Below are 63,611 nucleotides of genomic sequence, written 5' to 3' on the forward strand. Positions count from 1 at the left end.
TGGCGGCGCCCAGCGAGGGCCGTGCGGGCCGGGGGGCTGCGCCCTTCCCGGGCACCGACAACGGCGCCTTCCCCTTCCCTTTCCCCGTCCCGCACGGCACGGCGGGGGAGCCGCCCAAGAAGCCATGCCGAGCCTGCACGGATTTCAAGAGTTGGCTCCGCGAGCAGAGGAAGCAGGCGGCCCCGGGCAGCGCGGTGAGGCGCGGCGGGAGCGTCCCCCTGGAACTCCTGGCGATCCGCGGTCCCTGCAGAGCTCCGTCAGTCCTCCATCCTGCCCCCTCAAGTGGGATGAGGCTGCGTGTTCCCTTCAGCGTGTGAAGGAGCCGGGGACACGGTTCCCTTCAGTGGGAATGGGGTGCCCATCTTCTCCCTGGGGGTGAGGGGGGCTCTGCCATTGCCCCCGCTGAGGGTGTGAGGGCGGCTCTGCTGTGTCCCCTGAGGGTGTGAAAGGGTCTTTGCCTCTTCTCCACAGAGGGTGTGAGGAGGGCTCTGTCATGTTCCGATTGAAGGCGTGAGGGAGACTCTGCAGTGTCCCCTCAGAAGGTGTGAGGGGGACTCTGCAGTGTCCCCTCAGAAGCTGTGAGGGGGACTCTGCCATGCCTCAGAAAGGATGTGAAGGACGTGCTCCATCCATCTCCCCTTCTCACCCAGCGCAGAAGGGCTGTTTGCCCCCCAACCCCGGTGTCCCCTCACACTCCTCTGTCCCTCTGCAGGACGTGGCGGTCGCAGAGGACAAGGAGCCCCCTCCGGACTGTCCCCTGGACAGCGAGCAGCTGGGCCGCAGCACCTGGGCCTTCCTGCACACCATGGCCGCCTACTACCCCGACCGGCCCTCCGGGGCACAGCAGAAGGAGATGAGGGACTTCATCAACCTCTTCTCCAAGTTCTACCCCTGCGAGCACTGCGCAGAGGACCTGAGGGAGAGGTGAGTGGCCTCAGAGGGTTTTTTTTTTTTGAGGGTCTGGGGAAAGGTGAGTTTCCTCAGCAGGTTTTTTGAGGTTTTGAAGGACAGGTAACTGACCTCAGCAGGCTTTTTCTTTTTTAGGATCTGGGGAAAGGTGAGTGTCCTCAGCAGGTTTCTTTATCTGGATGGGCTTGCCAGAAGTGCTGGGCTGCAGCAGCTAGTTTGCATATCAGCAGCTCTTCCTGCACACGGGGTTTGTAGCTACCTGAACTGGTTTCTTCCATTATTGCATCAATCACAGATGCACTTACTCAAAAAACAAACATTTGTCCTCATCTTGTTGAGTTCTGGGCTGCCCCCAAGGCCTCCCTGAGGCGATTTTGGAGTTTTCTCGTTTGAAACGGGCTTGTGAACAGTTGTGGAGTTAGACTGGGACTTAAAATAATTTGGTTTTCAGGAGACAAGTATTCTTCTCCCCTCTAAAATGTCCTGTATTGGCAGTCTCAGTAGTGAAGGCAATGACTGAAATGGGCTGAGGTGTTTGATTTGGTAGAAGGTGTCCCTGCCCGTGGCAGAGGCTTGAGATGAGATGATCTTTAAAGTCCATTTCAACCCAAACCGTTCTGGGATTCCGTGCTAAAGTTTTCTGTTGCTTTCAGTTTCTTTCTCAGAAGTTTCAAAGAATCTGTTTCCCCTTCCCTGTTTGCAGATTAAGGACAAACCAACCCGATACAAGCACCAGGAGTAACTTCTCCCAGTGGCTGTGTCTCCTGCACAATGAAGTGAACAGGAAGCTGGGGAAGTCAGAATTCGACTGCTCCCGTGTGGATGAGCGCTGGAGGGATGGCTGGAAGGATGGGAGCTGTGATTAACCCACAGGGATTGCTCTGGGAATCCAGCAGGGCAGTTCAATCCATGTGGACTTGCTGCAGGGACAGTGGGAGTCAATAACTCTGTTTGTGTGGGACTGATTCAGAGCTGATCCAATGCCAAAAGGAGAATTGCAAATCCTATCCCAATGATATTTTGATAAGTGGTAGCAGTAGTGGTACCTGAGGGGTTGAGGCTGCCAGAAACCTCTGAGACTGGGTCACTGACACACTCATTTCATTATGACATTTCCTGATTTTGGGGGCATTTGCTTGTTTTTTTCTGGCTAGAATTAATTTCCAATGCATCTGATTAATTGTCATTTTAATTTCTGTTGTTCTGATAGAGAAAATTCATGCTGGGTTTTGTGCCAAGTCTGTAGCCCTGGATTTCTCTTCCCCAGATCTCCAACATTTGTTGTTACTCTTGCATCCAATTCCTTTGATAAAAGTCCCAAGGGCGGGTACATTTAATTTAAACACTAAAATCATGAAGCCCAGATTTCTCAGTTTGGTTTTGTGTTTCAACTTATCATGTCAGAGGACAAAACAGAGTCAAAATCATTTCAAGTTCTTCATGTAGGTCATGATCTCTCCCCTTCCTGCACTCCTGGCTGGGAGAAGTTTGCACAAACCCTGACAACAGCAGGGTTTTTTTTTTTTTTTCCTTCCCTGCTTCCTGCTGAGGTTTCCTTGCATGTTTTATTGATCTTCCTTATGTCGTGCCCCAGAGCACACCTGTGAATTTGCCCTTGGGGGGGTTTTTTTGCAAGTTTTGACTGGAAATGTTAATGGTGCTGCTGTAATCAGAGCAGTGGCACTGCTTATCTGAGACTTTGGTCCTCACAACACTGTGCGGGGCTCCTTAGTGGTTAGAGAACCAGTGACACCTTTGGAAACACATTTCAATATTTTATGGCACAGTCAAGTCCTTTAAAAGTCGGGGCTGTTAAATGAATGTGAGGCTTTTATGGACTAATGATTTCTGAACTTTTTATGTCGTAACATTTCTTAACACAAACCCAAATGAACTGATAAAGAGGTATTGCATGAAGGTGTCATTCAGGCTATTAAAAGTGCTCATAAAATTTCCCTATCACCATAGGGGGTTTTCCCACCCCAAAACAAAGCCCTGTTTGCATTAGAGGGGAGAGGACCAACAAAAGGGTTGCAGCCCTCCGTTTTTGCAGGTAAGACCCAACTGACTCAGTTCTGTCAGGACACTTTTAGCAGCTGGGGGCGTGGGCAGGCGTTCCCCTCTGGGTTTGGTTGTGCTAAAGCAGGAATTTTGTGTTCTTCCATTCCAATCTGCCCTCCACCGTTCTCTGTGACAATTTCCTCGCCCACGGGGCAGATGATGAGATTTCTCGTTTGTTTTAGTGTAAAGGAGCAGGCTGCTGAAGCATCTGTCCCATCCTTTGTCACCTTCATCTGCCAGGGGACAAGGCAGGGGAGCTGCACTGCCCTGTGCCAGTCCTGGGATGTGCTGGCCAGGGTCAGGGACCAGCAGGGACACAGGAACCTCCCACCACTCCCTGAGTGCAGACAGGGAAGTGAGGAGGTATCCACCACATTCTGGTCACTTTGTGTGCCTCAAGGAGGTGATGGTGGAGTGCAGGAGGAAAAGCCTGTCCCGTCCTGGCAGAGGTTGGGAAGAGCCTTCAAGCTAAGTCTGTGTCTTTAGCAAATCCTGCCTAAAAATGAGGCCACCAGCTGTGGCCAGGATGCTTTTAGAGCAGTTTCTATCTTTGCCAAGTGGCCATTTGATAAAATCTCTGCTTGCACTCTGTTCTCATGTTTTTTGACTAGACAGAAGAGCTCTGACATAGTTTTTTCTCAGGCATACCCTCACCTCTGTGGACTTGACCATGTGAGGAGTGGGGGGATTTGTTCTGCTGCTTGTTTGTACCACAAGTTTTAGTCTTGGGTAAGGAATTTCCATTGAAGGTCCTCATACTCGTGTACAGAAAACTGTGGATTCTCTATTAACTGCACTTGATTAATTCTAGTTTTAAAAATCTCTCTATTCAAATTATATTTCCTGTTGATGTAAAAAAAATAAAGTAACTGAGTTCACTCCTGGTTCACTCCTACTGCATGGGATCTTAGGAAAAGGGATCATGCTGTGCTGGTGGATCTGACCTCTGCATGCCAAGATCCTACTGTGAGATATAAAACAAGATATATATAGTTATATAAGTATATATTATATTTTGGTGGCTCAGGTAAATTCTGTGTGGATTGATCAGACGAGGTGGGGCTGCTTCTGCTCTTTTCCTCTTGTGCTGTTGAATTGATGCAGTTCTGTGTTGGCCCTACAAAAATGCAGGACTTTGTACAGCAGGCCCTGTCACGTCAGAGTTTGCTTTTGAATGGGGAACAGTGGGAATTTTTATGGGATTCCATTAAGTTTTTGACTTGCTGACAGCATGAGGGGCAGCATTAGAGCTGGGAATAGCTCAGCTCTTGCTGCTTTGGAGCAGAGTGGCATCACTGAAGGGCAGTGTTTGCAATCCCTTTTCCTGGAATGGAGATGCTGCTTCCTTTCCATACGAGGAGCCCTTGTGAGGAAGAGCAGAGTCGGGAGCAGCTGCTGCCCCAGGAGCTGGTGGGACCTTGTTCAAGACCTGCTGCTGTGTGACAGGTGCCTGACCAACCTTGCAGCTTCCCAAATTCCTCCCTGTTTTCATGGACTGGTTGCATTCATACTGTCCTTCACTTTTTCCTCTCTCTTTTTTTTTTTTTTTTTTTTTTTTTTTCCAATCTTTTTTTTTTTTTCATTCCCTCCCCAAAAGCAAAGAGCAGGGAGCCCTGGGGGAATTGTCTGTTCCAGGGATGGCAGGCAGACTTGCAGATGCTGGCAGCAGCAGCACTGTGGCTTTGACATTTTTCCAAGGATTAGCTGTTCCTTTGCAGTGCGTTGGGTGTACGCAGGCTCCTGTTTACAGTAGGATTCCCAAGAGTTGCTTTGTTTTCTCGTGTCTTTTGCTTCAGTCTGTTCCAGGCAGTGTGGGAGATTCTTCCTGTTGGAGTTTTACAGGCTTGGAGAGGGAAGGGTTTGGATTTTTTAGGGTTTTTCTTTCCCTTCCCTGTAAGCACTGATTTTGTTGGGGTTTTATTCCATTCCTGGAATGGCTGCTCAGGGTTTTTGTCTGAAGGATGAGAGGAACTGCCCAATACTTTTTGAAGTCAGGATTAAGCACAACCAACAAGGTGATGTAAAGTCAACTCTTGATTTTGTAGGGTAATAAGGAAAGTAATAAAACATGGAAAGCAAACCACAGGTAATGGCACAGAGACAGGTCAGTTAAAATGTAATCCAAGGGGATGAGGGTCAGCCTTGGGACCACAGGGAAGTGTTGATGAACACCAAATCCTGAATCCTGGCTGGCCAACCCTCAGTTCACGTGCTAATCACAGCCCAGGGAGCTGAGGGATGATGGTAGCTGGCATCTTCAAAACTGAACAAGGGTTGTTTGCTGAAGATATCTGGGGTTTTGTGCCCTTCTCTGTGCTGATGTATCTAAAAAATAAACCAATCCAAATGGATCTGATTTTTCTGTCATTTCCGAATATTTGTAATTACTCTTAAGACTTCCACAAGTAGAATCACAGAACATCCCGACAGAAGGGACCCACAGGGATCATCCAGCTCCTGAGTCTGACGAGCCATACCTGCATTTGCTGGAGCTTTGAAACTGCTGTGTTCCCCTTGGCCTGTGACAGTCCTGGTGAGGGGTGGTGGATGATCCAGCCTGGAAATTGTGCTGGCATTTCTCTGGGCTCAGCACCTGGCATGGGCTGACCCCTAACGGTGTCCCCGGCACTGGGACCTGCCCAGTTCTGCCTTTGCTTCCTATGGAAAGGTGCCCTCCACTTCCACGTGCTGTGCTAGTGCAGGCTGATGCTTTTCCTCCCGAGCACTCCAAATCCAGAAGCCCTCTCCTGGTCCCTGTTTTCCCTCCCATCCAGCACATCTGATTCTCCTTGGCTTCTGCTCGTGGCTGCAGTGTGCTTCACACGGGGAGCTACCGGGGAAATTCCCTTCACGTCTGACCAAGCCAACAGTAGAGGGCAACAGAGGATATATTTCCACCTATTTCCTTGACTTTTCCACCTTTTACCCATCTCTGGAACAGACTGCTCCAGATACCAAATGTTTTACCTCATCCTAGTCCCTTTCTTGTGACTTTGGGAGAAGAATTTGGTGCCTTCGGTTACTTTTCAAACTAGTGTGCAGCCTCTTGTATAATTACCTAAATGAGAGATGTGTTATTCCTCTGCCTGCAGTTGAAATCTGAACTTGGAAGCAGAATAAAACTATTTTCAGCATCACCTACCTGATCTTCAGTTGGTGATATATGAAGATGTTCTGGATTTTTTGGTCTTTAATAGATTAGAAAGCATAAATTCACTGGATAATTTTGTAACAGTGACAGGGCTCCTGCACAGAGCAGAGGTGGGTACAGGGAACAACATGCAGCAGTCATGGAACAGCCAGAGAAGGGATCCAACATCCTTGGCATTGTCACCTGCTCTGCTCTGCGAAGGAAGAAATCCCACAGAGTTTCATGGGGATTTTGCTTTGGGTTATCAGATCTGTGAGAAAGGAAACAGCTGAATTAATTTCATGTCAAATTCCCACCAGACTTTTTATGCAGCCCATAAATCTTCCTGTTTCCCAGAACATCAAGCTTTAGTTTTAAGCTCAAATCCCAGTGCTGGATGGAGACTTGCCCTGTGAATTCTGAGTATGGTCAGGCAAAGCAGGCTTTCCCTGCTTTTTCCATCCTGGTGTGCATAAAAAAAGTGGATTCTGTGACTGTGCCTCATATTCTGCTGCTTAGATAGGGTAAAAGATATAACAGGTATAAAGGACAATGCCCTCATGGCTAGTGGCTCTAGAGATCAAAATTCAGTTCTTTTTTCGTCATAAGCTTCTTGCTAGATGTGAGGTAAGTCACTTCATCTCCTGCAGACACACTTCCACTTCTGCATAAGGGGCTAAAAAAAGCTGTTAGGGCAGCCTTTGTCTGTATTTCTTGTTTAGATGAAAATGTCTTTCAGGGAGGCTGTTTTAATGTGCTTGTGCTGCACAAGCCTGGGCCTGAGAGTGTTCACAGTTATAAATTCCCTCATCTCCATCCATCCCACCAATCTCTTTTCCATCAGGTTGCATCCCGCTCGTGAATCTGAGGACCTATTAGGGTTGTATTCAGTTAAGAAACAAAGCTTCTCTTATTTTCAGTGTTATTTTGGCAGCAAAGCTTCCTGTAGCTTAAATGAGAAGCTCTACATGTCGAGTATGGCTTGAGCTGCCCCATGTCCTTGTACCTGCTCACAGAGGTGACAAGTAGCAATGTCAGCTGTTGGCTGGCACGTCCCCGGCACGCTGGGACTTGCCAGTGTGTTCCTAAGGAGGCCAGTTTGGGGAACAGCAAGAGACCTTGTTCCCATTTTTCAAGCTCCTCCCAAGGGGGGAGCAGTGGCTGAATCAGATTAGATTCTGGTTTGCCAAAACCCCCAAAATTTTCATGCTGTGAAGTATTTAGGGGAGCAGATGCCAAGTTTCCTCCTGAGCCGTTGAGGCCACGGCTGCACCACTGAGAGGCATTTTGAAACCCTTTGGGGTTTGGTTCAGTTTGGGTTTTATGCAAGCACTGAGATACCAACTCCCCTGTTCAACACCAAAGCTATCTCAACTCTCTGAGTTCTGTTATCCCAATCTTTCCCTTGGAAAGGGATTTCAGTCAGCAAAGTATCCACAGTTTTTTCTGGCACACTTGTCCTGGGCTTATCCATGTACAGTAATTGCTGAATCCCACTTGAGAAACGTTTCACAAGCAGATGAGTAACCAGCTAATAAATGATCTTCCAGATATTTTTGATGTCTTTGCATGGAAAGCATCAAGAGAAGAGCTTTCTAGTGATAGTGGGCTAAGGTATTGCTCATCAGGAAACCCATTCTCTCTGCCACTGGCCCCTGTGGACTTCTAATCTCTTCTCAATATTCCCATCAACTCTCGTTTTCCTGATGGCTGAAAGGAGCATCAGCCAAGCTCTAACGAATGGCAAGCAAAGCATTTCAGAGCAACAGCTAAACGAGCATCTATCAAAGTGCTGCTTCAAGCCTGCTGCCCAGGGAATGTGAAGGACAAGCTGTTTTCCACCCACGCCCATGCCAGGGCAGGCTCAGTGAGCTGCCGGGGAGCTGCTGAAGTCAGTGGCTGGAATTCGTGTCCAGAGCCTGTCCAGCTCCCTCGGGCCAGGCTCTGCAGCCAGGCTGTGTCCTGCAGGCTGGAATTGCTTCACTGCACACATTGGTGCAGCTGCTCTCAGAACAAGGCGGTTTCACATTGCTTTTCCCATCTGGAGCACTCTGTCCAGCTCTAGAGCCCCACAGACAAGGAAGATGTGGATCTGTTGAGGTCACTGATCACAGGGCTGGAGGCCTCTGCTCTGGAGCCAGCCTGGGAGAGCTGGGGGTGTCCAGCCTGGAGAGGAGAAGGCTCCAAGGTCTCCTTGGAGCCTTCCAGTACCTAAAGGGTCCTGATCCCAGCCCTTGGCTGACTGGAACAGGTTTTGAAGAAGGAGAAATCCCCACATCTTCTCCCCTCCAGGTTGTCATGTCCACATACTTAGCCCTGAGAAAACTTAATGAGGTTTTTTTTTGTGATAGAGACAAAGATAAGAAGCTGGCATGATGAGAAGAAGCAAAAAGCAAATACAGGTTTTCCACTACCTTCCATTAAACACATGTAAAATAAAAACATGGGCAGCTCTTGGGCAGTAGTCTGCATGCTGCTCTGTTTGTTCCCTCTCCCTGAAATCCAGGGGAATAGCAAATACAGACAAAACTTGTTCAAACTGAAGAAATGCTCTGGCAAGTGCCATTTCCAAACTGCTGTTCTCCATTTGATGGGGAAAATGTGGAAGGTGCAATATCCTTCCCCATTATTGGCTGTCTCTGCATATCTGTTGATTTGCAGCAATAGGAAGCGAGACAGAAAGACAGTTTGTATGTGGCTGGAGATACCTCCTGTGCTTGATCTGAGCTGGAGCAGGGGAAGAAAACTGGCACCCCGTGATGTGGGCAATATAAACACTGTATAAACACTGCACACAGCAGAAGTTGGGGGGATGAACCCCAAAGAAAGGACAAATTTTGGAGCAGAGATTTCAGTGCCTGGTGCACCAAGGTCATGCCGTATACAAATATATAAACCATATACCTGTCTGGAAATGGTCACGATTTGTTCTAGGGTTACATCTCAAAGATTCAGGCAGTGTCCTGCTCTCTTATGCTTTGCTTTGTTCAAAACATGCCTGCTCCAGCTGGGACAGATGAGCTGGGCAAGACATGTTAGGAAAAGGGAGAAAGAAGTGGTTTTCTAACATCATTGGAAAAGCAGGAGCAGAGCCCAGAGGTCCAGCTGGTTCTCTGTGGGTATCCCTGGAAACATGCTGCCTCTCTGGCACTGGCCACCCTCGAGGAGCAGGGCAGCCCTTGCCATTCGCATGGATGATGATGATCTAACAGGTTTGGGATGGTTGTTCCCAAGGCGTGATTTTGAGGATGCTGAAACAGCTGCTTCTAAACTGCTGAAGCTGATTGAAAATCCACCTCGGGTAATCCCTTCAAGTTAATTTGGTCTTGTTCCTGACCTGCAATTCAGGGATGAGCTGGCAATGATGCTCTTGGCACTGGGGTACCATGCCTGGCCAGCTCCATGAGCCATCCTGCCAGCAGAAAGCAGGAGGGACCAACCTGCTGTTCTTCGTGGCCTTTTCAGTTTTGCTTAGGAAAATGTGCTGGTTATGAGCTGGTGACATTGTGGAAAGAAGGGCTGAATTCTGCTTTTCCTGCTGGGAGTCAGAAATAGACCTGGAGAGATGATGACTCACCTGTAATTGAGAAAAACTGCGTGGCATCATTATGAGCTTCAACAGTTAAATCCTGATTCCAACCTGCCAGAAAGAACAGACTGGCAAAGCTGCAAAAGGCCGAAAGGAGCTGGAAACAGCATCCAGCACACGGGAAAGCTTTGCTCTGTGACTGCATCATGTGTGTGAGAGGTGAAACACACCTGCCCCACAGGTACCCCACGTGCTGTGGGAGTGACAGGGTCCCCGCAAGGGGAAGGGGGCTGCATGGGGGCAGGGAGAGCTGTGCTGGGGCCGGGAGAAGCCCCCAGCCCCACAGCCCCGTGGCAGCAGGGCGGGCGTGCTCCTCCTCCCTGCGCCTTTCCCGGCAGCTCCTCCGGAGCAGGGATGATGTCAGGGTTGTCATGGCATCGGTATCTATGGAACGGATCAGCATCGCGGTGCTGTGAAAACCAACTCAGGGACATGGTCCCTGGAGCCGCAGGGGAACTCCCTCTGCAGTAATCGAGGGTTTCCCTCTAAGGTTCTTCTTTTTCCTCCTTCCTGCTGTCCATTGAGGAGGGAGCAGGGATGGGGCTTGCCTCCTACATGGCAGCTCTGGGTGCCTCCTTCCGTGCGTTAGGAAAGTGAGAGGTCAGCCTCATCCATTTTCACTTCCCTTTTCTTGCACCAGCTATGAACGTGCAACAGCAAAGAGCAGGCTTGCCAAACCTTGCCCTCTGCTCTTGGCCACTGGCCCTGGTGAGTGGCCAGCAGAGGCCTTGCTCATGCCAGGTCTGAGAGCCCTGGCTCCAGGGCTTCTGAGGGTCCCCAAAGAGTGACAGCCACTCTTTCTAGGGGGTCTGGGCACAGAAGGGGTATTTATTTTAGGGTCAGTGTCCACACAGAGGCCAGCTGAGCAGTGTGGTGAGTTCCCTGTGCTCCAGGCCGTGGCATTGCCCTCCTGCCAACAGCCCAGCTGCCCCACAGGGCCATAGCCCAGACAGCCTTTCCATTGCCTGGTGACACTGGCATGGGGTGGTGACCCTTGCAAGGACACCCCAGCCCTGCCCATGGCACACTGTCCCCAGTGACCATAGGACAGTAATTCTTGGAACAGCACAGTGACCCTGGCAATGGCAAGGTATCCTGGGTCTTCTGTGGTGTCCCTTGCCACGGCACAGTGACCATGGCCACAGCACAGCGGCACTATGGCCACATCCACAGTGCCCACGGCTGTGCTGTGGTGGCCATGCCTACTGCTTGGTGACAGCGGCTGTGACAGTGTCACAGTGCCCATGCCACAGCTCACTGACAGTGGCACGACAGTGCCGCTGCCCGGAGCTCGGTGACAGTGCCCATCGCGGTGCCGGTGCCCACATCCGGGTGACAGCGGCCGTCACGCTGTCGCAGCGCCCGGCGCCCCATCCCGGTGTCGGGGCCGCAGCTCGGCCCTCGCTGAGGGGGGAGCGCGCCCCGCGCGGGCCTCGCGCACCTGCCCGCGCCCACCTCCTCCTCAGCAGCGGCCCCCCGCACCCGCCGTTGGTTCCTCCCGCCTCCCGCACGCGGCGCTGCGGACGAGCCCACGAGGGAGGGGCGCGGGGGGGGGCGCGGGGGGGGGGCGGGCGCGCGGCCGGCGCGGGGCGCGCGCGGCTGGGCTCGGCTGGGCGCGGAGCGGGCGCGGGGGGAAGATGGAAGGAGCGTCCTTCGGAGCGGGCCGGGCGGGGGGGGCCATCGACCCCGTGGATTTCCTCAAGCAGCCGCAGGACCCTGCTCCGGGTCACCACCTGGGTAAGGCGGAACGGCCGCGGGGGGCGCGGGGCTGGGCAGCGGCGGTGCGGGGACAGCGCCCGGCGACGCGGGCAGTGCCCGGGTAATGGGCAGTGCCCGGGCGATGGGCAGTGCCGGGGCGATGGGCAGTGCCCGGGCGATGGGCAGCTCAGGTACATCGGCCCGCAGCCGGTGCATCGTTCCCGGTGCTCCGTTCCCGGTGCTCCCTGCGGTGCCGGTGCGGTGCCGGTGCCGGTGCGGCGGCGCTGCCCAGCCCCGCGGGCACTGCCGGCTCCCGGGGGAGCTGGCAGGGAGTTTCCTTGGGAATGGGGCCGGGAGCAGCAGCGGGATGCGCCGCTGCCCCTCTGCTGAGAGGATGGGGTTCGGAGCAAGAGGCAGAGGACATTTTCCTGCCTTCCACGCTCCGTGCATGCGTGTGTGTGACAGAAATCCGGGAGCCAGCCCTGCCCAGCTCCCCCGTGCTGCTGAGAGGATGTCATGTTTGTTGGACGTTTCCCATCTGTGAATTCCCACGAGGAGCAGGGAACAGGAGGTGGAATGGGCTGTGCAGCCGCTCAGGGAAGGCTCTGTGGTCCGCGCCCAGGGAGCTGTGCCAGGGTGCCCCTGGGGCCGCGGTTGCCCCGATGCTCAGGGCTAAGGACAGCCCCTAATTTACCTCCCCCAGCCTGGCTTTTTGCTGAGATCTGCAGGTGTGCAAGGCCTTGGGAGGTCAGGTCCTTCCCAAAACCCCCCAGTGGGAAAGCGTCTGCCCGGCTCTCACCTGCCTCCAGCATTGGCTGGAGGCTGTGGATGAGCCTGGGGCTTGTCCTCGCCCATGTCACACCCGTGCTGGCTCTATGTCACCTTTGGCAGCGCTCAGTGAGGCAGGGAGCAGAGGAAGGCTGTGCTGAGGAGGGGCAGCCCCCCAGCTGCCCTCCTTCCAGCAGGAAACAGCCGCTGTGTCCGTGGGGCTCTCCGGGCTGGGATGCCCTGGCCGAGGCCCCGAGCAGCACAACGTGCAGCACATGAGCAGTTCCAGCTGCAATCACATGCTCAGAGTTAAACCACATGCTGCAGTGTGTGGCTGGATGGGAGCTGGTGTCCTTCCAGGACCTGGAGAAGGCCCACAGTTCCATTGCAGGGGAAAAACAGGGGCCAGAGGTGGATCTGGGGCATCCAGCTCGGTGTGGTTGGGGCATTTGGGCAGGGTTGAGGCGCAGGGCAGCAGTTGTTTCCTAAAAGAAAACTTGGTCTGGATCCTCCTGGATTCTCCTTGAGTTTGCAATGGCAAACTGCTGGCAGTGATGTAGGGTTTGGGTACAGTTAAATAAATCTGACACACTGTTGGTGAGTTTGGCCCCTCCTAAAATAAATGTGTCACCTGGCACCCAGAGGCTCCTCTTCCTTGTGGAATGGAGGGGATTGGACACTGCTGGGAAGCAGCACCAGAGTGTGGAATATAGGTACAAAATAAAAATCCCAGTTCAGAAAATGATCCTGGATATATTCACTGGTTATTCAGTGATGAAGTTTCTCCTTCGTGGCTCTGTGTTAACAGGGAATCAGTGACAAACGAGTGCTTACAACTCCAGAAATGCATCAGCTGAACTCCAAACAAGTGCAGGGGCCACCAATGTGGACAAATGGGGGATGAGTGGGGTGCTATCCCATAGATGTTAGCAACATTTAGAGTTGGCTCCAGAGCCCGTTGAGCAGAAAGGGAGTTTTTTTCTCTTTTCATTGGACTGTGGGAGCTCCCTTTGGAGCCCTTTTCTCAGGTCTCACATTCACTGGTAGATCTGTCAGGATTCATCACAGCTCCAGCCTGGGGGTTCAGAACCCCAGCTTGGTTGTATCAGTCCAGTTCCCCGTGTCTTAAACCAGTTCAGCATTTATGGCTCCTTCAGTGTGAGCAGGGACTGCAGTCACTGCGAGGTTGTCAGTGGATTCCCTTCCCCCTGCTGTGCCTTGTGCCTGGATTCCAGACCAAACCCATTTCAGAATGGAGAGACTGGATGGGGAAGGCACCAAAGGCTTTGCTGAGGTCTCTGCTGCCTTCCTTGCTGTCCTGGGTGAGTGTGGCTGTGCTGTGGCACGTGGTGACAATCCATGCTGGTGGCCTGAGCAGCTGATCCCACGCTGGAGACGGAACCATTGCCCTGTGTGTGATGTCAGCTTCTCTTGGGAAAAGGAGGGAGCTGCCTGGGATGGGCTGGTTTGGGTGGAGGAGAAATCCCACAGGGATTTGGGGCCAGCCCCAGGTGCCTGAGGTGAGCGACTCATGCTAATCTGGCAACTGCGCGGTCTTCCACCACCAAAGGAAGGTCCCTTTTGTGGTTCTCTTTCTGACTGCCTTGGGGACCTTGTGCTGGCAGACATGTGAGGGACTGGCAGGTGAATGCTGACCAACACAGAAATCCCCAAATGGCAGCGGTGGCCAAAGGGGATTCCTGGTTCTGCCTCCCCCGAGAGACTAATTCTGAATATCTGAGGGGAAAAAAAAAAGCCCGCTCCTGGCTTGAGCTGTAAAATCAAAAGCTGGAAAGAACCATTTAACAGTTCCTCATTCATCTCTTCCTCTCTGTCTGATGCAGTTTGTCAGATGAAGATGTGATCGCTCTTGTGGTTCCTTTTGTGACATTTTTTGCACGGCCAAACAGAGTCGATATTCATGACGGGTGCCTGCAGAATCATGAGTTCCTTTCTCTGTGACTGCCCGTGCCAGCCAGACTTTCAAGTGGCCACTCAGCTTCGCAGGGCAATTGTTCATTTAGCATAGTCTTAGGTCTGGCTTTTAGAAGCAATTTTGGAAAATATTCTGGTAAACTTTTTTCAGCATTTCCTGTGGTTTCATACAGAGCAGCAGCAGAAGCACAGTGCCGGGCCAGTGCACCCTCATCCCCTCTGACTCAGCCATCCCATCCCATCCCCTCTCTGCCTCCCTGGAGCTCAGCAGGAGAAATGCAGGGAATAAGCTCTGGATGGCTCTTCAGGGGTTTCACTGACTCTTGAGCACTCAGGGCTCTTAGAGAAGAGCTCCAAGGCTGCTCTGGCACTCCAGGAAGCCCCCAGCAATGCTCAGAGTCATTAGCATGATCTGAGCTGCTTCAGGCTTCAGTCCTGACCACTTTGCAGAAGGGTCATCAGATTTCTGCCTTAATTTTCTCTTTCTGCAGGCTGTGGATTAAAGGCAGAACTTAAACTTAACATTTTGGTAATGGAATTAGAGGGAAGCTTTGCTGCATCTGAGCTTAAAATGATTCTGAATTGTCATGCTCCTGTCATCTCTGGTTTCAAGCAGTGCTGTGTGTGCCATGTGCTCAGATTGCAGGACAAGATTAGGAACCTTGAATGGACACTGTGTCTCAGCCAGCATCTCTTACCACATCAGAAAAAGTAATTCAGGAAAAAAGTCAGTCATGTGGTCATCAATAGACATCCTCCCAAGCTGATTAGCCTGGTGGATGTGGCTCTAAACCTCTTAGAGCCAGCACCAGACCACCTCTTTCAGTGCCAGAAACCACTCCAGGCCTTCCCTTCATGCTCATCTCCGTAGTCCGTGGGAGGTCTGCAAGAGCTTTGGTCTTCACAGCCTCCAGTGAATGATGCAGATCAGTGCTGGAAACTTCCCTGAGACTGACAAGTGTAAGATAAACTGGAGAGGAACCCAGGGCCCGATTCCCTCCTGTGCCAAGGGTCTCACTCATCCCTGAGCCCGGGGGGATGGATCTGTGCCAGGCCCGTGCACAGCACAGGGGCTTAGTGAGGCTTAGGGAAGCACTCGGTGCTAAGCAGGATTTGGCCTGTGCTGGTTTGACCTGAATTGTTTTCCTTTCTCCTTTGGTGGTCCATCCTTGCCTCTCTGGGCTCCAGGAGGGCAGGGAGCTGAGCAGGAGAGGTTTGGCTCTGTGGAGGGAGCGAGGGGATCACCCAGAGCTGGGTTGTGCCCAGCACTGTTGATCAGGAGTCACGGCAGAGGAAATGAGCTCTGGGTTATTTTCCCTCGTGCATTCCATCTCCTCCATGCTGACATTAATGGCTGCTTGCGTGTGTAATCGAAGCTGGGTTCTGCAGTCTCCCACAACCCCACACCTTCTGGTGAAGGTTTTTTTTATAGGTCCCAAATCCAAGTACAGCGCCTCAGCAGTGGAAACATCTCACCTTAAAATGGCTGACAGCTCACACCAAAGCTCTCAGCTCCTGCTCTCCTGTGTTATTTGCTTTTTTTGTTTTCCTTGCCCGGCTCTGCTCAGGCTGTGAGGCCTCCTGAAGCACATTTTAGGGGATGGGCTGCAGAAGGCTGAAAGCAATGGGGAGCAAAAAATGTGTGTGTGCTGGGGTGCAGCCTGCTGGAGCTTCAGGAGGGAAAAGGGATCTGCAGAGCTGAATTCCAGAAGAAAGGCAGGCAGCCTGTCCAGCCAGCATCCTCCAGATGGCAAAAAACATGGTGGAGGAGGGCAGACACAGCTCCAGCTTTATCCATACCTGATAAACCAGGTGTCTCCATCCTGGGCACATCAGGGTCCCAGCACCCCGGGCTCCTGCGAGGACCTGATGGGTCCAGCAGAATCACAGAATCCTGGAATGGTTTGAATTGGAAGGAGACTTAAAACCCATCCAGTTCCAGCCCTGCCATGGGCAGGGATGCCTTCCACCATCCCAGGTTGCTCCAAACCCCATCCAACCTGGCCTGGGACACTTCCAGGGATGGAGCAGCCACAACTTCTCTGGACAACCTGTGCCAGGGCCTCCCCACCCTCTGAGCAGAGTCCTGTCCCACTGTCCCTGTCCCACTGTCTCTGTCCCATTGTCCTGTGCTATTGTCCTGTGGCATTGTCCTGTGGCACAAAAATGCTGCCTGGCCTGGAGAGATGTCTCTTCTTGCTTGGAAGCAAACTTTAAGCTAGGGGAGCTGGGCTGCAAGCTTCCATTAACAAGAGAGGTGCCAGCTTCTCTCTGGTGTGGTGAAACCCCAGTTCCTTTTGCACAAGCAGCCCATCCATGTCTCTGTGGGTCTGGGGGGCTCCTGGCCTGTGTTGTGCTCCCTCCACTGAGGCTCCTTTGTGTGGTGAAGTGCTGCTCTAAATGGAAAGGATGGGAGAGGAGAACTTTTCTCCTTCCCATTCTCCCCACAGCCACAGGTCTGTGCTGCTGGAGCTGCTGGAGCTGCTGCTCGTGGGGGCTCCAGTGCTCAGAAACCCCCACAACAGGAGCCTCTGAGCTGCCAGTACGTCCCTGTGGAAGCTTTGGCAGGATTCAAGGAGGGAAAATGCAATTTCCCACCAGGGTGGCTGGGGAGAATCCAGTTTTATTACTATGTTTTGCACCGGTTCGTTCAGGAGGAGCAGAATTTGTTGGTGGTGGCATTGGGTCGATCAGCTGGAAAATGGAGTGTCCTGTGAAGGCTCCTTTGCAAATCCTCTGAGGTACTGCTCAGGCCAACAAAACCTCACTGACAGTGGAAAATCTGACCTTGTGTTTTCTCTTTCAAGTCTCTGATGAGCTGGTCGGGGCTTTGAGCTGCTGTGGTTTGTGAGGGTGATAGGGAAAATGCACTTGTTCTGTGTGAACTTCAGAAAACACAGGGGGTTTATTCCCCTGCCCACACTTATTTCATATACCCACGTTTTCCTAAAATAAAAGCGCTTTTTCATCTATACTTAGAAAGGCAACACCAAATTTATTCTCATTAAAATGTTTCACCGGCACCAGTGGGTTTTTTAAGAAAACCATAACATTACAATCCTGGGGCGAGGAAGTGAAAACTCATGGAAAGGCACGTTTTGACAGGAATTTCCAGGCAGTGCTGATGTTCTGAGCTCATCTATCAAAGGTGTGCACTTGGAATTGGTTGCTATGTTGACCTGCCAAAGAAAAGCTGCATGTCCTGTGTTTTATACATGGAAATGTGGTTTTGGGGGTCTCATGGTTTGAGCCACTTGGGTTGCCTGGCAGCAGGAAGGATGCTCTGCTTTCCAAAAATACTTTGGAACTGGAAGTTAAGTGATAAAACATCCTTTTTGGAAAAGGAAACCCCAAACATTGACAGCCCCAGATGTGCAAAGCTGGTGCAGGCACCACACACCTATGCTGTGACATCCTTAATTGTGTTTACAGGAGCTCTCCCTCACCACCAAAGCTCTGGGCTCCCAAAAGCTTGGGGGAGGTTGTTAATCCGGAGAGAACTGAGTGGAACTTCTCGGAGGAGCTGAGTACAAGTTGGCTGGCCTGCCAGAGCAGTAATCGTGTGGAATCAGAGCTCCTCAATTATTCATGTTTTCCAGAATCACATTACTTCTTCCCAGGGCCTGTTTTTATAAATGCTGCTGCTATTTCTGATGGTAAATAACAATTTTGCATTATTTATGAGCAGATTTTTACAACTGCTGATGTTACAGCTGCTGCCAAAGCTCTGGGAAAGCTCTAAGTGCTGTTTGTTGTTGTTGTTTCTTCATTCCACGCAGCCCCTCCTGTTGTGAGAGTGATGGGGATGATGATGGTGACGATGATGGTGGTGATGATGATGATGGTGGTTAGGATGATGGTGATGATAGGGATGGTGATGATGGTGATGGGGATGATGTGATGATGGTGATGGTGCTGATGATGATGATGGTGATGGTGCTGCTGCTGCTGATGCTGATGCTGTGCCATCCCAAGTGCTTCCTAAGCTCAGCACCAGCAAGGAACAGGGTGCAGGTGCCACTTGGGTGGCCCCAGAGCTCGTGGCTGGTGCTCAGGGCTGACCTGAGGCAGCGATGGATGTGGGACAGGACCCCAGGCCTGGTTAAACTCCCAGAGGAGGAAGAGGAGAAGGTCTATCCCAGTGTTATGACCTTGGGAGTGGTTTGCCCACTGTGGGTTCTGCTCCACTTCCCCTGCTCTGTGACACGGCTTCCCTGGGAGCTGCAGGAGGTGACACAGGTGACTCTGAGAGCCACCAGCTGAGTTTCATCCTGTGGCTCCTGGGCTAGTACCTCTGTGTCACCTGTCCCTGTCTCGTACCTCTGTGTCCCCTGTCCCTGTCTCGTGCCTGCTGTGCTGTTCCTGCAGGTGCAGCAGGAGCCAATTGTGCCCTGTTCCTGTCCCCAGCTGCTCCCAGGAGAGCTGGAGGAGCCTCTTATCTCTGCTGCTGCATGCCTGGCCTCCAGCTGTGTGCCGGGAGCCAGCAGGGATGCCTGCAGGGCTGCTGGTGCTGGCAGGGATGAGATCAGAGGTTCCCAGTGTGAGGGAGATGTGCCTGCACTCCCCGCTGCCCACCCTGCTCACAGGCTCTGCCAGAGCAGGATCCAGAGTGGGATGTGCTGGTCCTGCAGCCTCTTCTCCTGCCTTTGGTGCCAGGAGATAAGGGAATGACTTGGGCAGCAGGGGAATGGTGTTCCCTGAGGCCACCTGCAGGGATGTGACACCTCCGGTGCCAGCACGGGCTCCAGGGCAGCCCCAGCAGCCCCTGCCCTTCTGTCCCTCCTGGCCAGCCCACCGGGTAATGGATTCACTGGTACTGAGCCAGCTGAAAAAATCCTCCTGTTGCTCCCTGTGCCACCTCCCCACACGTGTCCCCTGTCCCCTCCACCCTCAACCCAGCCCTTCCCTGGCACTGCTGCTCAGTTGTCCTCTGTCCCTTCCTTCCTGCCTGCCCCACAGGGACACCAGGGGCTTTGTGGGGCACAGCCTGGCAGCAGAGAGCAGCACCAGCACAAACACTCTGCCCCATCTGGTTATCTTTTCCCTCCCCAGCTTGTCTGGAGAAGAAGATCCTTAAACTACCCTGCACAGCAAGGCGCTGAAAAGGCAGGAGGAGGTTCCACCTCCCAGAGGAGGAACACCCAGGTGCTGCTTGGAGCCACCAACCAGAGCAGAGTCAGGATGTGCCTCACAAAAGCCACGTTGCCATGGAGTCGAGGCCGGGGGGGGATCGAATCCAGTGACACTGCTGCTGTTGGAAAACAGAGTTCCATGCAGACAGCAGCGAGCTGTGCTCTCTCCCCTTCCCCCTGCAGATCTTCTCCATCGTGGTGTTCGGCTCCATCGTGAACGAGTGCTACGTGAACAAGGACAGCCAGCACCCCGAGCTGCTGTGCATCTTCAACGAGAATGAGAGTGCCTGCAGCTACGGCATCGCCGTGGGCGTCATCGCCTTCTTCGGCTGCATCTTCTTCTTCGTGGTGGACCTGTACTTCCAGCAGATCAGCAGCGTCAAGGACCGCAAACGGGCCGTGCTGCTGGACCTGGGCTTCTCAGGTACCTCTGCCCTGCTCTGCCCTGCTGTGCTTGGGTCTGTCTCTGCCCTGCCCTGCCCAGTCCTGCCACGTCCTGCCCTGCCCTGTGTGGGTCTGGCTCCTTGGGGTCATTGCTGTGCTCTGCCCTGCACTCTGGAGTCTTCCCTGCTCCTCCCATGGCCTGACACTGTTGGATTATTCCTTTTTCTGACCCGGAGATGGGGAAACTGAGAGGTGTTTAATAATTTTTATTCCGTTTTCAGTCTCGTGTGAAGGGTGAGACAATACAGGTGTTATAATTCACGCCATCACAGTCAGAAGCCAAACCATTTCCTAATTTCATTATAAGCGTTTCTTGGCCTATCAGCTTTGGCTGACACAATGCTGTAAATGCCTTAAAGCCAATCATCTAAAAATACCCCTCGTGGGTCCTACTACAGTGCACCTTTCAGAATTCTGTTTTCATATCTGTATGTTCCATATATTCACCTTTCAGAGTTCTATTTTCATATCTATATGTTCCATATATTCAACTTTCATAGTTCTGTTTCTCTAAACTATCTGGTCTGTTTGCAAGGCCATCATTTAAAACTTGTTTCCAGTTCCATTTCTCTCTCTCAGCAATGTCTGTGCTATTCCATGGCATTTCTAAGTCAGCGTTTCTTATCTCAAAGTTTGTACACAGATGCACAAGACTGTGTGAGGCTTCTGTCAGGCTTTGAGAATTCTCTACAAACCCATTTCCCACATGACACGAGTCATGTGCCTTGGTTGGGGACAACACGGGTGACAGGGGAGTTGTCCCACCCAGCCTCAGTGGGCTCAGCGAGCACTGAGGAAGCCACATGTGGTGGCTGGGGACAGTGATGTGTCCTCACCCTGCGACTGGAGATGTTCTCTGAGCTGGGTTTGGTGAGGCCACCCACAGGGATGATGCTTAGTGGTCACATCTCGGAGCCCACACCGGGGCTTTTACCCACCCACATCTGCTGTGGCTCGCAAAAAGCAGAGGTGGTTTCAGCAGCTGCCTCGGGGCTGGTTTCACTTTGTGCACGAGTTTGGAGCAGAGCAGGAGCAGCTTTTGTGCAGCTAGGGCTGCCCTCGGGTCTGCTGTGCCCTGCTGAGCCCTCGAGCTGAGGCTCATTCCTGCAGACAGGAGCAGGCAGGATGCTCCAGGCTGGGAGGGAACATCCTCTGCTCTGCTCTGGGAGCTGCCTGGCTCCGTTTGCAGCTGCTGCTCTGCATTCCCAGGTTAGCAAAGTCTGAGGTGATTTATCCAGCACGATCGTGGCTGATGGCTCTCTGTCCCAAATGAAGACATCCATCATCACCTCCCAGCCTTGCCTGTTGTTCAGGCTGTCCTCTCCTCGCTGCAAAGCTCATTCCCATGGTGCTGGAGCATCCAGCCCTTGTTAGAGAAAATTTACAGCCCCTTCCGTGGGGCTCAGTGCCTGAAATCCTTGGATTGAAGCGGGAGGGGGACATCCCATCCATCTTGTGGCTGCTGCTGCTGCGTGTCACGGAGCCAGGTTGGGATCCTGCCTCACATCCTGACAGCCTCTGCTCCCTGCCAGGCACGTGGGAGCTGCTCTCAAACTCTGCCTCCTTTCTCCTTGGTCCCTGTGATGGATCCACCAAAAGGAGAAATGAGAGAATCATTTGGGCTGGAAGGGACATCAAAGCCCATTCAGTTCCAGCTTCCACTAGACCAGGGTGCTCCAAACCCACTTAAACTCCTCCAGGGATCCCAGGGGCAGCCACAGCTTCTCTGGGCACCCTGTGCCAGGGCCTGTTCACCCTCCCAGGGAAGAACTTCCTAAAATGCATCTGGGAAGTGACTGGGTGGTGACTCTGGGGCACAGGGGGGGGTTCAGGCCAGGCCACCACACTGAGAGCAGCACTTACAACCTTCCCCTCCAGCTGCTCTTCCAGCTGTTCCCACAGCCAGGCGTTTGCTGGCGATCAGGCTGTGATTAGGGTGGGAACACATCTTCCCTGGTGTCTGCAGCTCCTTAAATGACCGTGACCTGCCAGCTCCGCGGTGCTTCCCGGAGCTCTCCTTTCCCCGGAGTGCTGCAGGGAGTGCGGCCGGAGCCCTGGCTGATCCAGCAGGAGCTGGGGGCTGCCCCAAGCAGCCTCACCCCGTCACTGCCAGGGCTTTTAAAATTCCTGTCAGCCCTGCAAACATCCAGCCACACCTGGTTTGTGTTGGAGGTGCTGCCCGTGCCTGACCCCATCTCCTCCAGCGGCAGTGACACCTGCCGTGCCCGTGGCGCTGGGGGGAATCCTCCTGCTGCCCAGAGCTGGTCTGGAGGGGAAAGGCTGCTCTCTGCACCACAAAACCTGCTGGAAGTGCACACGGGTGGCAGCAGAAGCCATCCCAGCCGTTCGTGGCCGGCCGGTTTGAGGATGAGGAAGGTCAGTGCCTCGCAGAGCTCGGTGCTGCAGAGGGATTTGGCAGCTGCAGTACCCAGCGCAGCCGTGCTGGGCCCGGGCTGTGCATGATGTCATTTTAACTCCTGACATCCCGGGGGTGCCACCAGGGCTGGGGCGGCTCTGGGGACAGAGTGGCAGCGGGGGATCAGTGACAGTGTCCTGCCAGGGAGGACGAGCTGCTCTGGGTGCAGTGTCACACACAGAAACAACTTCCCCTTCTGTAAACCAGTGCCAGCTCCGTGTCCCTTGGGCCCTGTGTCCCCAACCTTGTCCTTGTTATATTTGTCCCTGAGCATAACCGGTGCCTGCCTCATGTCCCTTGTGCCAGCCCTGTGTCCCCAGCCTTGTCCCTGAGCCATCCTGCAGCTCCCACAGGGTGAATAAACCTTTGAGAGCTGTTTCTTGTTTCTTGTTTCATCTCTGGGCTGTTTAACTTCCCAACTACCCCCTGAGTGATTCTGAGCAATGGCTGAGGAGCCAGTGCAGGGGCTGGAGCTGCTTCCCCTAGCAGGGAACAGCTGCTGGTAAAGCCCCTGGTAACAGCAGGAGAACAGAAAATATCCCTGAATTAAAGGGTGGCCTTTAAGGAGTAAAGCCCAGAGGTCTCCTTTAATGCTGGCGACAAGTCACTGTCCTAAAGGGAAGTGAAAATGCTTATGCAGCAAATTGGGTGGGTTTGGTGTCAGGATTGGCTGTATTTGGTGTAATTTGGAACAGAAACCTGACATCCTTCCTGGGAAGGCAGCTCATGGCCAGGCCTGATGGTTGGGAACTCCCAGGCCCAGCTGTGCAGGAGGAGACAAGGAATGTATCTTAAACTGCAGTTAGGAGCAAACTCTGAATTAAAGGCCTTGAGCCCTGTACCTCCAGCACTCAGTGTGAATGCTCCCAGGCATTTTATATCATATTTAGGGATAACTGGCAAGACAAATGGGAATAAAGGGGAGTAAAGGAAGGTTCTTCTCTCCCTGCAGTCAGACAGGGACTGGCAGCCTGGCTGCTCATGCTGATGTGCTGATGATCCTCGGAAACTCAGCATTCCCAACATCCACATGTGCACTGACACGAAGAATCCGAGACATCAGGAATGATGGAGACTCTGAAAACAGCACCATGGGAGGGTCCAGATTGTGCAGCTCCTCTTCCCACTGCTGGAAAACACCCCTGCTGCTGGCCCTGTGTGCTCCTGGCTTTTCCTTGAGCTGTTCCCTGAGCTGTTCCCTGAGCTCCTTGGCACTGGGCAGTGCTGGTGGCTGGGGATGGAATTAGGGCAGCTGCAGCCCTATCTTGCTCAGCCAGCTTTGCTTCCAGGCAGGAATAATCAAATAATCACCAGAGTGTTTCTGCTCAGTTCCACAGGCCCAGGGGGATTCTCTGCAGGGATGAGCAAAGCTCTCACGTGTCGTGGAAGCACAGAATTACAGAATGGTTTGGGTTGGAAGGAGCATTAGATGCCACTGCCATGGGCAGGGACACCTCCCACTGTCCCAGGCTGCTCCAAGCCCTGTCCAGCCAGGCCTTGGACACTGCCAGGGGCAACCACAGCTTCTCTGAGCCTCCCCACACTCACAGGGAAGAACTTCTTCTCAATATCCAATGTAAATCCACCCTCTTTCACCTTAAGGCCATTCCCCCTTGTCCTGTTATTCAATGCCCCTGTGATGAGTCCCTGTCCAACATGTCCAGGGAGGATGTGCTGATGGACATCAGGTGTAGCAGAACTGAACTTGAGGCAAGGCAACACACTGAGACGACCCCACAAGTTTCCTCCCATCTCTGATTTTTGGAAAAAAGCTCCTTTTGGGCCACAGCTGCCAAAATTCCTGTTCCTGTTGGAAACCTCAGTGGTTTGTGCAGCAGCAAAGGAGAGGGCAGGGCTTGGAACCCTGGAGGCTGAGAATTTCAGGCTTTCTGTGCTGAAGGGCACTGACCCTCAGGCAGGCACCACATTTGACCTGAGGCCTTGGAAGAGGCTTCCAAAACTGAGTGATGGCACTGGGATTATGGGTGCGGAGTTTGAACAGAAGTGTGTGATATCACAGGGTGCAAAACTTAGAATTCAGGGCTTTAGTATATAGTAATATATATGGGGGATATAAGGAGGATTTAGGGCGTTGTCTGAGTCCTTCTCCTTCACTTTTTTTCTTCTTGGTTTCAGGTGTTTTTTCCTAATTGGGGGAAAAAGGCCCGCACTGGGGACCTTGGGTGGTCAATTATTGGGTCAAAAGTATTAATAATATAGGTGTCACTTCATTATTAGGTGATTAGCACTTAAAAAGACCTTGGAAAGAGTTAGAGGCACCTTTGTTTTCTACCTTGTTAGTTAGAGCTCACAACTCGTGCTATAGATAAGAATTAATAAACACTGAGTCCGCACACGAAAACTGTGACTCCCATGTCTGAATCCCAGCTCTAACACGAAGAAAAGAAGATAAAAACCCCTCAGAGGCAGGGGCAGCACTGACCAGCTCTGTTCCCCTGCAGGTTTCCTGGCCTTCCTGTGGTTTGTAGCTTTCTGCTTCCTGGCAAACCAGTGGCAGAGGACGACGCTGACCAGGGGCTTCTCGCAGGGCGCGGACGCGGCGCGGGCAGCGATCACCTTCTCCTTCTTCTCCATCATCATCTGGGTGAGGGCAGCCCCGGGGCTGAGGGGCCAGAGCAGAAATGAAACCTGCCCGAGGTCAGGGCTGAGCTGGAGGGGGACTCCGGGATTTGGAGAAGTGAATCCTGGCGGGCAGTGAGGAAACCTGCCGGGCTCTCCCCACGTGGAACTGGTGGTTTCTAATCAGAGCAGCTTCAGCTCAGTGTCCTTTCCCTGGGGAATTCCAGGCTTCCCTTTCTCCCGAGGCTGGGAAGTTTTGTTCCTATTGAAAACGTGTCACCAGCCATGAGCTGCCCTGATTTCAGCTCCTCCCTGGAGCCCCAGGGCAGCTCGTTGGAGGCAGAGAGTCCCTCGGAGCAGATCTCTGCACTGAGCAGGTTCATGGCATGGCTGCAGGATTTTGGGAGCTCTCAGACTCATCAGCCCCCTCCTGGAACAAGCCAGACTGGCCCTTCTGCTGTCCACCTGGAGAAGGGGCTTGTAGAAACTCCCTTTGCTCCCATTTTCAGCTCCACCTGGGCAGAGGGACTTGAGCCAGGGCTGTGTGAAGCTCACCTGGAGCCCACATGAGCTGAGGGGGCTCCTGCTCCACAGGCTGTGTGTGGAGAGGCAGGGATGGCTCCGTGTTACCTCCATTCCTCCTCCAGCTCTTCCTGGGCACAGAGCCCCGGGATGTGCTCTAATTTCATATTGCCTTAAAAGAATTAGGGCAAAAGCCAGTTTGAAGCTTTCCAGCAGCAAGCCTCGCTCCAGTTCTCCCCCAGTTTAACTGCTCCCTGCTTTATGATTATCCCAATAAATCTCTTTTAATCCCAGCTCTTCCCCATCGGCGACTGCCACAGGGAAGGGCAGTGAGTGGGATTCCCTGTCCCATCAGGATCTGCTCCCACCCCAAGAGGGCAGCAGGGACACCAGTCCGCTGTCACATCCCAAAGGATGGCCGGGATGGTTGGGAAGCCATTCCTGGCTTCTCGAGGCATTTTTTAGCCTCTTCAGCGCGTCATTTTACAAACTAATTGAATTGTTAATGAAGCCTCCTGGAATGAGAGCGAACAAGGGGCCCTCCCGGCTTTGCCGCCCACATTTCCCACCGTTTGCAACCTCAATTCCAGCAACCTGGAAAAGGGTGAAGGAGTCTCGGCAGAACTGACCTATTTTCCTGGGCTGGCACTCGGCAGCTTTCCCTCCCCACAGCAGATGCGTTTATTTGGGCCAGCAGTGCCAGATCTGCACAGCCAGGGTCCCCCCGGCCAGGCAGAGCTCTGGGGGTCACCCTGTCCCACAGAAATCATTTCTGGGGTGTTGGGGTGGGGTTTGGGGCTGGATTAGCTCTGGGGTAGATCAGGAGAGTGGCAGTTTGCTGGGCTGCTGCCATGGGCTGGGTGCTTTGCAGAGAGATGGGGGATGTGGGGTCTGGAGGGTTGTAGGGCCGTGGGGAGATGTGGGATCTGGGGGAGTGTGGGATGTGGAGGGGTGTAGGGCTCTCTGGGGACATGGGGTCCTGGTGGGATGCGAGGTCCTGGAGGTTTTGGGGATTCTGGGGGAATGTGACATCCTGAGGGTTTGGGATCCTGGGGGAATGTGAGGTCCTGGGGGTTTGGGGGATCCTGGGGAGACAGAGGCTCATGTGTGATACTGGTGAGACGCAGCATCCCAGAGGGACACGGGTTCCCGGGGGCATTGGGGAGTGCTGTGGGGGTTCTGGGTGTCCCCCTAAGGCACACGGGGTGCGGAGGGCTGGCAGCCCTGCCCCGTGTGACGCTGTCCCTCGCTGCCCGCAGGTGGTGCTGGCGCTGCGGGCGCTGCAGCGGTACCGCCTGGGCACGGACATGTCCCTGTTCGCCACCGAGCAGTTCGGCACCGACCCCAGCGCCTCGTACCCCGGCTACCCCGGCGGCAGCGGCGTGGAGAGCACGGAGACCTACCAGAGCCCCCCGTTCACCGAGACCTTAGAGCCCAACCCCAAAGGTTACCAAGTGCCAGCGTACTGAGGGGCCGGGGCGGTGCCAGCCCCGCCCGGTCCCAAATGTATCCCAGTTCCCGTTTCCTTGCCGTGGCGAGTCAGTGCCGGGTCCCTTTATTAGCTCGTTGTGCAGTGAATTCTGTACAGTGGTATTGGTTCTTGTCTTACCTGTCCCAGGGTTTCTAAAAGCAGTGTTCCCTCTAAGCCAGGAGGAAGGAAGGTTGGTACCACATCACCTACACGTGGGGAAGAGGAGGAAATGCCTCCTCTGAGCTCTGCTGGGAAAGCCCAGGATGCCTTTTCCTCTTAGAAAACAGCAGCTGAGGAATTATTATCTCGTTCTTCCAGAGCTAACACAGAATCCATCGAGGGTGGGTGGGCAGTGGGGAGAGCTGGCCCTGTCTGCTCCTGCCGTGGAGCTTCCAGTCCAGGTTCCATGGAAAGTGCCAAATTCACAGGGAAATCAGTGAGGTCTGTGTTCTTTTTCTTTGTATGTATTTACTGTACAAAACAAATATCCAAACGGGTGTTTCAAGACTTGGTTTAGAGCCATGGAGGGGTAGAGCAGGCCGGGGTTGGGGTCAGGATTCAGATTGCTTTTACACTTCAACAGGTTCTGGTTGAGGATTTAAAAAGTTAATCTTTGAACGTGGAAACCAGCAGGAGCTGGTTGCTAGCTGGGAATAGCCCGTGATGAGTGGGAATGTGGCACTTTGGGGTTGTGTTTCTTCATGGGGGATTGGGAAGTTTGTAAATTCCTAAGGAATTTTTGGTTGGCAGTGTTGACATGTCCTCACCCCTGGGGAAGTGAGGACCAAGGTGAGGGGCTCAGCCTCGACATCCAAGGCCATTAGGAGCAATATTGGACTTGTATTTTTATTCTGGGAGCAGCCACCATCTGTCAGCTGCAGCAGAACCCCGGGAGGGGACACGTGTGTCACCCTGCAGCCTCCAGAAATGAGGGATGCAGACAGGGAACTGGAAAGGCTTCACAGACCACTGGAATCTATCCTGTGTGGCCTCACAGCCCCGTGTTTGGAAATGGGGTGGGAAGAGAGCCAGTGAACAGCACCCGGGGAAGAGGCTCAGGTTGGGGGGTTCAGCTGCAAAGAACAAAGAAAAGAATGTGTAAAATCCAGTAGGTCCTTGTCAGCCACCTGCCAGCTTTTCCAGCTGATCCAGGCTGTGTCACTAAGGGCTGAGCAGAGGAGCTGAAACTTGAATTCCTGGTGGCAGCTCCATCCCTGGAGACTCCTGGGCAGTCCGGGGTCCTGCCTTGCCTGTCTGTGCTGGCAAAGCCACCACTGCCTTCCGACCTCGTGAGGAGCAATAGCCACCACCTGTCCCCTCCCTGTCACAGGTCCTGGTCGCCATCCCCACGGTTCATTCCTGCTGCTGAGTCGCAGATCAGTGCCCTAATTAATGATAATGCACTAATTAAGCAGCCAATCATCCCGAGAGGTCACTGCCGGTGGCAAAGCCACAGGTCCTGGCTGTGGCCAGCTCCTCACAGGTGCCTGACCACGGACACCCCAGCCCAGTGCAGCATCAGCCTCAGTGAATTCCGGGATCTTTTGTGGTTTTGTGGAGTCAGTTTTGCTGGGAAAGAAAAAAAAAAAACAAACCCCGAGGATTTTAATACAGGGTACGGTAGAACTGTAGCAATATTTTCCTTAGAGGGAACACTGAAACTTTAGCAGCACAAACAGTACTCGTGTTAATATTTTAGCAAAATTATAATCAATTTAAATGTTTAAATTGATTGTATGTGAGATAATGTTCGTTGGGTACAGTGTATTTTTTCTAACTATAATATAACTGTTCCAGAGTTTCCGTGTAACTGTAAAGAGCTAAAGCTGTGTCTGCCTGCGGGACGTGTCCTGCCCCGTGTGCCCCCCGTGCTGAATATTACACGCTCTGAATGTCCCCCCCAAGGCCTGCATTGCCTTTCTTTGCCCCCACACGCACATCCCACCACGCCCTGAGCTCTGGAGCAGCAGCAGGGACACGGGGACCACACCAGCACAACTCCTGGTGCTTCCCGAGGGTTGATTCAGCTTTCCCGAAGTCAGTGTTAGATTTTCCTTTTCCAGCCGCTCTGCTGGCCGGGGAGGAGGAGGAAGGGTTGGGTGCCTGAGGAGCATCCTGGCAGCACAGGAGATGCTCCTTGATTAAACCAGAGCTGGGAATAACATGTCCAGCCTCATCATCACTCAACAGGCAGCTGGAGGAAGAGGAGCCCTGATCCTCTGCACCCCAAGTGCCACCAGGCAGTGCAGGGGTGGCAGCCCTGCTGGGGTGGCACTGGGACAGGCAGGAGCCCACAGCTGGAGCATTTTTCCAAGGAATAAGCACTGGGGTTGTGTCTCATGTGGCTGCACCAAGGCCATGTCACCAGGCAGGAGGGGACAGCCCCAAAGTGCCTGGTCGTGGCAAGAGCCTTCACCCACCTCAGCCTGACTTCAAACCACCCCATTTTGGGGTTTGTTGGTGCAGCTCCCTGGCCTCACAGAGCCCTGGCCCTGCTGAGTTCAGCCCTGCTCAGAGGGAGGGTGACAGCTGTGCCTGGAATCCTGCCCCAATCCCTTGGGAGCCCCCCAGTGTCCCCAGAGGTGCTGGGTGTCACCTCGGTGTGTCCATCAGGCAGAGCAGGGTGTGCAGCTGGGGCTGTCACCAAACACACCCCAAGGGGGCCGTGCTTGCAGAACCAGAGCTGTGGGGTGCTGGGGGTTCAGGTATTTTTAACATCCATTTTCATCTTTTCTCCTCTTCTTCTCCCAGCTGTGTTACAGCAGCACTCGGCCCCTTGTAACCACCCAGGGCCACATCCCAAGAGGGTGCCAGGGCTGTGCCAAAATTGTCCCAAAACCACGCCAGGGTATCAGGGCTCTGCCATCCTCACAAGCTGTTTGTAACCCTCTGTTCTTCCCAGATGTCAGCAGCACCTCGAGCTCACAGAGGGCAGGACCTCGCTGTGCTCAGCCCAGCCCAAAAGCTTCTGCACAGTGTTAGCACTAACTTTGGGTGTCAAGAGTAGAATTCCAGCACTCTGCCTCTCCTGGAGCTGCATTCTGCCCCATCCTCTTGCTCCAGGAGATTCTGTCACCACACTGCTGTTTCTCAGCACTGAGGTAACCACATCATGCACTGTGCAAGTCAAGTATATTAAAAGATTTGGAATTTTTGCCAACGTTCCAAGCTGTTCTTAGCAAAGGTGGAAGCTTTGCTTAAGCAATGTTTAGTAGAAAATATTCTCCTCCCTGTATTGCCTGCTCTGTGTCAGGGGCTGGAGCAGACCCTGAGAGCAAACCCCTCCCTTTACAGGACATCATTTGGGATCTCACTGCTCTTGTGCCTGCACACTGGGATGAGATTCCCATCAGTTCACGCCACGAGTAACACCCACAGCATTTCTTTCTTCCTGCCCCGCAGTCCCTTCCAGGGCTGTTTTGTACCTTCCCTCCCAGAGCCAGCCCCCAAAGGCTCAGGGCTGGCTCCCGGCTCTGCCTGCTGCCCTCTCTCCCCATGGTCCATTCCTTAGGAAATCCCATCATGATTCCATGCAAGGGGTATTTCTCCCAGTAAAAACTGCTTTGTATTTCACGGACCCCAGTCAGGTGGCTCTGGTCCCCCTGGTCCCATTCTCAATTCCATTTTGCCCTCTGTGTGTCACAAGCCCCTCTCCCCCCTCAGTGAGGCTCAGACCCAGCCCTCACTGCCTCAACTTGAACCCCCCCAGTTCAGCTGCCTGGATTTTGTTGCAATACACATTCAAACCTCAGCTCCTTTAAGAGTTTGAATCTCCAACAGCTCCCACCTGAGGGTTGGGAAGTTCAGTTTCTTTGCAGATACCTCTGTCTGAGCAGACGCTTCCAGGAGTTGCAGTTGTCACCAACCTCTGTGCAGTGTAGTATAAAGTGGACTGTGTATGGAAATAAGTTTAAAATGTTTACAATTTTGTATATATTATATATATAAAAAATATCTTTTGAGAGAACAATCCGTGATTCTGTATTTTCGGTGTCTGTGTAAGCAACTGCAACTTATTTTCAATAAAGAGCTAAAAATGAATAGAAAAAAAAAAAGATTTGGTAATAACTTTATTGAATCAGGTGAGCACAAGGAACAAGGAAACTGCAACATCAGGCCCCAGAGATGCAGCAGCTCGAGGGAAATCCCAGCAGCACCTCCCAGAGAACTCAGAGCTGCTGGTGGAGAAGTAACTAAACCCAAGGGAAGACAGAAGATGCTCCTGCAGGGAAGACATTTCACTCCCTGAACTTTGCAAAGCAAAGGGATGGGGAGAGTTGCTGACTGGAAGGGGAGGCAGCACCCAGCCCCCCTCAGGGGTCCCTGCCTGGGGCCAGGATCAGCTCCAGGATGAGGCAGGAACAGGGACTGCCAGGGACTCATGCAGTGGATGAACAACCATGCAGCCAAATCACCCTCCCCAGCCCCTCCTGGGCCAAATCCAACACGGGCAGGTGGTCAGAACAGTCTTAAATATTCAAGAAAAGAAACCCAAAGCACTTTGCAGCCTGAGAGCAAGCAAAAATAACACATGTAAGGCAAGGAAGAGTGGCTGTAGGCAAGAGTAGCTCTTGGGTAATACTCTGAGCTCGATGTCACAGAAATAATGCTGCTATAGAAAAGCTGTGTTTCAACACTACAAATTACATAAATTAATTTCAGCTTTATCCCTACATGTTAAAGTAACTAAACCTGGAGATGGGAGAGAAACAGACACTGAACTACAGCCACGTGGGACTCCTGGCACTCCCATCACCTCAGAGCTGCTGCTGGAGGAGTCACTTCAGAGGAGGAAGAGATCCTCCTCTTCCTCTGAGGTGGGGTTTTGGGGGTGCCAAGGAACACGAGCAAAGCTACATCAGCCCGGTGTCACCGAGGGAGGTGCAGGTGTCAGACCACTGTAAACAGATAAATGCACTTAAAGGCACTGCAGAAAACATGGTCAGTAATCAGCAGCATTTAATGTCCCAGGATGCTGTTGGGAGCTCCCACCAGGAATACATCCAAGAAATTAGAAACATGGCAGTCATTAAATAAAATTCCCGCGTGCTTTACGGAGAGTAAAGCCTTAATGCTGTTACTGTACATGCAGGGCTACAAAATCAGTTTCTTGAAAGAACTTTACAGAAAAAGTCAGAGGCAACTTCAAATCTTGCACAGATCAACCCAATTCTTCAAGCAGCAGAATTGACTCTGTTTGCAGAAAGGAAAACTCTGCAGCCAAGTGTTTGCAGCCCTCCTGGTCACACACCCCAGTGAGCAGCACTCTCTTGCACCTTTTACCCCTGACTAGTTTGATCTTCACTGAAATAGCACAAAAAAAATCAGAATGTTATAAGGGAAGCTACTTCCATTCGTTTCAGTGATCCATAAACATCCCCCACCCCAAAACCAGAAAGAAACCCCCAAACCAGAAGCTTATTCCCCTATTGTGTCCCCTGTCATTCTGCAGATCAGAAAGGATTCCCAGCTATTGCATGTTCCAGGAGGAAGGAGCCCTGCCTGCTCCCCCTGCAGCTCAGCCTAACCCTAGCCCAGATTTGGGAGCTCAGACAGTGGGTGGGGACGAGCTCTGGCACATTCCCATGATCCCTTTGCCCAGGAGGGCTTCCCAAGCTGCCTCAAGGGCACCGACCAGCCCCCAGCTACTGCCAAACCTCATTCCAAAGTGCACGCATCCACAGCCAGAGCCTGGGTGGTGGCCCTGGGGAGAGCTAACTGATGATCCTGCTGATTGCCTGCAGCGAGGGGAACTCCTCATCCTCGATATGCAAAGCTTTGTGGGTGACCACGTCCTGCTGGGTCAGCACCTGCCTGCACGTGGGGCAGATGTAGCAGTCGAGGTCGGCGGGGGAGTCCGACTGCCAAACATTCTTTTTGTTCTTTTTGGGTTTGTTGGAACTTTGTTTCTCCTTGAGCCGGAAGTCGTTGTGAGCAGAGAGCAGTTCCTGCTGCTTGGCCGTGTCTGGCAGCAACACCAACAACTCCTTGAAAATCTTCTTGAAGTTTTCCCCCAGCAGTTCCCGGCAGCTTTTGTAATACTGAGCTGCAGAGATCAGCCCCTGCAGGGGGGATAGGGAAGGGCAATAATCAGAGGAAAATAAATATTTAGCTATTAAAAATCCCACTGGAATTCAGGCCTCCCAGAAAGGGAGGCTTTGGGAACCCACTCACCTGTCTGAACTGCCCAGAATGAGTTTTAAATTTATTGAACTTGGACTCGTCGCTCTGAAGAAATTCTTTAATGGATTGTATGAGCTGGATGTTCCTCTGCTGGAAGTTCTCAGGTATCAAGTATGATCCATGACAGGATTTTGGCCTGTGTTGGAAGAGACCAGAAATGACCTGACACTGGTCTGTATCACACAAAGATGCCCTGGGACATAAATCACAAGGCTGTTCTGGTTTACAGCTGCACATTCTTCCTCCACCCAGCTACATAAAAGCAGCACACAGCTGTCTTGTCAGAATAGTAAAATATGGGATTTCCTTATCACATTCCAGTTTTACACAAACAGAATGTTTAAAATCCAAGTTTAACGTGGTCCTGACGAGCTGCTCTGTGAGCTGGGTCAACTCAAAAGACTGGAGCAAAGACCTCACCCTGAATAAACCAACAGATAATGCAGGTTCTGTATTAAACTGGCACCAAGTTTTCCCTCCCCTTTTCCCAAAAACTCCTTTTTCTGTTCCAGAAGGAATCAAAGAACAGCTACTGAAAGGATCAGAGCAGTGAGGGTCAGAAAGGAGAACAAGCCTCAGCACCTTGCTGCTGGGACTCTCACAGAATTGATGGGAAGTACAGGAATATGTTGGAGGTGCAGATTTCCAAATAAATCTAGAATAGACCAAGGTCCGAGCAGCCAAAACACTGCACAGGTTTGCAGTTCCTCAGACCTGTAACTACACAGGGCTGGTTTATGCAATTCTCCTGAATCCAACCCACAGCACGCTGGGACTTCCCAAGGGGAATCTTGCCCTGGCTGGCCCTGCTTTGAGTCACCCCCTGTGACACAAGTGAGGTGTCCCACAGCCTCTGGCAGGCCCTGGACTCACTCTTTCAGAGCTGTAGTGACGGGTTCAGAGATGGTGGAGGATGGGATGACAGCGAAGCCCGGGGGGGGTTTGCTGACAGGCACCGACAGGCCCGGAGGCGGAGGAGGGTTCTTCAACAGCACCACGGAGTTAAAGCCTGAGGGAAGCACAGAAGGGGCAGGAATTAGAGCACCCACAGACCCCTGGTTAAAACCCAAACCAGTGCCTGACACACTCTGCAGAAGCACCAAGAAGAGTTCGCAGTGCAGACATCACTATATTGGAGAAAACCTTAAAAAAAAGTCTTCAAGGAGCACTTGAGAGTGGCTGATGTTCCTCTACAGAGAAAAGTGCTTTAATTATTCATTTACTTTCTCAATGGAAAATAATTTTGAAAGCCCACTCCAAGTCACAATGAGAAACACTTTTGCATTATTAAAGTGAACACAAATCAGGGGAGGAGGCAGCAGGCCCAGCCTGGCCTCTCCCAGCAGGAGCTGCACAAACAGCGCTGCCGGCGCTTCCCAACGCCATCCCACTGCCATGAAAACCACTCCAAGTCATGTTTGGTGCTGCCTCTCTGCTTTGACAAGGTCATGGCTAAAAGCACAGCAGGAAATCTCTGCCAGCACAGCAGGAAGTGGCCAAGGAAGTGAAGTGACAAGTGCCAGCAGGGACAGGACACATTCCCTTTGCCTGCAGCGGCTTCCAAGGCAGATCTCAGAGCACAACACACAAGGTGTCAGCCCTGGGGATAGGGAAAAACCAGCTCTTCATCCATGAGCCACCCCCAGAGGGCAAACACCTCTAGCTGTGGGGCAGAGGTGATTCCCAGAGGCCATTCCAGCCCCCCTGTGACACCCAGGCTGCCTCTGCCTCCAGGCACCTGGTGGCAGAACCTCACTTAGGAGCCAGAAGTTTACACAACACATCCATGTGTTCTCTGGGCTCCCTCCAAGCATGCTCAGCAGTGCTTCCCCATCCCTGAAGTATCTAAGGTCAGACTGGAGCAACTGGTGTAGTGCAAAGTACTCCTGCTGGCAGCAGGCAGTGAAATGAGGTGATCTTTAAGATCTCTCCCTCCCAAACCATTCCACGACACTGCGATTCATCCCCTGCTTACCTGGTGGCGGGGGCATCCTGGCTGATCCTGAGCTCCCAAGAGCTGGGAAGTCTTCCTGAGGTAAAGGGCATTTGTTAGTCACTGGGGGCTTTTTAAGGCCGGGGGGCTCTTTGGGTGTAGCACAGGCAGCTGATGGTTTCTCCGAGTGCCCGTTGACAACAGCTCTGTCGGGGCCATGAGCAGCAGGGAACACTTTGCAGGGCTCCGCCTCCAGGGGCTTCTCTGTGGCTGGCCTGGGCAAGGGCATCTCCTGGGGTGGGCGTGGGGACGATGGGCTCTGCTTCTCACCCCCCATCTTCTTTTTCTTGCCCACTTTCGTGAAAGTTTGTGAGGTAGAAGCTGCCAGCAAGGAGGAGACATCGAACATGGTCGGGGCGTTGCGGATCTCCTGGGTGGTGAGGCCACCACTGCCGTCCTCCTCGTCCGACTCACAGAGTTTATTGCTCTTCTTACTTCCTTTGGAGGTGTTCAAGGATGGTTTTTTGGCTGGCTGGTTGATACAGGGGCTGCTCATGGCTTTGACCACGTTTTTACTGGAACCATTGTTCCATGCAGATGTGATGTGAGTTACTGTCTTATTGGTGGGCTTCACTTTGGACACCAGGGCTGGGAAATCCTCCTCCTGGAAGGCCGCTTTCCTGGCAGTCGCCGTGTACGTCAGAGACATCCCTGATGAGATGGTGGGAGCTGCAGAGGAGGACAAGCTTGGGAAATCCTCTTCTTTAAGCTTAACCAGTGCTGGCTGGGCACAGCTGTGGGGAAGGGAGAAGGGTTGGAGTTACTGGGGCAGCAGAACCCCAAGGGACAGTATAAACCCCCAACTTCCCACTCCTTCTCAGTCACTTAGGGTGGCACAACAGGAGTTGGACTGGATGATCCTCGTGGGTCTCTTCCAGCTGAGGATATTCTGTGATTCTATTCCATGATTCTAAGATCAAGCCAGGAGCTGAAGCAATGCCCAGTGCTGCTCATGTTGGTGAGCAGCACAGAAACAGCTCCAGGCAGGAGGGGACAGGGCACAGGAAATCTTGGAGGGATCAAATGATCTGGAAAATTATTTTCCCCAGAAATGCAGAACACATCAATCAGCTTCTAAATGTGCTTTGTCCCTGCTGCAGGCCTGCACAGACTCACCCTTGGAGAGGTCCTGCTGCAGAGCCGATTGCTGGAAAGTCATCGTGGCTGAGCGCTCCGTTAGCAGCTGCTTCTTTTGCAACAGGGACAGAAAGAGCAAAGACATTGTTTTCAACCCAAACCCATTCATTCCAGAGCAGGGGCTATCAATGGCCATGACAGCACCACTACCAAGGCTTATTTTCAGCAGTTGATGATGTCATTAATTGACATTCCAGAAGAACAATTTAAATCCATGCATCACTATTTCCTTCAATTAACCATGTTGCCCATTATGTCATGGCATCCAGGAAATTCTTGATTACTTTAAATAAGTAAAACATGGCTAAGGCAGAACTTTCTGAGGGAACGTTCCAGACACTGAGATACCCTGCAGGACCTGTCCAACACTCACCTGCGACATCATTTGAAGACTTTGGCACACGTTTGGAGCCGAGCACATCAGGATCCCTCAAATCCTCCTTTCTCCCCCTGCTGCTGCTGCCTTCCTCTCTGTCCTCCACCCTCTTCTTCTCTTCCTGCCGTTTGGCTGCCACAGATGCCCTGACTGCTGCTGCAACATCCCTGTCTTCTTCTTCCCTGCAGGACAGGTCAGATTCCCTTGGTCAAACAGCAAGGATCACAGAGCAGCTGCCTGGCTGCAGTCTCACTTCTGCGGTGCCAACTCCATTGACATCCCTGATCTTGTGCTGCCACCTGCTGAGAAACCAGCCCCACCACTCCAATCCACCCCAGCCAGGCAACATTTCCCTACTGGACTTCCAAGTTCCACATGTGGGAATAACAATCCAGGCCAGAAGAAACTGGGGTGAACTGGGAGAGACAGTACCACGGATGAAGGGGGGCTCTGTCTCTCCCATTCATTTCCAAACGTATGGAATCATTCTTGGAGGCCACAGGAACCCTTTGAGACATGGCTGGGCATGAACTCTCAACACATGCACGATCCACATGCGACACCAACAGAGGAGTGTTTTGGGATGGACTTTTTTCCCCAGTGAAATCACCAGTAATGAACCAGCTGCCCGTCCAGCGAGAAAAAGAAGAAAATAAGATGTGCAGGATGTAAAAAGCACTCGAGTCTGGTGTGGATGAAGAGACATAGAAATGTAAAGTTTCATTTCAATACTTAACCCTCTTCCTTTTCCAAAGCACTCAGTCTGGCCACACAGAGATCTGTTAGTTCAATGAAAAGCATGGTCCTTAGAACAGGAATTTCATGATGACCTAGACCAAAAACTCCATAAAACCTGCACAGACTTGTCACTTACTTCAGAAAATCCTATTTAGAGAAGTTTGCATAAAAACAGCTGCTGGAATTGATTTAGGGTTCTGAGTTTATTTGACACACAAGTTGAGGGCTGCATTGTTTGTTTCCTGAGCTGAAACCTCACACAAAATAATTCCATGATGACCAAGCAGTATCCAGGACAAAGGCTAGGACTAGAAGTTCTCAGCTAAGGATTCACCATGGAGGCCTCCAAATTTTGTACCACTTCTTCCTCCTAATCCAGCAACGTATTGTGAATTGGCAAGTAAAAGACAACACTAAATGGGAATAAAACTCCACACAAGGTTGTGCTACTCACCTCTTGTACCTCCAGCTGCCTCTCCTGTTCTGCTGGTTCCCTCGGCTGCTCAACCTGCCTGCCCTCCCTTGCCTGTTGAACCTGTCAACTTCCTCGTAGTCCTCTGCACCTACAACACCTAAAACAGAGGGGAGGGATGATCACTCTCAGTTATTTCTCTAATGCAGGCACCACACCGTGCCTGAAAAATGCAAAAATATACTGGTACAAATAAATTATCTTCATTTTTTTTCTGATGACCAAGTCAGCAGTTCTCCTAAAATTACCTGTCCTTATTAAACTCACACAAAGGGGAAAAATCCTACAACAATTCAGGCAGGAAGGGATGTCTGGATATCACCTGCTCCAGTCCTTTGCTCAAAGCAAGGCCAGCTCTGAAACTACATCAGAGGGCTTTGTCTGGGCAAGTTCTAGTTGTCTTCAACCTCTGCAACCTCTAAGACTGGAGAGGCCTTCTCAGCCTCTGCCACCTGACAGGTTTGAGAGGCCTTCTCAGCCTCTACAAGTTCTTGGTGCTCTTCCTTGTCTACCTTCTTTGGGAAGAATTTCTTCATGGCTATGAAATTTTCACCAGGAGTTCTTGGAAACCCTTAGAGAATAAGTGCCATCGCACAGTTTGGGTGGGGAGGGACCTTAAAGGACATCACACTCCTGACCAGGAACACCTTCCACCGGACAGGCTGCTCCAAACCCTGTCCAACCATGGACACTTCCAGGGACGGAGCAGCCCCAGCTGAGCCTCCCCACCCTCCCGGGGTGCCCTCAGTGCCCTGCTGACCCTCAGTCCTGCGCGGGTGGCGGGGGACGTAGGTGAACTGCAGGTCGATGTGGCGGTTCTGGCGCGCCTCTGCGCGGCTCTTGCTGTGGCAGGCGCTCTTGTGCGCCTTGTAGTCGATCTCGGTGCGGAAGGCGTGCGTGAACTGCTCCGAGCTGCAGCGGCCCTCCTCGCACAGGAAGTGCTTCTCCCTGAAGTGCTCCCGCAGGTATTCGTAGTCACTGGGAAGGGAAAAGCACACAGCTGAGCCGCCCCACTCCTACAAGGGTGATGCCTTAAGTTTTAGCTTTTGTGTTTTCCAGATTCTGTACTGCAATGGTACGTAACTCTAGACTCTCCTCGCACAGGAAGTGCTTCTCCCTGAAGTGCTCTCACAGTCACTGGGAAAGGAAAACACACAGCTGAGCCTTCCCTCACTGTGATACAGCCACCTCTACAAGGGTGATGCCTTAAGTTTTAGATTTTGTGTTTTCCAGATTCTGTACTGTACTGGTATATAATTCTCAGCTCTCCTCGCACAGGAAATGCTTCTTCCTGAAGTGCTCCCGCAGGTATTCACAGGGAAGGGAAAACCATACAGCTGAGCCTTCCCACTCCTACAAGGGCCATGTGTCGCTGTAGGACACGAAAGATGAAAGATTCCAAATGTTTCAGAAGGCAAGGAGCATAGAAAAAAGGCTTTTATTGTCTAATTCTTACTACCTTTTATAAGGTGTTCCGATACAGACTTTACATGGTTGGTGAATAGGAACAACACCTCTCTAATCCCATTGGTTAAACCAGAGAAACAGCAAAACACCACCTGGAGAAAGATTGTTTTGACAAAGGAGAGTTGTTGGCCAAGATTGTTTGAGAAGAAACTTTCTTGACAAATTTTTCCTTGGGAGAAAGTCTGTAGCTGCTAGCAGGCTAAAATCTCTCAGACTCAGAATATCAGACCCACAGGTGATGCCTTAAGTTTTAGCTTTCATGTTTTCCAGATTCTGTACTGCATTGGTGTATAACTCTGAATTTCATATAAAAGGCTTGCAAGTTCTCACAGCTCAGTCGGACAAAACAATTCTTTTCCAGCCCCAGAACCAAGGACACCGTTGCAGCCTCAGGCCCAAAAAGTATAAACAGTGAATTGAAGGTGTCTCATCTGGGAGGATGGGGCTTCACAACCTGACACTGTAATGTGACAATTAACCACAACCTGTAAAAGGACCAAAACTTATAAAAGTGTAAGAACTCATGACCCATTGTCCATCTCGGGTGTAGCCTTGGCCAGGCTCTTGTACTGCCCAAAGTACAAGGTCCTTTGAAGACGATTTTAATAAATACCTACTTTATTCCTTTAACACTGTCCAGCCACTGTTCTAGGTAGCCTCTCAAGGCATCAAAGGGAGGTGAAGACAAGCCCTGGTAGTTTATTTGTCCTTATCCCCAGGGGATGTTTTCCAGCTGACACCACTTCTGTACAGCCCACACAGACCTGGATGTCAAACCAAACCCACTGGCTGAACAGAGCTGACCCCTCCCAACGTGCTCCTCTGATGGCACACGGCTGCTCTTACAGGCGTCAGTGAGGACAAACCCTGGTGGTTGGTTTGTCCTTATCCCCAGGGAAGTTTTCCAGCTGACACCATTTCTGTATGGCCAACACATGATCCAGCTGTTAAACCAAACTCACAGATGACCAGCACATCCAGCTGTGCATACAATAAAGAAGTTACCTCTGTTCCCTTTGCACACAAGCTTTGGAGCAGTATGATCAAGAAATCACAGAATTAAGGTTGGAAAAGACCTTTAAGACCATCAACCAGTACCACCACCATGTTCACCACTAAGTCGTGTCCCCAGGTGTCACATCCACTTGGTTTTAAACATTTCCAGGGATGGTAACTCCACCATTTCCCTGTCTAACCTCTTCCAATGCCTGACAACCCTTCCCATGAAGGAATTTTTCCCAACATCCAATCTAAATCTCTCCTGGTGCAACTTAAGAACCCTTCCTCTTGTCCTCCATTTGAGGTAACACACCAGACAGCTGCTGTCAGGCTGCAAAATTAACTCTCAATAAAGAAAATTTTAAAGCATGAACTAGACACAGAGTGAATATTTTGGCTATTTATTTCAGGAATTGCAGCCAACCTGCTGCCATTCCTCCACACTGCCTTCAAACTCTACCATGCCCTAAACTCAAAGCAGACCAATGGGCCTGAGAGATTTTAGCCTGCTAGCAGCTGCAAACTTCTTCCCAAGGAAAAGTTTCTCAAGAAAGCTTTTTCTCAAAACAGTCTTGGTAAACAACTATCCCTTCTCAAAACAAATCTTAGCCCAGCTGGTGTTTGCTGTTTCCCTAGTTATCAACTTTAATAATTCCAATAACAAACTCTAACAAACTCCAATAATAATTGGTTAGTTATTGACTCTAACCAACAGCATTGAAGAGGTGTCCTTCCTATTCACCAATCATGTTAAGTCTACATCAAAACACCTTATAAAAGCTAGTAAAAATTTAGACAATAAAGCCTTCTTTTTCTATGCTCTTTGCATTCTGAAACACTTGGAGTCTTTCGCCTCCTACAACAACACAGACCCAAGGAATTTTCCTTCAAGATTTAAGCTGGAGGAAGGAGGCATCTCAACAATCTGCTTGCCTGTAGTACTCCTGGGCCCCCTCGGAGTCACAGAAGTGGCAGAAGTAGTGGTCCCTGCGCAGGTGTTTGAGCAGCTCGTCGTTGTCCAGGTACCGCTCGTCGCAGAACTTGCACAGGGGGTGGCCCCGGTGGGACGTGTCATCAGGGTCCCCATGGATCCTGTGCCGGGCCAGGTCCTTCCTGGAATACCATTTCCTCTCATAGGTGAAGATCTGGAGAGCAGGAGTTGTGTTAATACATTTGTATTTACAGATTTGTATCATTCCTATGGATACAGAACTAAACGGAACAAGTCAGGCTGTGTCCAACTCCTCCATCTGTAGTTGCTTCAAAAAGATGCAGTTTGACCACCAACATTTAAAATTTTTGGTGGACAGGAAATAAAAATTCAAGTGATGGATTCAAATTAAATCTAACTTGCATTTCTCTGAACAGAGGAAATTGATTTAATTCACTTTTCCCCCTTTGGAATCTCTTTATGCTGTAATGAGTTTACATCATAATCTCTGGGGTGGAAAAATCCTAACTATCTATTTATCAACAAACAGAATTTTGTATTCTCAAATTTAAAAATCCCAAGTGAGCTGTTTTACTTTCCTGTCACAGTAACCACTCCAAATAGCTGCACACAGAGGATCCTCTCCAGTGAACAAATTGTGTATCACAAGCCAACCCTCTGTCCCCACTACCACGTGAGCTGTTTTGGTAGGAAGGGTTCTGGAGATGCCAAAAAGATCAACCCAGCCTTGAGAACAGAATATCCTTTATTTCTGCCTAGGCAAGGACTGGGAAATTGCTCTGGGAAAGGGTTTGTTTGGGTTTGCCAAGGCTGATGGACTGAAGCATCCACAAGTTCTTTTCAGTGGGTACAAGTAACATGGGATTTTTTTTCATTGAAAGAAAAATCTCTACAGTATTCTGGAATTAAAAAGCAACAGTTTTAACACTGTTTGTGACAGAAAATGGCAAGCAAGTTTGCTCAGTGCTGCCTATGTACACTGAGCATGAAGCACAAAGGACACCAGCAGGTCCTGCCCTCTTTTCCCACTTCCCTTCAACCAACTCCAGGGATTCCAAGACCACAGGAAAGACTCAGCTCAGTTCCCACACTTATTAAGGTTTATTTAAGTCAACCTGCCCACTCCTGGATCTCAACCCTTTTGGCCGCAAAGTCCAGTTCACCTGGCACAAACCAACTGTGGCACCACCACTGTGGGGTTTAATTTAAATCCTGGAGAACCTCCAGGCCCTCTTCAATAATCAGTTTATGGAAGGAGAAAGGCTTAAAATAAAGCAACTGGCCTCACTGCAGGAAGAGGGAACTTCAATAAATCCTTGCTGTTCTGCCTTCCCATGTTCCCAGGAACTCCAGGAGGTCATGGAGGGAACCCCCTTCCCTCCCACACATCCAAGCAGAGGCCCAGCTCACCTTCAAGTGTTTAACACAGAGTTTGCAGCAGAAGAGCTCGTGCTGCTTCCTCATGTGCTGTTCCAGGTCTGCAAAGGTGCTGAAGGGCTTTGCATCCGGGCACAAGGAGCATTCGTGCTGCAGCAGCTTCCTGAGGGATGAGAGAGATTCCCCAAAAAATGATCCAATTCCCTCTCAGCACCCCAACACCTTCAGCAAAACACAAATGTTCCAAGCAAGAAGCTTCAGCTTTCTGGCTGCCCCTGCAATCTGCAGTGAGGGTTGTGAGCTGCTTATTCCAAGAATTCTGCTGGATGGCAGGAATGGGATAGAACCAGATTACACTGAGGTTCCAGCTGCTGGAGAAGAGCTGAGCAGCCACAGAGCAGGAACCACACTGCCCCTGCAAAACTGAGTAAACTAAAACAAACCCTTCCCCTGCTGGGGATTCAGCTGATTCCTGCAACATTCACATCCAATTCCACTACACTTCCCACTGTCAGACACTGAGGAATACAGTGGGGAGAGAGAAAGAATTGTATTAGGAAAGGGAAGAAAGAACCTCACTCTAAAACCCCACTGCACGGTGGCTCCCAAGAAGACCTGAGCACTGGTCTCACTGGGAGATTCCCACTTCCTCATTCCCATAAATATCAAGCCATGCAAAACTGTAAATGTACCAAGTTACATTCTCAGCCCAAATCAGGGTGAATGTAATGCCCAATTCTCCACTGCCTGCATGGCTTCATCTTTTCCACTCCTCTTTCCATTGTCCCAAACCCTCCCAATTAAAATTGTTATGAAAAATACTTGTAGAACACGATGCTAATGACATGTTTTATTCTGAACTTTTTTTTTTTTTTTGCTCCACCTTTTTTCTCTCCGATTCAGAATTAAGACCTTTGTGTGAAGACAATGTTACTCTTTATGCAATAGTTGGCACACCTGGGTTTGGTTAGTCCTTATTCAGCAGAGCAATAATTACAATTATAACAGTAATTAAGTCTTTATCAATTTTCATGGTAAGCAGCCACGCAAGGAATGGGAAGGTTTTCAGCAAATTTGCTGCTGTTAAAGATGCCAAAATTTACTTTTATTTCGAGGGCAAAGCTCATGTGTTGTGTTGGTGAATCCAACACTGCAGCCCCCAAGAGCTGCTGAGTGTTCGGTGCCCTGCTCCGGGCTGTCACCTTGCCAAAAAACACCTGCACGGCAGGTGACTCATGTGCCCACTCCTGAAATCCCGGGAAACCGCAGCACCCCGCCCTCCCACGGCAGCACTTCCTGCCACGTCCCACGTGCTCGGAGGGGACATTCCAGGGAGGAGCCAGGGCTCACCTGTACAGCGCATAAACCTCCGCGTCCATGAAATAAATGTCGTATTTCTTCTCATGCTGCAGCTGGTGCAGGGCTATGGAGGAGAAGGACGGGAGCTTCCGCCCGAACACCACCTGCGGGAAGAGCAGCGGGATCAGCCGCGGGATTCCAGGCAGGCTCCTCGGCACAAACCCTGCGAGCTCCCCACGCCCACAGCCTCGTGCCAGCCTCAGCTGTCACCTCCCCCGGGCACTGTCCCCTGCTGTCAGCAGGGCCACAGGACACCTTATCAAGCCGCCAGGGAGACGTGGATTGACCCAGCCTGGCCTTTGGAGTTTGAACGAGACTAGGAAAACGTTTCTGGTCTGTTTTGCTCCCACAGCTGCTCCCAGAGTAAATATCCTCAGCCAACACAACCCCTTCCACGGGCAATGCCTGGGCAGGAGCCCTGCCCTCGGCTCCTCCCCGTCTCCTGGACGATCACACGGGAACCTGGAGTCTCCAAGTGACAAGTGACTCTGTCTGAGGGCGCCAGGGAAACCACTCTTTCTTCTTTCCTTGACTCCCAGGAAAGCGAGAAACTAAACACACAACACTTGCTGAATTATCTGTACCACACACCCCTCTCAGGGCATTTCTTTGCTCCGAGCTGCTGGGCTCTGAGCACTGCAGCTCCTACCCCTGCCTGCCCCAGCACACATTCCCAGCCTGGGAATTACTGGGGGACCAGCAACACTTAGGCTGGAGTTAGCAGTCCCAGCCCAGAAAGGCTGAGACATACAGTAAAGAATTTCAGTTCTTACAGCAAAAGCTACAGTATAAATCTAGATGTAGAATTCCAGAGAAGCTGCGGCTGCCCCTGGATCCCTGGCAGTGTCCAAGGCCAGGCTGGAGCAGCCTGGGACAGTGGAAGGTGTCCCTGCCCGCGGCAGGGGGTGGCACTGGATGGGCTTTAAGGTCCCTTCCACTCCAAAGCATTCCAGGATTTTACGATTCCGTGACCCCTCTTAAGAGCTGATACCACCTGAAGCAGGGAGCAAAAGCCCCACTCTCTGCTGCCAGAGCGAGCCCTTGCTGACTTCACACCACAAACATTCGCTCTAAACTCCATTTTCTTCACATTTTGTTTCCCACTCGCCTAGGCGACGGCAGCACCCTCCGGGAGCGGGGCAGAGGACGGATACCCCGGGCTGTGCCGGTTCCACCCAGCACCTTCCCCAGCACGCTGCCCCGCCCGGCCCGAGGCCCCCTCAGCGCAGGGCCCGGCCTCACCTGCCGCAGCTCCTCCCGGCACACGGCGCAGTACCGGACGCCGCAGAGGGCCCGCATCCGCACGGAGCAGCGGTAGCAGATCGGGTGCTCGCAGCGGCCCAGGGCCACCACGTCCAGCTCCCCGCAGCACAGCACGCACGGCCCCTCGGCCGGGCCCGGCCCCGCGCCGGCCATGGCGGCCATGGCGGCCTCGGCCCCGCGCCGCCCCGCCCGCACCACTGAGCGCGGGCCAGAGCGCCGCCCCACCATAGAGACGCGCCCTCACACAGCGCTCATGGGCCATAGAGCTCCGCCCAGAGCGCCGCCGCGCTGCCGGAATTGACTCCCCGTACGGCGACAGCGCCACCCCGCGGATGTCACGTCGCGGTCCTCCACGGGCGGCCATAGAGACGCAGCGCGGTGACCATAGAGATGCGCGGGGAGGAGCGGGCCCGGGTGCGCCGCTCTGGCTCTCTCTCGGCTCTGAGGCGGAGGAGGACCCCGAGGCTGTTCATTTGGGGTCCCCCAGGTCATTCCTGCTTGTGGGGACATGAGCACCTCAGACTCTGCACCTCAGTCTGTGGGGACATGAGGGACCCCAGGGCCGTTCCTGCCACCTCTGAGTATGGGGACATGGGGGACCTCGGCACATTCCCGAAGCCTGCTGCTGATTTATGTGGGATTTTCCCAGGACAAACACCTCCCCTGGGGTGCAAACAGACTCTCTATGAATTCATCAGATCGCCAGCTCCGCCTCTTGATTTAATTTTCAATTTCATAACCCTGCTGTGCGTTTTCCCAGGTAAGCTGGGAGTGGTTGGGGAAATAAAAGTGTTAAAAACGTACTTGAAGCACTCCAGGCGCTGGGATTTTGTATCCAATGAGAGCAGGAACACAAACGAGCTCAGTGTAATATAAATAAACCTTTATTTGCTGCAGGCGCTGAGTCACACTGAGCATCCAGGTCCTACCTGTCCGGAGCCAGCCCAGGTGAGCCGGGGTCACACCTGGGCGGAAAATGGTTCGGGAAGGTGTGTCCTGATCCTGCCCTCGCAGCTTCTCCGCACTGAAATCCTCTCGGTTCCCGAGGCGCCGAGATGGAAGCTGTGGCTGCTTGGACAGGAGAGGGTGCTCCAGGAGCATAGAAGAATGCTTTAACAGCAGCCATGTTCCTCTGGAAGTGGGAAAAAGGAAAAAAAAACACCCCCAAAAAACCCCACCAAACAAAAACAAACAAAAAACCCACCAAAAAAATCCCAAAATAATAATCATTAAAACAAAACAAAGAAAAAAACCCACCATCACAAAAAAAACCCAACCAAGCAAACACAAAAACCAACAAAAAAACACACTCAACCAACCAAAAAACAAAAACCCACAAACTGTGAGAAAAGCTTGTTTGGTGACAGCACAGAGGAACACATGGGAAATTTTTCATAGTTTGTTGTCTCCCACCTGTTTTTCCTCACAGATTCCTGCTAAGTGACCAGGGTAAGATCACCGAGTCATAAAACCTTGGAATGGTTTGGGTTGGGAGGGTTCTCAAAGCCCACCCAGTGCCACCCTCTGCCATGGGCAGGGACACCCACCACTATCTCAGGGTATTTTAAGCCCTGTCCACCCTGACCTTGGACCCTCCCAGGGACCCAGGAGCAGCCACAGCTTCTCTGGGAATTCCATCCCAGCCCTCCAACACCCTCACAACTGGGAATTCCTTCCTCATATTCCATGTAACTTTGCCCTCTGGCACTGGGAAGACATTCCCCCTCGTCCTGTCACTCCAGTTCATGATGAAATTCATACTGAATTCCTAAGAGCCTCCTGGGAGATTGGATTAGCACCTTTATGGTTTCAATCTTTTTTCTTTTCGCTGAATTCTTTGTCATTTGAGTCAAAAATTGCTCTTCGTTTTCCTCGAGCCATAAACAATCATTTCAGGACAAAGCAACTCATCAAATGGACCATTGAAACATCCCATGATGTTCACCAGTCTCGGTTAACGACATCTGTGCCATCAAATAAATTAAGTAATAGGTTTGTTAAGTGTTTGGGAGCAGATAATGAAGGAGTTGAACGATTTGGATCATTGGGTACAACAGGTAATATTTACTTTCTCCTAGAGAGCCCCATTTATCCCTCTTGAGCGTGGAGTGGGATAACACACGTCTTGCTAATCAACCCTGAAGTGTGTTTGGGTGGGGCTGCGTGGAATAATTAGGAATGACTGTGGATGCTGGCTGTAATTACTCCAGGAAATGTTCCCCGAATTAATGGCACTGTTGAAAATGTTTTTGTGCCCCAACTGCATCACCCAATTTTGGAGAGCAATTAGCATGAAATGAGCTGCAGGCTGCTGGCCGTGATGTGCTGCCCTGAGTGTCACTTGGCTGGGGAGTGACACCATGGCTCAGGATCATAAACACACCTGAGGAGCTGGCATGGAAAGGGACATTACTCATTGCCAGGACAAAGGGACACAGACACTCAGCAGGAGCTGGGACATTTCAGAGTTCAGCTCTCCTTAGTAACATCACTTCCCACCAGCCCAGGAGCACCAAGGACCTGATCCGAAGCTCTGGTCCTGCAAAGTGTGTCCACAGCAGAGTGGTTTTCCCCCAGGAGTGTGTGATGTTCCTGGTCTTGCTGTTTTCCAGGCAGGCAGCAGTTCCTCAGCTGGGGCATTTTTTGCTTTTGGGATGATATTTGTTATAATCAGTGTCTGGGGGGGGGAACCAGTGAAGATTCTATGTCCCTTCGTGGTGCAGGTGAACTTCCCCCAGCACTGACAGCTTGTGCCAGGTCAGATCCCATCCTCAATTTTCAGATCCTGGGAGTTCATTTGGAACAAAACTCACTTAAGGATATCATAGAATGGCCTGGGCTGGAAGGAACCTTAATCATCATCTGTGTTCCTTCCAGCACAGGCTGGAGGCCAGATCCATCCCTGACCTCTACATCCACCATGGGATGACCCATCCCAGCCCAGATCCCAGCTTTTGGCACATTGCCACTGGCAAACTTGGATGTCCTTAACTGCTGCCTCTTGTTCTTCCTCCACAGCACCTCAGAGAGCAGCTTGGAACAGCCCTTCCATGGCACCATGGCCTCAGGCTGCACCAGGGAACGTTCAGGTTGGATATTGGGAAAATTCTTTCTTGGAAAAGGCTCTCCAGCCCAGGGCAGTGTTGGAGTCCCCATCCCTGCACGTGGCACTTGGGGACACGAGTTAGTAGTGGCCTTGGCAGTGCTGGAAGCATAGTTAGACTCCATGGTGTTGGAGCTCTGTTCCAACCTCAATGATTGTGTGATTCCATGATTCCACATCCTGCTAATGCAGCTCTGCTGCTACCATGACTTTTCCAGCAGTTGGACACATCTTTCCACAGCTGTAAAATGCTAAAAAAACCCCAACCCTCTCTGTTCCATTTTGACATCATCACAGAAGATATTCCCACTCTCCTGGCATTCCCATCATCATCAAGCAGCACAAAGAACGTTTAAACGTTCAAACTTCACCAAAGCCTGTTTTCAGCTCCTCACCCTTCTGGAGAACCATCCTGCTGGTGCCTGTGAGTCATGTGTTGAGATTAATTTATTTTGTGGTGCAGAGAGGTTTTTATAACCCTCTTTGAAGCGATTGAATCATTCTTTGCTGATGATTTAAAGATGTCGGTTTATTTCTCTGGTGATTGCAAATGAAAGCTGGATCTTAGCACTGAGTGTGACCCCAAAACATAAAGAAATAAAATTTTATAGAACTAACTGGGTTCTAAATATCTTAGTTGATGCTTAGTTCTGTGTGTTAGCAGGGAGGGAATGTTTCCTTCCCATGAAAAAGGGTTAATATTGACACTTGGGATAGTTGATTTCCACATTTACTCACTAAATATCCCGTAACAACTGCAGGAAAAGGCCCTTCTCCAGTCATTTCATCAGCAATAAATAAGACTTTGGAATAATTGATCAGTCTGGAGATGAGCACAACAAACCCATTCCACTCACCAGAGCCAAAGATCCAATATTTATCGTTCAGCACTGTGATCCTGTCCCAGTGTAGAACTAAAGGTTAAGCCTTGGATTAATTTCCCATTCTCAGCTTGGTGCCAACACGGCTCATTTGCAGCCAAGGCTCTCAGCGCAGAGCGGGGACATTTGTCTTCATTTGATAAAGTTTCTGCTACAAGTGATGTTTTTCAAAGCATTTTGCTTCAAGTAAAATAAGGCTCAGCCAGCTCCTGAGCAGTGGATTCTCACAGGTACCTCATTACATGGAATCCTGGAATGATTTGGGGTGGAAGGGACCTTAAAACCCATCCAGTCCAACCCCAACACCTCCCACTATCCCAGGGTGCTCCAAGCCCTGTCCAACCTGATCTTGGACACTTCCAGGGATCCAGGGACAGCTGCAGCTTCTCTGGGCACTCTGTTCCAGGGTCTCCCCCTCCTCCCAGGGAGGAATTCTGTCTCAATATCCCATCCATCCCTGCCCTCTGGCAGTGGGAAGCCATTCCCTTGTCGTGGCTCTTCAGGCCCTGGTCCAAAGTTGCACCAGGGGAGGTTCAGATTGGATGTCAAGGAAAATATCTTCATGGAAAAGGTTGTCAAGCCCTGGCACAGGCTGCCCAGGGCAGGGCAGGGGTAGAGTCACCATCCCTGGAAGTGCACAGAAAAATGTGTGGATGTGGCACTTGGGAACATGGGTTATTGGTGAACGAGGTGGGGGTGGGCTGATGGTTGGACACAGGGATCTTAGAGGACTTTTCCAACCTCAGCCTGTGCAGATTTGCTTGAAGGCAGACCTATTCTCATTTACACATCTTTGAGCTCCCCAGCCATCTCACAAGTGTGCGCTGGAGAGCCTCGCCTAATTAAATTTCAGGAGAGCTCTTGGGAGTTGTGTGAGCTTTGGTTAAGAGATCTCAGGACTGTCAAATGAAAGATTCATCTCCCAACTCTTTCTCCTTGCAGCAAACGCTGCAGAGCAGAGCCAAATTTACTCTGCACTTCACACATCTGGATACTAACTCGCTGGTAGGGTTGGGAATTACTTCCAGGAGACAGACTGACTCATGGACTGGAGGGGGCTGAGGATCTGCTCACATTTCAGATACCAGCCCATGGCATCTTTTCTCCTTGCTCTTTTCCCTGCTTCTCAGAGTTTTACTCTCTGCTGCTTTCCTAAGGCAGCACAGTCATCCCACATGGTAGGGAATTTCTCATCATGGTTCCTTGGTGGTGTTACGTCACACACAAAGCACTCTGTGATGCTGCTGCTGCAGCCCTTGATGTGTTTGGAGACTTTTAATCTTCTGCCAAGCACAGGAGAGGCAAAATCCAGGGCAGGGTGGGTGTTGGTGTCTCACAGTCCATCCTCTCACCCAAGAGGCCCCATCAGAGCTGGGTTCTCCAGCTGATGAGTCACCCCAGGAATGAAGGGTCACTCCTGCAGCTTGTAGGATGATGGACAACTTCATTAAGCTGGAGGTGAGGACCCCTCGGTGTGTTTGGTGAGTCTGGACCTCTGTTAGGTTTTGGTCTCCTATCGGTGATTCAGTGATTCCCTCTCTGTACCTCGGTTTGAAGCAGAAATAATTCTGCTGACTCACCTGGGGCTTAACTATTGTCTGTAGAGGGCTTTGAAATCCTAAAGGATCAATGCCTTGAGAGTGTGAGTGATTGTGGCATGAGCTCACCCCAGAATCCAAGCGAGGAAACAAATTCCCTCGGCTTGGAGCAGCAACTCCGTGAAGCTCTGCACAAGTCTGTGGGGTTTTTTCCTTACCTTTGTGCTAATGGATCCATTGTTTCGTGTAAAGGTTTCTCCTGCTCTTGTTCTATCCTGTCTGACATTTACAGTACTCTTTGTTCCATTAGCAAAGTAACTTGAGATAGTTTATTATCCTTTGGAGACTTCACTGCCTTCTGTTTAACTTCCACGTGACTGGACCCTGAAGACAAAACCTCTTAAAATAGTGTGTGAGGCTAAAAATAGTGAGGAATGAGTCGTTTCTTAGGAGTCAAATAATTAATTTAGTGCACTTTAGCAAGATCTGCAACGTTAGGAAACACCCCTTGTTGTTTCCTCTTTCTCTTCAGAGCCACCAAATCTTGCAGCAGCTTTCTCAGGGAGTCAAGGTGTGTTTTACCTCACAGCTTGAAGCCGTAATTTGTTTCTAGCAACTACAGCTCCTTTATTCCAGAGGAACAGACAAATAGCATTTAATCACGTTCTGAATCACCGGGGGCAGGAATTGCTCCGTGATCCGAGTTTGTTACACAAGGACACACTAAAGATGTAAGAAAATGGCAAAGGTTACTGCTGGGGCTTTCTGGCGTGTTGCCACCACAGCACCTGAGGGACCCAGATTGTTTGGGTCCCCCTCAATGAGTGCCTCATCCCAGCCCCACACAAACACTGTTCTGATTCCCCAGGAGCTCAGCAGTGGGATGGGTGTTGGAAAACATCAGGATTTACCGAGCCACATGTGTGGGAATATCTTTTTCTTGCCATCAAGGCTTTGCTCACTCCCAGGCTGAAGTAATGCAGGAGGCAGGAGAGATGTGAATCTGGGAAAGAAGACAAAGGGGAAGTGCAGGGATTCGGTGTCTGAGCAGAGATGGAGCAGCGGGGAATCAGAGCAAGGACCTGGGCAGCCAGGCAGGGTGTTCACATTTTGGAATGAGACCTCAAATCCCAGCTTGCTCCAGCCTTGTCTGAAAGTCACCTCCTCACAGCAGCACCAGCCGTGCTCCGGCTTGGGAAGTGCCTGGCACTGCCTGGTATGGGATGGGCAGCAAAACTCATCCATTCTCCAGCCTCCAACTTCAGTTCTGTGCCTCCAGCTGATTTCACAGCGGTGAAGCTGCTTTTGGCTGATTTGTGTCTGTCTCTCCAAGGCCAACCTGCACAGGAAGGCAGAGCTGGGCAGTGTCCAGGTGCAGGCCCTTGGAGCAGGAGGCTCCAAGTTACTTGGGCCAAACTTCCATTCCCTTGTGTGGCCTTTGGCAGTGTGCTGAACACTCTGTGCCTCAGTTTCCCAGCCTGAAGAACAGGATGATCCCAATTAGCAGAGTTGGATGAGTTTGCAGAGTGCAGGAGGGCAGGCTCTGTTCCTCTTCATCCCAAGTGATGTCGCCTCCATCCTCTCATACTCCCACAGGGATATGCTGGAGAGCCCAAATGGCCAAAAAATGTCATGTATAGAACAGGCATTAATGCCCAAGAGTGCCGAGGCCCCATGGCAGGGCTGGCCTCTCCGATTGCTTTGTTTTCCTGCTGGCTGAGTCGCTAACCTTCCAATAAACACCAGAGTCATTATCATAAAAATGTGGAAAATGCTGTCATTAAACCCCACCGGTTTCGCTTTCAAGTGCCTCTTTCTGGGACATCAAATTCATTTAGCTCATTCTCCAAAGCCACAAATCCTGAGTGGCTGCAGTAATGTGTGTGGTGGGAGGTGAGAGCACAGCAGGAATTAAATCGGGTGGAGAGGCTCTTCGGAGGGCTCGGCTGGGTTTATTGCAGGGGTGAAGATGTGATGCCTCCAGTTGCTCACCCCTCTCTCCCCTCAGCCCTGGGGTCCCTCAGGATGTTTTCCAGAGACCCCAGTTCATGCTCTGGAGCTGTGCTGGAGATGGTGGGTGCAGTGCAGAATTTGGAGGTGCCCTCTGGAGAACCCGAGCATCCAGCAGGATGAGCAGGATGCAGCAGAGCCTGCCTCTTAGAAAAAGAGGGGTTTTATTCCAAAATAAAAGAAGAAAACCTCAAATGCTTTCAGCAGCAGAGCCATAAATCCCTATGGTTAGGGTCCTCAGAGAAGCTGTGACTGCCCCATCCCTGGAAGTGTTCAAGGTCAGGTTGGACAGGGCTTGGAGCAACCCCCGATAGTGGAAGGTGTCCCTGCCCACAGCAGGAGGTGGGACTGGATGATCTTTAAGGTCACTTCCAACTCAAACCATTCCAGGACTCTGTGATTCAATGATGATCCCATTCCCCTTAGCAAAAGTGGAATGACATCATTAAGGGTTCATCCGTGCACTGGGATGGCTGAGCTGTGTCTGTGTGGTTGGGAAGTGTGATGCTGGAGCCAAAATCTGAGGGTTTACATAAAAACATAAAAATGGGATTTCCAAAAGGGCTTGGAGTCAGCTGGGCCATGCCCGAGCTCGAAAAACACCTGCAGCTTATAGAAATGACCTGTGAGGCTGAAATCTCAAATTCCTCTGAGTCTGTACAAGACTTCCATAGGAACCAGGACTTGTTCAAAAGTTTTTTATCTCCCAAAAATAAGCAGGATTTTGCTCCTCTGGGGGAGTTCCTGGCACAAGCCCACCCTGGAGCAGCACGGTGCCATGTGCCCGCTGACGTGCTACGGTATTTGCGGAGCATCGGCTTCTGCGAGGGGAAGAAGAATCCTAAAATTATCTTTACTTACTTAGAACATAAATAGAAGACAAATTGCTTATCAGCTGTTTCGTTGGAAAGATATTTAAAAATACTTGGGAGAGGAAACGTGCACTCTGCTGGAGATCCGGAGCCACGCCGTATCCCCAGGGTCTGGGCGCCTTGCGGACAGAGCTGCCGGCTGTCAGCAGGGATCATTCCTGGGAGGAAAGGGTTCAGTTCATGGAGAGTTTACCAGGGTGACAACTTATCCAAGTCATGCCAAAAACACACAGAAAAGACACTTCAGGCAGATCACTGGGAATGAGAAAAATCTTCCGTTCCTGACTGGGAAGGTTGAGCCCACTTTGGAGTGTGGCTGCAGTGAGACAAGAGCTGCTAAACCTGCCTTTGTTTGGGCACAGGGCAAGTGCAGAACAAGGCAAGAGGAGCATCAGGTGCTTCCAAATGGATCCTTCCCTCGTGAGGAGGAAGGAGTGTAATGGCTTTGGAGGGAGCAGAGCCGGCAGCACGTGTCCTGTGCCGGGTGACCCAGGGGATGAGCTGGGCTGCTCCATGAGCTGTACTGCTGCCATTCATTAATGGCTCTATTAAACATGAAAGTGCTGAGGCCCTTCTAATGTCCAGAGCACTCAAGGGGTGACAAGAATAGCCCATCCAGCAGGGATTGGCTCGGAGTGAGACGGGAGCCGGCTGCATCCTTACTGTAAACCTGGGCGTTTCCAAGAACTCGAGCCGTGGATGAGCTGGACTCTGCTCTGGTTCATTACAGGAACGAGTTGTGCCCTGCACAGATGTAACTTCCAGCATCCTCTTACGAAAGGCTGGATCCCCCTCTTGCCGACTGGGATTTGCATTCACTCCCAGCCTTCTCAGAAGAGGAAAACCATGAGGCTCCACACTGATGTTGCCCATCCCCGCATGCTCTGATCCTTGCTGGGCCCTTCCTACAGGAGGAGGACATTGCTTGACTGAGATCCCACACTCAGAGGGGTCCCCAGCATGGCTCTGTCCTCAGTGTGAGCCTGAAAAAACATCCCCCAGCGTGGAGGGGCACAGAACACCAAAAACTGCAGGCTGGGCTGATAGAGAAAGTTTCCACTGGGAACTTATGCCTGTTAGATGGGAGAAGATGGTGCTGGATGGTGAAGGACTGGGGGATCCCAATGATGGGAAGCAGCCTGGATGGGATTCCTTTGGACCCTGTTAAAATAAAATCCACAAGGAGAAATCCTGACCTCTGCTCAGAGAAGCTGTGGCTGCTCCATCCCTGGAAGTGTCCAAGGCCAGGTTGGATGGGGCTTGGAGCAGACTGGAATATGGAAGGTGTCCCTGCCCATGGCAGGGGGTGAAATGGGATGGACTTTAAGGTCTTTTCCAAATCAAACCATTCCATAATTCTAAAATGCTGAGATGAAAATTAATCAAGCTACTGTGTGGCCTGAAAAAAACCCTGGAAATTATTCAGTCCTAGTTCAGCATATGAAGCCAAGAACTTCCCTAATAAACAGGAGGAACTGGAATTGCTCTCTGATGAGCATAAACTTTACCTGCTTGGTTTCATTAAGGAATCTGGGGGCGGGGGGGGGAAGTCAGCTGACTGGAAAGGCAGAATTGATGGTGTTATCATATTTAAGAACTGAGTGGCAGAAGAGGGGAAGCAGCCTGACAAACCCATTGCTAATGGTCCTGAGCACTTCACCACAGGGAACACGGAGGATGCTCACGGATGCTTGGGATGCTCCAGGATTCGGGGGAATGCCCAGAGGACGCTCGAGGCCATGGGGACAATGCCAAAGGCTACAGGAAGGATGCCCACGGGCGCTCGGGTTGCTCTGGGTTTCAGGGGGATGCTCAGGGATGCTCAGAGGATGCTCGGGGCCACGGGGACGATGCTAAAGGCAACAAGGGGATCCGCTCACGGATGCGCGGGATGCTGCGGGTTGCAGGGAGACGCTCAGGGATGCTCAGAGGATGCTGGGGGCCATGGGGAGGGTGCCGGCATCCCGGAGGGGGGGGTTGCCGGGGGAGGGCGGCCGGGGGCTGCCGGGGCGGAGCCGCGGGGCCCCTCCCGACGGCGCTATAAACCGGCGGGGCGCGGGCGCGGGGCAGCCGTCGCTGGGGTGCCCGGGGCCGGGCACAGCCCTGCCCGCCACCCTGCCCTACGCCATGGCGAGGGGACAGCTGTCGGGGGGCGCCTGGGGGGCCCTGGTGCTGCTGGGCTTGATGCTGCCGGCCGCCCCGGCGGGCGCCTGGTACAAGCACGTCGCCAGCCCCCGGTACCACACGGTGGGTCGAGCCTCGGGGCTGCTGATGGGGGTCCGCCGCTCTCCCTACCTCTGGCGGCGGGAGCTGCCGGCCGAACCCCTCCGGCACGTCGGGACCCCCGCCGGGGACAGCCCCCGTCCCCGGGCCGCCCCGCCGGGGAGAACCCCCCGGCCGCCGCCCCGGCCCCGCCGCCGCCCGGCCCGGCCGCCTCCTGCAGCGCCTGCTCCGGCGGGGCTGGGGCTGGGGCGGCCCCCGGCCGGCCCCCGCACGACCCCCGCCCGGCCCCCGCCAGCCTCAGGTAACGCCCGACGGCGGGCGGGAGAGGGGCCGGGGGGATCTGGGGGGATCCGGGGGGATCCGGGGGGATCCGGGGGGAGCGGTCGGGTCGCGGTGCTCCGGGATGCTCGAGGGATGCGATCCATGCACGGGATGTGGAGTCCTGCGGTCACTCTGCGGCACCCGGGGTCACCAGGTCATGGGCAGTGTGGAGCTTTGCAGGGGTTTCACCAGGAAATTGGGGTTCAGGGAGCCTTGGAAGGGTGTCACCGGGTAAGTGCATGTTTATAGGGGCTGCACTTTGCCTTTAGGGCAGAAAAAGATCTGGATGAAGTGTCCAAGGTCGCATTGGACGGGGCTTGGAGCAACCTGGTGTAGTGGAAGTTGTCCTTCCCATGGCAGAGGGCGGAACTGAAGGATCTTTAAGGTCCCTTCCAGCTCAAACCATTCCAGGACTGTAGGATTTCTGTGCCTCCCGTTTGGTGCATCACAAACCCGCACCCTGTGGGGCTGAGCTGTCCATGCCTGAGGGGTGTCCATGGGGCATCCATGGGGCTGGCAGCCTGGGATGGTCCCAGCATGGCCCTCCCCACCTCGGGACCCTTCTCCTGCCCCTCGGGGCTCAGCCTGGCTGTGTGGAACTGCCTCGGGGTTGGCTCCAAGCTTTACATTTCTTTCCTCTTATATAAAGCTGGAGCCAACATCCAGCTGAAATCACCGAGGCTTTTAGCTGTTGGATCAGCCCCTGAAACATGTAGCTGTATATTCCTCCTCCACTTTGTTTTTCTGGAGGAAATCTGGGATTAGAATAATTTTGGGAAAGCTCAGACAGGTCAGCCCAGCCCTGGATATGTCTGTGCTGTCTTGGGTACCACAAGCTCTGACCTGGGTACTCTAGTGCATCCCTCTGATTTCCCAGCCAGATTCCCACCGGGAGCCCTGTGGGCAGGTCCAAACCTGGAATTTGGCTCTGTGTGAGGTTTATCTGTGTGAGGTTTATCTGTGTGCGGTTTATCTGCGTGCATGGTGGCAGAAATGGAATCTGCAGGTCACATCTGAGCCTGTGGAGGAGGAGATTTAATGAAAATTGTGAATGGTGCTGTGGTTTAAACACTGCACTGAGGAGAAACAGGGTCCCACGTGGGGAGGGAAGTGGTGCTGGAGCTGGATACTCCAAAATAATCCAATTCCCTCTTCTCCTTCCAGCTCTTCCCGCTTGAAGACCTGGCTCTGACCCGCTGACTGACGTGGTGGAGATTCTTCCTGTGCCAGAGGAGCACTGACTGCCCCAGGTGGGATCTGCTCACCTGGCTGGCAGGGAAGGCTCTCCTCAGGATCTCCTGGTACTCTGACCTCTCTGAAACCACACAGACAATGACATCCCAAAAAATCTGATTTCTCACGGCCGCTGCTCAGCCGCAGCGGCAAATTCATCTCGTTTCCAGGTCAGCCTTGCGCTATGAACTCGGGGAGAAAGAAACAGGGGAGATATTTATTTTTGTTTATTTTTTTTACATTTCTGTACTGGCTTGTTTGCAATCTGATAGAAACATGTACTGTTCGCTTCCTCGGAACCTGCCCTCATTAAAATGAGATGTGATCAAAGGAAACTTTGGCTTCCTGGTGCTGTTGGAGGGTCTTGATAGGGTTTTTTTGAGAGCAAAACCTGGTCTGGCTGTGCACGGGGCAGACACGTCAGCAGTTGGGTTACTCCCAGATATTTCTGACATGATTTAACTCCTTGACACAATTTTTTTCCGCAGTTTTAGTTAATCTCTTTTACTGCCTGTCTGGGAGTCACTGCCAGGCCGAGTGCCAACTCAGATGACAAAATTTTGGGATATTTCCTCAACTGGGCTGTACAAAACCTCTGCAAGCCCTCACTGCTCTGCTTGTGTTCTGCCTGCTCAGGGTTTATTTTTTGTTTATTCCCATTGATGGAAATAAATGTCAATCCCCATTAAAACAGGGAGAAGCCTCAGAGTTGGGCAGGAGCATGCAGGGAAGGAGTAAGATCTGGGATTTAGAGAAAACTGGGGTTTGGGGGCTGAGTCTGGCACTGCTGAGCTTTAACCTGCCAGTGGATTTTGCAGGAAATTTGACAAAAAGAAACATTTCCACCCCTTTTGGATGAACCCCCTGCTCCTGCCAAGGTTTGTGCTGCCTTTGGAGTCTGTAAGGAAAAACACCTCATGGGGCTTCTCAGGGGAGCCAGACCAGGCCAAGCCCTCCCTGCCACGCTCCCCTTGCCCTGCATCCCTCACTGGCTCTCTGGGAGGATTTTAGGAGCTGTAGCCCATGAAGGATTGTTCTCTCCCAGTTGTTTCCCCACCAGTTTCTCCTCCATGTCCCCTCTCCTTCCCTCCTCCCATGATTTTCCAGTTCCTGCTCTTGGGTGGGGTGGTGCTCGGATGGGACCCCTGGGACACAACTGCGGCACTTGAATCCATCCTTGGCAGGAGCCAGGATATGGAGTGGCCATGAGGACAATTTCTCCAGGAAAAGAAGAGATAAAATGAGGTAGAACATGTAAAGCTCTGCTTTGAACAGGGGGGTGAAGGATGATGGGATGAGAGACCCTCATCCATTGGAAGCAAACACCTGAACATGCCAGTTGCTGGCATGAACCCAGTGACACATTCAGTAAACCCTTCACTCCTCATCTTGGAGAATCATTTTTCCTGTAGACTACAAGATGACTCCCCACTGGGGCTGTAAAATAATTTCCTCTGTGCTCCTGTTTCTGTGGAGAAATCTGGGCCTTCCCTGGGGGTCAACGAGCCAAATAAAAAGGAAAGAAGCTTAAAAAGGCATTTAATTACACTCCCACCTCAGGGCAGGACCCAGCCATCCCTAATGGATCCTTTCTAAAGGCTGATCCTGAGGGAGATCCCACGTTCCCCTTGGTTTTCCCCATCACATCCCCTTGCTCCGAGGGGCTACGTGCCCAGATCACGGGGATCCCACAGCTTGGGCCACAGAGCCCCCCTGTCCAGGCCCCCAGGAATGCTCCAGGATGAAATGCAGCCACAGGGATGCTCAGGGGGAACGCCAACATCTGGGATTTTTGCAGCTGGGAGCAAAGTGAGGGGACAAAAGCTTTAGAGAGGAGCATGGACAGGCCCAGAGCTGCACATCAGCTCCTGGCCCCATTCAGGGTCCTGGTGCTTCCTGATCCCCCAGGGCAGCTTTACAGGAAAACTGCAGCCAAGGAGGTCAATTGCCAGCAGCATTTTGGGATAGCTGGGGGGCTCAGAAACCCCCGGGTGCCAGTGGGACAAGTCATCCCTCCTGCTGTGTCCTAGAGGCTGTTGGGTGGTGGACAGGAGGCGCCAGGATTGCAGCAGCTTTCCCGTGCCCTCTTGTGGTCACGCCAGTCACCAGGGAGGTGAGGATGAGTCCTGCCAGGGTGTTCCCATCCCTGCACCTTTGCAGAGTGGGAAACTGCCCCAGTGGGTGTCCCTCTGCCTGTGTGGCCCCAGCCAAGGCCACAGGTCCTGGAAAGGATGGATACTCCAGCTCTCTCCTGTCCCACTGCCCCGTGTGTGGATCAGGGCAGCCCAGGGATGTCAGGGCAGCTCGGGGTGCCCATGCAGAGTCTGGAGCTGGATCTGGCCCAGCTCCATCCCCAAGGCTGCCTTGGCACTCTGTGGTTCCAGAAGAGGCTGGCCATGCCCGACGTCCCAGTGCCAGCGGATGCGGTTTTGTTCCAGGCTCAGAGGCTGGTGAATCCCAAGGACCAGGCAGGCAGGAAGACGTCCCACCCCAACCCGGGGCAGCTCCCTTTCCTTCCCGGCTCCCTGGCCTCTCCCAGGGGAACAGCAGCAGCCAGTGGGGGCTCTGGGAAGGGCAGAGGCTGGGACAGGAACCGCCTGGCCCGGAGGAGCTGCCGTGAGCTCACACCGGGCTGGTCCGGGCACACACAATGGCTCCTGCGGGTACCAGGAGGAAGAAAACTCCCCAAGGAATTTCCTCCATCATTGGCCCTGCTCAGAAGCTGTTCCTCAGGGATGCAGGCCAGGACTGAGCACATCTCTGGCTGTGGATGGAAATCCCTTGCATGGAGCTGGCTGTCCTGAGTGATCCTGGAAATGGCCTCAAATGTTGCTGTGGGGAGCTCTGTGCTGAGCTGGGCTCTGCCGGGGATCCCATCCCTCCCATCCTCTCCTGTCCACACTGACACCAGCCAGGGCACTGATGGGGGCTGGAGATAAGGGGTAGGAGCTGCAGGTGACAGGACCTCTGTGTCCAGAGTGTCCAAAGCACTGACAAATGACTATGGCTTAGAGATCCTGACCCTGGTGTCCCCAGCTGTGCTGCAGCAGCCCAGGGCTGTTCCTGGGGAGCCCAAGGGGAAATGCTGGATCAGGACCCTCCTGCAGGGCCCTCAGGTGTCCCCAGGCCCTGCCAGCCTGGAGGTGCCACCCCCATGTTGAGTGTACACAGGGCTGTATTTGGGGAGTGCCTGCTCTGCTTTGGGGCAGCTCAGCTGCCAGGGCACGTGCCACCAGGAGCAGAGGGGACTGAGGGGACTGGTGCTACCAGGAACAGAAGTGACCTGTGTCACCTGGAGCAAAGGGGACATGTGCCACTGGAAGCAGAGGTGACCTGTGCCACCAGGAACAGAGGTGGCAGAGGAGACCTGTGCCACCAGGAACAGAAGTGACCTGTGCCACTGGGAACAGAGACCTGTGCCACCAGGAGCAGGTGACACTTCTGGGGATGGACGCTTCCAGCACTGGCTGCCCCTCGAGATGGATGCTACTGAGGATGAGTGCTCACAGGGCCCCAGAGCCACCGCTTCTCTGACATCCACGCCCTTGCTGTGGCAGGCACGGTGACATGCCAGTGTGGCACCATTGGCAGGACCAACCTCCTCAGGACCCAGCCCCTCTGGAGTTGCATTATCCATGCGGTTTTCATGCAGACACCAGATACATCCCATTTTTCCAGGGAAAGGTGTTGTCCTGTCTGGCAGGGCAGTGGGTGTTCTGTCCCACGGGGACACCAGGGGTGGGAGCAGCATCCCTGGAATTCCCCCGTGAAAGCCTCAGGTGTGGCCAGCCTGTCTGGGCCCGTGGCCAGCTCCACGCCTGCACAGCACCCGGCAGCACCGGCCCCTCCAGCTCAGCTCCCACAGCTCTGCCACCTCCTGCAGAAAATAAAGGAGCTGCCAGGTTGTGCAAGAAGGATCTCCTGGCTCTCAGCAGCGTGGCTGAACTTTCTGGACTTTCACAACCCACAAAACCTGTAATTAATCCTCCTAATGATCGGTTCTCCTTCTATCCCCATCAATCTAACCTGGGAAATGTTTACAGCTCAATAGTGCCACACACAGAGGCTCAGGGAAAATGAGATGGGGTGTTTTTTTATGAGCTCTCCTCTCATTCCTGGTTCCTCCGGCAGCACAAATAAATCATCCCCTTTGAAAACATCCCCTGGGAGCAGCCAGGCCCAGCAGCCCCACGCTGAGTGATGGTGAAACAAGGGAAGAATGAGCACGGAGCATCCGAGCCAGGGGGAAATCCCAAGACTTCATTTATTCCCAGTTAGAGCTAATCAGTGCAGTGGCAAGGGCTCTGCAGCTCCCAGCAGGGACCATCCAACACCAGGAGCATCCCTGAGCTCGGGCACACCCAGCAGAAGGTGCTGGGGGTGGCCAAACTGCCCTGGGCAGTGCAGCCAGGTGAGCTCCAGCTCAGCTGGGAGGTGGAAAGCTGGGTGTGGAGCAGGATGTGGATAAACACCGGCACTGAAGAGGAGGAGGAGGGTGGGTGGGAGGAAGAGCAGCTCCCTGCCAGCTGCTCCCACGGCAGGGAAGGAACCAGGAGAGCCAGGAGCAGAGCTCCCAGCCCTGAGCACGACAAGCTCGAGGGAGTGACCGACATCCCAGGAGAGGGACGGGAAGAGGGGGGACACAGAGAAGCCACCAGATTTGCCCAAAGCCACCCAACAAGTGGAACCACAGGTGAGACACAGGCCTCTTGGCATCTCAGCAGTGTGTGTGCAGAGGACACCCAAAGGCACGTGGAAAATCCTCTCGTGCCTCTGGAAGCTCTGGCACAGCCCAGTGACTCCATCATCAACCATCCTCCTCCTCAAGGAGCTCCTGACCCTCCCACTGCCTCAGGAACAAACCAGACTGAGCAGGCTTGGGGGATCAGCTGAGGATTTCCCAGTTTCTGAATGAAGATGGGCGTCGTGGGCTCCCCAAAATTCCCCACTTGGAGCTGCCAGGGAGCCTGAAGGGTGACTCTGATTTCCATAACTGGGAAAGTCCCCCCAGCGTTTTAGATTAGTGAAGCAACAGCATCAGGCCTAAAGCAAATGGAGCAGGACACAGGTGGAATTCTCTGTCGCTGCTCAACCAAGTGCAGGGAGGGAACTGGAAGCAGATGTCAACCAAAAAGAGCTCCAAACCCTTCCAAGCCACTGAACTCACAGGTCCCTGGACTGCCTGTGCTTCCAGGCAGGCCCAGTCTGGACTTAAAGATCTGCCTGAATGAAAACACACAGAAATTTAAATGGAAAACTTCTGCCTGAGCAGGATTTGCTGGATTTACCCAAGGCTCTGTCATTCCAGGCTGCAGGAACCTCTGTGTGCTCTCTCATTTTGTTTTCAATGAGACTTGGGAGGATGGGAAAAGGCAGGATGGGAAGAACCAAAGGGATTTTGTACCTTGCAAAGAAGCACATTTGCACAATGTATTTTTATGTTCCTTCCAGCCCCTTCTCCATCGGCTGCAGTGAAAAAATTACAGGATTTCCCTGTGATCCATGTTTGTGCCAAGGGATGCACCAAGCTGTGTCCCAGGACAGGCAGGACAGCCTGGAGCTGTTCCCCAGAGGCACAACCACAGCCCTCAAAGCAGAGGGATCATTAAATAAATGTTCCATTTTCGGCTCACAAGGTGCTCAGGCAAAGATCCAGTGCTGAGTCAGGGCTCTACCAAGTCCCCTACATTCTCTACAATAAAAAGATGGGGTTTGGGGGGAAAATAATGACTTTTGGAGACACTGAGCTTGAAAAAAAAAAAAATCAATAAATCCAGGGCATGCTTAAGAAAATGCGTGTGCTTAAAAAAGAGCATTTTTAAAAAAATTCAAACAACTGTTTCTCCCCTTTCTGAAATATTTTCTTTTTTTATTTATTTATTTTTTCAATTTTTTCATGCTCCCAGGGCTTAAAAAAGATATTCAAAAGGGTTAAAATATTCACTCTGACCACCCGAAAGATTTTCTCCCACCGTGTTTTTATTGCGCCGAATCAAAAGAAAAACTTTTTGGTTCAAATAAACTTGAAACAATTCCTTCTCCTCCCCCCTTCCCTGCAGTATTTTGGTTTAGCCAGTGAGTGGAAAAATCAATTATTCGCACTCCTCTAGCCTGATAAAAAGCTTCAGGACTCCACAAAGAGGCTCAAGGGAGCAGTTGTGTTGTACAGCAAATAAAACGGCCTCTGGGTTTCTCAGCTTTCCTCTGGTGTCACCCAGGGCTTTGTGCTGAGGTCAGCGCTGCTGGAGGGACACAGGGAGTGGAGGAGCCACAGCACCGTCACTGGTGGGACTAAAACATCCTCCTGTGGTGGGACATCACATCTCCTTTGGTGGGACATCACATCTCCTGTGGTGGGACATCACATCTCCCTTGGTGGGATGTCACATCTCCTTTGGTGGGACATCACATCTCCTGTGGTGGGACATCACATCTCCCTTGGTGGGACATCACATCTCC

At 52.2% G+C, this 63,611-nt stretch overlaps 4 protein-coding genes across 7 annotated transcripts in view; 3 read left to right on the plus strand and 1 right to left on the minus strand.

The window, feature by feature from the left end:
- Positions 1 to 3,848, plus strand: part of GFER (growth factor, augmenter of liver regeneration) — a 3,888-nt gene extending 40 nt beyond the window's left edge. The window contains exons 1-3 of the mRNA XM_066329905.1: positions 1 to 194; positions 713 to 924; positions 1,613 to 3,848. The exon at positions 1 to 194 is cut by the window's left edge and continues 40 nt beyond it. Of these exons, the coding sequence (XP_066186002.1) occupies positions 1 to 194; positions 713 to 924; positions 1,613 to 1,775 (569 nt within the window). The 3' untranslated portion in view covers positions 1,776 to 3,848. The remainder of the gene's footprint in view (positions 195 to 712; positions 925 to 1,612) is intronic.
- A 7,478-nt stretch (positions 3,849 to 11,326) lies between these two features.
- Positions 11,327 to 30,696, plus strand: SYNGR3 (synaptogyrin 3). The gene is given in 5 exon segments (XM_066329912.1): positions 11,327 to 11,401; positions 11,403 to 11,426; positions 19,406 to 19,646; positions 24,545 to 24,687; positions 26,444 to 30,696. Coding segments are annotated over 5 exon segments (693 nt in total). The 3' UTR covers positions 26,654 to 30,696.
- A 16-nt stretch (positions 30,697 to 30,712) lies between these two features.
- ZNF598 (zinc finger protein 598, E3 ubiquitin ligase) lies at positions 30,713 to 45,214 on the minus strand. Of its 4 annotated transcripts, none has more exons than XM_066329910.1 (13): positions 44,951 to 45,189; positions 43,700 to 43,812; positions 42,383 to 42,512; positions 40,954 to 41,165; positions 38,315 to 38,532; positions 37,537 to 37,654; positions 37,082 to 37,123; positions 36,342 to 36,526; positions 35,948 to 36,014; positions 34,814 to 35,565; positions 33,712 to 33,847; positions 32,830 to 32,974; positions 30,713 to 32,717 (listed from the first exon to the last, which is right to left on the minus strand). In XM_066329910.1, the coding sequence occupies exons 1-13, from the start codon at positions 45,131 to 45,133 to the stop codon at positions 32,370 to 32,372; spliced, it is 2,649 nt and encodes an 882-aa protein (XP_066186007.1). In that variant the 5' UTR covers positions 45,134 to 45,189; the 3' UTR covers positions 30,713 to 32,369. The 4 variants fall into 4 exon arrangements, with proteins under 4 accessions (XP_066186007.1, XP_066186006.1, XP_066186005.1 ...); XM_066329909.1 differs by having other exon boundaries at positions 35,948 to 36,017; XM_066329908.1 differs by having other exon boundaries at positions 35,948 to 36,020.
- A 10,252-nt stretch (positions 45,215 to 55,466) lies between these two features.
- On the plus strand, positions 55,467 to 57,524 carry NPW (neuropeptide W). The gene is given in 4 exon segments (XM_066329593.1): positions 55,467 to 55,728; positions 55,731 to 55,795; positions 55,798 to 55,899; positions 57,084 to 57,524. Coding segments are annotated over 4 exon segments (429 nt in total). The 5' UTR covers positions 55,467 to 55,502; the 3' UTR covers positions 57,120 to 57,524.
- Positions 57,525 to 63,611: the final 6,087 nt, after the last annotated feature.

This window comes from Sylvia atricapilla, chromosome 15 (assembly GCF_009819655.1).
Source record: "Sylvia atricapilla isolate bSylAtr1 chromosome 15, bSylAtr1.pri, whole genome shotgun sequence".
NCBI lineage: Eukaryota > Metazoa > Chordata > Aves > Passeriformes > Sylviidae > Sylvia > Sylvia atricapilla.

Coding starts and splice junctions, on each gene's coding strand:
- ZNF598 (XM_066329911.1), bottom strand. CDS start 45,199: ATGGTGGGGCGGCGCTCTGGCCCGCGCTCAGTGGTGCGGGCGGGGCGG. Junction 38,533..40,953: donor GGGGCCCAGGAGTACTACAG/GCAAGCAGATTG, acceptor TTCCCTTCCCAG/TGACTACGAATACCTGCGGG. Junction 36,021..36,341: donor GTCTTCAAATGATGTCGCAG/GTGAGTGTTGGA, acceptor CTGTTGCAAAAG/AAGCAGCTGCTAACGGAGCG.